The sequence below is a fragment of the Lycium barbarum genome, chromosome 4 (assembly GCF_019175385.1).
Source record: "Lycium barbarum isolate Lr01 chromosome 4, ASM1917538v2, whole genome shotgun sequence".
Lineage (NCBI taxonomy): Eukaryota > Viridiplantae > Streptophyta > Magnoliopsida > Solanales > Solanaceae > Lycium > Lycium barbarum.
In genome coordinates, this window is record NC_083340.1 from 132,451,745 (window position 1) to 132,523,833 (window position 72,089).

Consider the following 72,089-nt stretch of genomic DNA (forward strand, 5'->3'; position numbering starts at 1 on the left):
TATTTCAGTTCAGGCGCCCACCTCCGAATGCGGGTATCTTATATTTCAGTTCAGGCGCCCACCTCCGAATGCGGGTATCTTATATTTCAGTTCAGGCGCCCACCTCCGAATGCGGGTATCTTATATTTCAGTTCAGGCGCCCACCTCCGAATGCGGGTATTTTATATTTCAGTTCAGGCATCCACCTCCGAATGTGGATTCAACTTTCAAAACAGGGGTTGCAAGTGTAACTTCTCCAACCTCGTCTTATTTACACATATATTTCTTTATTGCTAACAATTGTTTTTAGCTGTTGGCTTTTTGACAATATCGAAGTTGGCATCACACATCAACTCGTGGAACTATTTCTTCGGCAGCGAACTGGGGCAATTTGTCGGGAAGGATAATCAGACTTTCCGACACGGGTCAAAGATCTACCTCGAACACTCGTCTCTAATTACAAGTATTCTCTTGCATTCTATCAATTCAATTTTTTAAGAATTCTCAAGTTTCTATCATAATACCCAGTGTTATCATAATTCAACACTGGGACAATATTTTGCAAGCTTCGCGCCAATCGGGGTTCAAGTGTCGTAAGTATCCCAGAACTACACTCGACCTGATTCTCGTACAGCCCGAGATATGTAGGCAACTCAGAGGCCGGAGTTCGGTCATAATCCTCTCAAGTTTCTTTTAGCCGGGACAAAATAGGCTACTGAGTCAACGTCTTTGCCCGACAACTCTTTCATCATTACCGGGCAAAGAGGGACAAGTTGTTGACACCCAATTTTGTCCCGCCTCTCTTCCAAAATACCTATTTACGCCTCTAATATTTTTAGAAAAATTAAAATATATATATAGTCATTTTTTACTAAATTATCAACTTCTCATCAATACCGGCACTTTATTATTCTGTTGCAGTTACTCTTATTATTATTATTATTATTATTATTATTATTATTATTATTATTATTATTATTATTACTATTATTATTATTATTATTATTATTATTACAGTTCACAATTTTTATCATTTCAGTATTTTACCAGCTTACGCACACGCATCACATTTATCTTTGCATAATTAAATAATAGTATTTATCTTACTGTGGATTTTCGAAATATTATTGCACGACTATTACGACGCCATTTTTATCTGAGCATTAATGTTTGCATATTTCATGTTGAGCAATATTTTAACACAAGTTATTTAAATAGGTCTCTTATTCAAATTTAGAAGCCAAACTATTTCTTGCACTCGGTCCGTATTTTGACTTACCGGACCCCAAATCAAAGTCCGATTAATTCCTAATGTTTTTTTAGACTAAACCATATTTCTTATCTCAATTTTTGATCAATCCATGTTTAATTCACTAACCCATTCTTTTAATATCCGGTCTAAAAAATCAATCCAGTCCATTTATGGACTGGGTCCGACCCATTTTCAGACAAAATAAGGGAAACCCTAAAAGGGTTCCCCTTCATTTTTCCATCCCCTTTTCCGCCGCTCCCTCCTCTTTGTCATCATCTCCTTCGCCCCACCACCGCCGCCTGCACACCGCTACCCCACTCCCACGCTCTTCGTCTCTCCCTTTCCCTTTCCTCCTCCCTTCTCCCTCTTCCTCGCACCCCGCTCCTCCCCACTTACCCCTGTCCCCACCATCGCCGCTTCCTTTTCATCGTCACCCCACCACGCCACATCCAACCCCACCACCGCCGCTTCCTTTTCATCTCAACCCCACCAGAGCGTCTATTTCCACCGCTCCTCCTTCTCTCTATTTCCTCAAGCACAAAGCAAACCCCTATAAAAGGGGACGAGTTGAATCGCTCAAAAAAAAAAAGAAACCTCCCCCCTTCCCCGGAAATACGAAGTCTCTGGAACCTCAGAAAATTCTTTGAACAAGAGCCTGTTTAGCCGTGAAATTGCTAATCAAATAAGAGTTCCTCCCTAGCTTGACACCCCTGAAAAATAGAGCTCTCTGAGTCGTCCAAAATCCCCCCCTAAAAATAACAAGTTTGCAGTGGCTGTGACAATTCGAAATATCGAGTCAAAAATGTTAACACAATTGTTTGTCTGTTTATTCGTCTGTTCGTTGCTGTGAATCCGAGCCTGTCGAGCTCCGTTTTGCAATCGTCGAGGTAAATCTGAAAACCCCCGTACCCACTTCGCTGCACCCGAAGAAGGTAATTTTCCTATCGTCGGCGTTTTTCTATGTTCGTTCCAGTTCTACGTTAATTTGGCATTGGCTGTTGTTCGTTTTTTTCTTGTTTATATGATACATCATGTCTATAGGGACTGATTTCCTTGATTCCATTCAGCTTATGATGTTTAGATTATGGTGTTTGGTTTCCTGTTTTGTTAAGTTTATTATGTGCAAGTTATGGTAGTTACTTCCCTGTTTTGTTTCGATCTATTATGATAAGTTTCTGGTAGTTGCCTTCTTATTTGGCTTATTTTAACATGCTTTGGCTTGGTTGTACCATTCGTGGCTCAATAGACTTTAAGGGATTAGTTGATGTTAAGGTTTGACTGGTTGATGTTAAGGCTCGATTGGTTGGTGTTAATCTCTATGTCGGATCAAATATAAATGGCTATAAGGCTTGTTTTAAAAGTGGTGTCGTATATTGTTGATTAAGTAAACTCAAGGCCATCACCCGAGTTTGAACATCCTGAGATTATTATTTTAATCCCAATATGTGGAGTGGATTATTAATTTGCTAATAACTAGACTGGGATGGTTGATTATGCATCTAGGTCTATATAATTCCACTTAGACATACCCATAGGCTTGGTTGACTGCCTAAGTGACAGTACGCTTGGTTGCATGCTCTTGTGTTACCTTCTGCAGAATCTGAAGCTATTCTGCCTTCTTGCATATAGTCGTTACCCTTAAAAGTATCACATGAATGCGCTTAATGTATATTTTCCTCCAGATATCCTGTCTAATACTAAGCTTTGGTTCTGTTAGTCTATTATTAAAGTGGATGTAATGCTGTGATTGGACTAATTGAAACCTAGAAGTTGATGTTTATTATGGTCTGATGTGTTCTTAACCCAAGATTATCCTTATGTTTTCGAATAAGTCTATTATCATCCAAATATATACTCGCATACTTCTCATCCCTCAAGTTCGCTAGAATTGAGCAGCTCTGCTCTATCCCTTTGCTTACTCTGGTCAGTTTTAGCTATTCTGTGTTAAGGTCATTGTTTGGTTCGATTAACAGGGGTGTTGGCTTCTGTTTGAAATGATGCTAATATACAGTCGAATTTCCTTTTCCAGTATTAATCAAGTAAGGTATGTTTAGCATGTTCTTTTGGTTTTACCAACCACCACTGTGATGTTTACCAAGCAGACATTAGAGATCAGTCCCTATCCTAGGACAATCTCGATGCAAATATTAAACTCAGTCCTTGAAAATATTCTATTGTGACTAAAAGGTTTGAGGTTTCTTTAATGCCATGGATTAAAGGAACCCCTGCAGATTTCTCTTTGTTCTCTCTACAGTTTTGCTAAGTTCTTTTTTTTCAAATGTGTTGCATCTGGCCGACTTAAGAGATCGTCTTTGTTTGTCTGTGCTATTGGTTAGCATGTTTGCCCTGTTGAATTACCTAGATCTCCTTGCAGCCCTTGAGTTTTGTCCCCATATCTCTGTGCAAATTTTGTGTCCTGTATGAACCTTTCCTTATCCCTAAATAATTTTGGCCTCTTGTGATACTTGCATGATTATTTTGAGACTGAGTTTTAAGTCCTAAAAGCATAAAAGAAGCATGAGTCAATATCTTAGAATAGGAACTGATTTCCATACCCCAGCATGCCTAAAATGAATTAAATGCAACATGCGTATGTTCAGTTTTGAGTGTTTTAAGCATTTTTATTTCAACTGTGGATGTTGCACTATCACTGTTTATATTTGGTTCGGTCCTCTTCTTGTTTTGTTGGTCTTGTTTCTAATTTCTGAATCCTTTATCTCGCTAGCATTAAATTTTAGATTTGTTCCTTCTATACATTCTTGTAAATATGTATACATGAAATATACCTAAATATACATAGTATATATATAACCTACAGAGTTGTTTTGAATTTGTATTTTATATGTGTTACCTTATTGATTATATACTAATCTCTTGTCCTTTCTTTTTTTTTTTTTTTTTTTTTTTTTTTGCATGAACCTCGCGTACGAGTCCGAGGGACTCGTCTCCCTCCGCATTTGGTGTTGGGCTAAATCCCAACGAAATAATCTTCTCGAGTCATCCCTCATTCAATCCATCCGCGGCAAATAAAATTCCGGGCCGAGGTCCATATAGCAAAAACAGAACCACATTCCATTTGAGGCAGTGTTAAAAAATTTTCTGGGCCAAAGCCCAGAGACAGAAAAAGATTGCAGCAGTGGTCCAAACGAACCAGATCCATTTATTTGGCATCCATCCCTTCTATTTTTTTTGTTAAGTATTTGATTTCCATTACGCATGACTGACACTTTCATTTTTAGTTTAGAAGAATACTAATGAATTAGTAGGTTAGTTTTAGTAATGGGTAGTTAATTTAAAGGGAGATCAACAATTAATTCCATAAATTCCATTTTTTCTTCTTTTTTATATTAAAGTTATTTATAGTATCCATAATATTTACTTCTAGAATAGGTGATAGTATTTATTTTCAAAAAAAAAGGTGATAGTATAAAATTCATATTTTTTTTTGAATTAAAGGAGTCATAATTTTATTATCTTAATTACAAAACATCATTAATATGCAACCATAAATTCAAACATATTTTAAATAACTCCTCAAGTTTGAATCAATCACGTCTATTTCTAGTCGAGTATAATTAAATAAATCAGTAAAAAGAGGAAGAGATTCATCGTCTTGTATTCTATTTTTAAAACAAATTTAAATTTCTTACACTATTATACTGATATAACATCATATTGGCTAGGTTTTCTCTTTAAAGCTTCTATTTCTATACAAATCATTATACTTTGTAGTCTCACTTTTATAACAAAATTATTATTTTTCGCTTAACAAACATTTATAAATTTTATTTTTTAAGTGGACTACTATGCATTTCTTCAAGTCAGTTTAAATAGCATCATTATGTTTTCCCTTAAAATCTCAATAATATTTATAACCTATTTTTTTTTAAGAATTAAGTATTATATTCAACCTTAATTAATTAACCTAAGTTTGGTCGGATAACCGTAAGTTAACGGATTCTAAAGGATGCCTAACCCCTTCCCTTTAGGATAATATAGAGCCCTTACCTAGAATCACATTGGTTAAGCAGACTATTAATTGAGGTTTAGTTTTAACTTTGCCTTAGTTAACCTCCAGGTGTCCTAATTCACCGTTAAATTAATTAGGTGGCGACTCCTTAAAATCAAAACAAAAAATAGGAATCACCAATACGTCATACTTCCTAATTTTGACTCCGGGTTAAAATGGGGTGTGACATCAGTAATACTAGACTTGTTCAACAAATTTATATCAGAGACCATGTGATTAGTAGCACCAGTGTCTATGATCCATTCTTGTGTCTGATTAGCAGCCAACAAGGCTTGATTAATGTCTGCCAACTTTTCTGGTTTTCTAGAATCAGTAGCCACTAAGGCAAAGTTAATACCTGCAGCATGAGCTACATTCACAGAAGCAGCAGGAGTTGAATTGTTCAGCATCTTCTTAATCTCCTCATATTGCTCTGGAGTAAATCTGTTTCCAATTTGCATTATTGGCACATCTTGTTGATTCTTACTTGCCATAGCTGTTGCCTCAGTGTTATATGCTTGAGACTGCATATTAGCCTTATAGTTTTGAGAATACACATCTGTTGGAATCACACCACTATAGTGTGAATTGTTTGCTGAGACATTATAAGCAGCAGCAACATTCCCTGCATTTCCACCTGCTTTCCTTTTAGACTTATAGTCAGCAGGGTATCCATGTAGTTTCCAGCAGTCAATCCTGTTATGATTTCTGAGTTTACAAAAGTCACAGTACAGATTGTTAGTGTTATTGTTGGTGTAGTTCTTCTTGAATTTGGGATTGCTATTGCCTTTAGAGTACATGGCCGTAGACTCAAAATTGTTCAAGTTCTGCATATGCAAGTTACTCATTGTAGCAGCATTAACTCCTGGAATTTCTGATGTGCTAGTAACTCCTCTTTGATTTTCATCACCTACAATCATTGCAAATGCTTGACCAACAGTAGGAAGAGGACTCATTAACAAGATTTGGCTTCTAGCCTGTTTATAAGACTCATTCAACCCCATGAGAAACTGATATAATTTTTGTCTTTGTAGATATTGGACAAAGTCTTTCGACTTAGGACAATCACAACCTGGTGCAGGTACAATATTCTCAAATTCACTCCACAACTCTTTCATTCTAGCATAGTAAACAGACACAGAAGAGGAACCTTGATAGAGAGTAGCAATTTCCTTGTGCAGATTATAAGTCCTTGATCCATCTACCTGATCAAAAATCTCTTGCAAATCTGCCCATACAGCATGTGCACTCGAACCAAACACTATACCACCTAGCAGATTTTTCGACACTACATTCATAATCCAAGAGATTACAATTGCATTTACCCTCTCCCATTGATCCCATAAGTCTTCTGAATAATTTTCTTTCTTGCAAGAACCATTTACAATGCCCTATTTATTTCGACCTAACAAAGCAAGTCTCATTGATCTATACCAGATTGTGTAATTATCACTACCAGTCAATTGAAAAGAAATAATTGCAGAACCATTAGTATCGGAAGGACTCAAGAATAGAGGATGATTATAGTCAATCATACCAGAACTTTGTGAATGATTATTCATCTGATTCACCTGATTTATATTTGTCTGATTCATCGATTGATTGAGACCTCTTGTTGCTTGTTCTCCATTTATTCCCATTGTAAGGATTTCGAGATACAGCAACTGTGATCTTCAATTGAAACTCGATTCAACTGACAGATTACTGACCAATTTAGCAGCGAAATTTGATGATCGAACTTAAAAATCAGAGTTTCTGATCGTATGCTCTGATACCATGATGTAATTTGAGATATAAATTTGTACTCTAATTATTCAAGATACATTGGGGAAGAAGGAAATGTAGAGAGAGAAAAAATTGAATCTATTTCATCTTAAATTCTGTACAAATGAATCAGTACATGTGTCTTTATACACAAAAATTAATAACTACTTCTAACTACCATTTTAACTAACTTTTAAACCTGTTAATGACTCTAGGAAAAGACTATTTTGCCCCTTCTTAGTTCTTCTTTCAACAGATTTGTTCTAATTAATGAGCGATATCGACCAATATCTTTGATACTTTACTAATGAATTTGAAGAAATTGGTGCTTTTAATTGTATCTACGAGTACATTACCGCTTTCGTAGTTATCATGCGGTTTAAAGATTTAGGTTATTTTCTCCGCTCACTTGCTTTCTTGAGTTCTTTTTTAATAGCAACGATTTTCTGTTTCATGTATATATTTCTTTGTGTTTCTTGCTTCCTTTTCTTACTTATCATGGTATAATAAAAGTATTTGATCTCCTGGTGTGCGCTTTTGATACACACAAATGTACCATTTCATTTTTTCCTTTTAAAGCTTTTCTTTTATGATGCTCCAATATTATATAATGTACATTTGTGTTGTTAATAGGTTTTTATGACCTATATTCTTCAGTCTTAAAATGATGAATGAGAAATGTTTGTTTGGTACGAGGCTTTTTAATTTCTATTGTTAGTGGCTTAACTGTGTATGAAGTTAATTTCAAAAAAAAAAAAAAATATATATATATATATATATATATAGCTTACATGCCTCCTCTTTAATCAATTGTGTTTGATATTTTTTTTTTTTTTTTTTAAACCCCTCCCCTCCTCTTTACTATGATAACCGCGCAAAGTGCGGAAAACTTAACTAGTTATATACATAAATGAAAATATCCTTTAATATCATAATATGTAATTCCTGCATAATACATCATGATTATTATCGTAACGATTCTTATATATATTCATTATCAAATAAATATCATAATTCTCGCATAACTAGCATGTGTAAACTAAATGACTAATGATATATGTTTGTCAACCTCACATTTGACATTGCTGTTGATTTGGAAGAAAAAGACAAGAACAAGCCATCATTAATTCACTTAAGGGAAAAATCTAAACATTACTCATTTAATAAATATATCTCAATAATGTAAAGACAAAAATAAAAAGATCTCAAAATTCAAAATGAAAAAATTTGGCCAGTGGATATCAAAATACTTGGATATATGCATTTATTTGTCTATAGTTTCAAATTTGATTTTACAAGATCTGGATTAAGATTACATGTGTCTACAAATAGATTTTGCAATAATATTAGGATATCCTATAAGACATATTCCGTACTATAATTATTACATGTAATTACTTACTTAAATTCTTTTTATTGTCACTATAAAAAAGAGGGGGGAAAACACATTACATATCAGAGGTAGTAGTTTAAGATGGCAAAATCAAGCAGTGTTATGGTGTATATGATCTTTATCATGTTTGTTTTGTTTTCCCTATTAACTCAAGCAATACTAGAACCATCATTTGCACCCGAGTCATTATCTACACCTGAAACAACATCGCCAGTAATGTCAATTAAACTATCTACTGTGAGTCGTAGCACTCACGTGAGTCTTATAGGTAAACTTAATTTTACAATTTTTTTACTTCTTATCTTTTCATTTTCTTATTCCTTCCATTGATCGAAAATACATTTAATTTAAAATTAAAATTTGTATAAAAGTAGATACATTTTCAGAGACATCAAAAGATCAAAGTCACATACTTGTTTGAAATGTTTAGAATTGATTTTTCATGTTGGAATTTTAAGATAAAGTTTTTTCTTTTTAAATTTACAGTTTTGATATGAATAAATTTAAATCTCTATATATTGCTTCAAAATACATAAATTTTGCTTGCTTATGGTAAGTTCATGGCCTTTATAAATATTTCTTTTGATCTTTTTATCTCTGTGTAAGGGACATATTTGTTTTGTGAATTTTAGGTTGCGGTACATCACCAGCATGCTTTGGAGGTTTACGTTGTGAATGCGATAGAAGCTTATGTCTCAGTTGTTGTTACAAAGCGTAACAAAATCACTTATGTTCCAATTACTATAAAATTTCTTACAAGTAAAAGACTTGTCTTTCACTTTCTTTTTGCACCTTTTTTATTTTGTTTTCATAATATTTGTCGAAATTTAATGTTAGAGGATGGTATGCCAAAATTACGCCCACTAAGAGTATAAAGCGATCGCTATCAAATTTATAATTCAACCGCGTTGGGTACGATGAGAAAAGCTTCCTTGACTAGCGTTCGACTTGACTTAAAGTCATGCCCAATTTAATGGTTGATTTTAAGTAAATTAGTTTAAAAACTAATGATTAGAAAGCAATGACTTTAGTTTTAAAAATGATGATAAAAGTACTGAGGTTATTGTCCCTCGATTGGAGTATTGCAAGTGAATATAGGTTGAATCGATTATGAATAAACTAGTTTTATGGATAATCAGGTTCTGATTTATTAGTGGTACACTCACTAGATGTCACACTTAGACTCTCAGTTATAAGGTGTAAAACTTTCAAATACCCAAGTATTTTTTCCCTAGTTCTCTTTCGACTGGGAAAAAAAAGTTTCACTCACAAATTTAATTTCTCATGAAAAAGAAACGAACGTCAAATAATTTTATGTTTTATTAATTTTCTTTACACTTAAACCATATACAAAGATTCAAGTATAAAAAGCCTTTTTTCAACTATGACATGATTTTTGTAGTCTTGTAGACGAGGACGCAACCTCGTAGTTCTTCTTCTATCCCGATTAAATATAACAACAAAAAGCTAATTTATAAGTTCATTTATATTTGGGGAAAGAACGTGTGTTCCCCTCAAACAACAATAATTACCCGCCCATACTCCATTACTTTCGTATCTCCAAAAAAAATTTAAACTATTTACCTGAAATGTCAATTATGATACTAACATAGTATATAAATATACTGAAATGGTATCATCGAAGACTACTTCAGTCCTCCTCTTAGTCCTCCATGATACCATCATGATATATAAATATACCGAGATAGTATTATGGATGATCATGTTCATTTATTTAAAAAAACACACTTTTCTCGGAAAAAACTCTTTTATGATACCATCGTCTTATATACATATATTGTGATGGTATCATTGAGGACTGCCTCAGTCCTTCAATGAGACACTCCTCAGGATCATGGTACCATCGTGGTATATAAATATAGTGAGATGGTGTCATGGAGGACTGCTTCAATCCTTCTCTTAGTCCTCCATGATTTCATCATGACATATAAATATAATGCAACGATATTATGGAAGAAGGGGTTTAGGCGAGGGGGCACGTCGGGTAATTAGTTTGAGTTGGGCTGGACTGAAGCGAAAATAGTTTGGGAGGGAACATGAGTGGGTAATTAGTTTGGATTGGACGCGCAATTAGTGATGTTTTCCCTTTATATTTTTCACCAAATAACCCGAATTCACTAGTGTAAAAATATGAAGACAAAATAAGAAGAGAAGTTTCTAATGCGATTTGTTTCCTTGGCCTCAAGGGAGGAAAAAAAAAAAGAACTATTTCTGTGCCTTTACATTAAAACTTGATAATATAATTTTAGCTCCTTCTACACACCAGGTGTTTGTGGTCCAGTCCGAATCAATTGTAAAGACCGAAAACTACATCAATATACTTGATAAGTTGGTATTTTATCAACTTATTTTTTCTTTAATCTTAGATTGTTGTTATGTTTTGATTGAGAAAATAGTGCATTTAATGTCGTTTACTTTCATTTTATAAGTTTATATGATTGAAAAGAGCTTTGGAAGAAACCAAGCGAAAAACAAGTCAAAAAGAGGCCAAATTAAAGAAATGACAAAAACTGGACAGTTTTGCAGAAACGGGGCAGACATCCAAAAACGAAAATCAGGGGCTATTTTGGTCTAATTTTCAGTGGGAAAATTTTGGGACTACAAAAGCAAGACTTGAAGGCATTATTTTTCATCTTTGGTCATTTCAACACAAGTTTTGGAGAATAGGGTTCTTACACCCGCACTTGGAGATTGAAGATTTGAAGACTTTGATGAGAAATTTCTTATTCTATTACTCATTTCTTCAATTCCTTGTTATGTATTGAATGTCTAAGTGTGTAGTATTTATTTTCTTCACTTGAATCTTGTTTATGGAAATATTCTATGATTAAAGTGTTGGATGAAACTCTTGTTTTGCTTATGTATTGAATGATTTTTATTGCTAATGAAGTGAGTTAATATCGTGTTAGTTAATCTTGTTTTTTAATGTTTCTTAAGGGATTAGCTAACCCTAAGACCCACCCATTTACTTCGATTTGAGCTCGAAAGAGAAAAATTGAGGTTGGAAAGATTAATTAACAAAAATTTGGGGCTTTAAACCTCATCTAATAACTTGAGCTAGGAATAGAAAAGTTAATTGAGATTCAAGTGGTTGTGCGTGATATCACACTCTAAGGGTTGGAAAAGCTTAGAGTGAAATTCATTGATTTGGTTGGAAGACTTTCAATGAGATTTTAAAAACCACAATCTAATTAGCATAAACTTACTCTTAATTGTAAAATCGTGAAATACATTGGATCGTTACTTGAGCGTAATTTCCTTTGTATTCATACTTGTGGTCATTGATCATTTTACCCGCTTTGTAGTTAGTTTTATCTTTGTTAGTTGTTAAACCAAAAATTAAATATTGAAAACGTGTTTAGCTTAGCTTAGTTGGTGATAATTCCTTACTTGTTTAAATCGCTTTTATATTTTTCCCTGTGGATTCGACCCAGACTCATAGTTGAGTAAATTATATTGCGATGACCGTGTACACTTTCTCTTTGAGGAGTGGATTTGGACATTATCAATACTAAATCTACAAATCAAATCAAACCAAATACAGAACGTTGACTCATACATAATTTTAAATGGATACACCTGTGGAATTACACTGGCCATGTTGTTGTTGTTACGCCTGTTTGCTGAATTTATTATATCATATAGATTAGGACTTACAGTCACTTGGCTCACAAAGGCAAGACTTGAAACATTACATAGTTACATAGTAGGGGCATTGTTTGTGATGCATACAACATAACAGCATATACTATGTGTAGCAAAATACATTGAAAACGCAGGCAACACATCTACGATGCTAGTGTGCAAAACTTTCTCGCGTATATACAACACCTCCTAAAGCCATAACCAACACAAACCTTTATACTTTTCACCGGTACACCATCCGAGGCCATGTAAAGGCAGGATAAAGGTTTGCCATCAGATTTGAAACCACAACCACTATTCAATACTTCCAGACAAACCAAAAGTTTAAGCAGCATCACAGATCCACCTGCAATGGATTTGCAGCAATTATAGTCACACCTCCGAGTCGAATATACACAAAACAAAACAGAAGAGGAAAAAGAAACACACGCACTCAAGCAGGCAGAGGAATTAGATACTCAATAACGTTATGATCAAACGAGCCCAATTTTCTGTAAATTGAACGATGTTTTAGCTAACAAGTCATCAAATGAATTCTACTCATGAAGAGCTAGAGCCACTATATCTATTTGGATTTGGACTCTTAAAGTGGACCATGAAGTCTAATGGAACTGCAGTAATAACCTATGTCTAAATCCAGAAATAGCATATAATTATATATATGGATCAGATCATTATCAAAGTTGGGACATTCCAAATGGCACTCCTCTACCGACTTATCCAGGAAGGTGATACTCAAAATGAAGAACGCAAGTCACTCATAGCTACACTAATTCTCAAGCTTTCCTGATAAAATATTCACATGTATTTGATGTAACCAGTGTTTGGGCATCAGACTCGGTTGCACGTCCTTTGGTATGGACTTTCTCCAACGCTTGCATTTGCATAGCAAATCAACACTGACCAAGAAATGGACTATAATTGAGGCACACCGACATGACCAGAAATGGGAAATAATGACGACACTATGTAAACAAGGAGTAGGGAAAAAAATATAGGGCTGGAAACAAGGCAATAAGACTTGTTTGTTCAGACTGATTTGCTAGAAACTTTCATGCTTTGGATTGTTTGCAACTGATTCTATATGAGGTTTTCGGATTTTGTGACTAAAGATTACATCCAATCAGGTATAGAACCCCATCATAATCATTGCCTTAAGGCTAACAACTCAACATAAAAAAAATTTAAACTTAGGCTTTTTTCATGCATCAAGGAAACTATTTTTCAAGACATTCAATCCAATAAAGTAAGAAATCAAACTTAAAACAACGAGAACGCTCAAACCCAAACTTGTTCAGATCGGCAGTAAGAATCTTGTAAATTCGTTCCACTATAACTGGAACCCACTTTCATTTCACTACTCAATAATTGCCTTTTGCAACGAATTAGAGGTTTTCTATAAACCAGAGATTCTCTAAGCTCATCTGACATTCTCATCCAATCTATAACCAAACTAAAAGTTCTCATGTCAAATACTTCCTTTCTAGTATCTCATGTCCTTGGCTGATTTTGTATGCATTCTAAGAATTTGTAAGTCATTTAAGAGTTCCATCTATGTGATTTTAGCCTACCTACACCTATTTTAACAGCTTGAAGCGTCATATGTCACATGGTGCATTGGGAAGTCTAACGCGGAACATGAATAAACCATCTACATCTCTCACTTGTTTCTCTGAATTTTTTCCTCAAACAACTTGCGCACTGTCATATGTGATCACTTCTACTCTCGTCTGACTAATATGACCATACATCCATCTTAACATCCAAAATCATACAACACTCTTATCGATCCATTGGGTCTTTAATTGGCTTCCATACAACATTGTTGCTCTCACGATTGATACATAAAACTTGCCTTGGTAGGTGTCCTCCTGCCACTTAACACTCTGTAGCATTCCTTCATTTTAGACATCTTATTTTAATACTATGTGGTACATATTGTTTATCATATCACTCTCCTAAAAGAATAAGCCCATCTCACTGTATGGTTCAAGTTTTTGGTCAACTCCTCGTCATTAACTAAAGCAGACATTCCTCAACTTCACAATATAGCTGCCACATAATCGGGCTAAGTTAAGCCTTCTAAAGGTCCTTATAAGGAAGGAAAGAGCTCATATGAGAGATACAAATTTTCAACACAACTAGGCAACTCATCGATAAGATAAGACTTTCAATTTTTACACGAATCACCAACCTGCATGTCTTGCCAATTGGATAAATGCCGAAGCAATTTAGTGAGGGAAAGGGGAAACAAGCACAAAAATGAAATTCTTTTGCTAGTTATCTATCAACTGTAAAACCAAAATCTTTTCCATCTTGATTCCCTTTTAGCAACCATGATAGCACCTCATAAAGAAATTGCACAAATAGACGGCTCATCCAATCAAAAGCATATGAAAGGAGAAAATAAGATGCGAGAGAGAAGGGCAATCCAGACCTCCTTTTTAGAAGTGGTTTTAGAACATAAGGGACTTTGCCAATTCAATCTAGCTCTCTTAGCTTAGCTGCAGATCTCTATCATGCATCCTTTCCAACTTCCTTTCTAAAAATTGATGTAGAATCACATCTTTCTCAATGTTCTCTCACTATAAGTGGAAGACCAAAAAGATGCAGGTAACGGCAATGCATTTTCCAGGATAGAGAGAATGCTCTAAGGAAGCAAAGACTAATCAAGCTTGAGCAATTAATCAGAAAGAATTATATCGGGGGACCATCTTCAACGAGAAAACACCTATTATACTCCAGAACTTTCATGAGAAACTGTACGCATACTACTATGTATACTGTCCTTTTCCAGTGTAATGGTACATGAAGTAGTTGTTTACTAATTGAAAACAGACAATATATCAATCAACAATTTACTAGATAAGGAGCTCAATCTTCCAATTTAATTTGCTGATTTGGACAAGCCAAGGAGCTCAATAAACAAACTTAGCAACAGAGTAGCGCCTGTTCCCTGGTACTTTGAGCATTATTTCACCTTCTTTTTTTTTCGATAAGGTAAAAGTATTATTAAAAGAAAGGTACCAAGAAGGTACACCAAATTACATCAGAAACAGACAGACCCTACAAGAGAAACATTATTTGGGTTTCGGGTAAAAGTTCAAGGTAAATCAACAAGCGGAATTTGACTAGCTAGATTATGCACTAGATAATTGAGATAACAAGCCTAATCATAGACCTATTAATATAACAAGTATACTTTATTTAACGACCATAAAAACATCGTTACATCGAAAAGAAAAACTTTGCAAAGATGCGATCAAAGCATAATATGAAGCAAGCAAAATAATTGATCCACTGCATAATCTGATAAACTAACTGCTGGAATATGACTTTTGCTTCTTATCACCCAAGAGAGAGCCCAGAAAACAGCAATTCCAACTCCTCATCCTGTGAAGTGGTTCGCTGCATAAAATATGAGACAATAAAAACATGAAAACCCTGTTTCATAGTTAATAATTAACACAAAGCCATAAGAAATCTATGATACACTTATAAACAATACGACGTCCACTAGTAAGGAGTCGAGTGACTGTAGAGATACATTTCTTCTCCCTCCTAAAAATAAACTTGCTGTGATCGTGAAACAAAGCATGAAAGACCAGCAACCATCAGAGAAATTCTATCCCATTTTCTCCAAAAATTACCCTATAAACAAATAGCACTGGCATTGTGTTACCACCAAATAACTGCTTCTAGAACTGACAACTGATCAGACAATGCACTAAAATACTCACGAGGGAGAGAGGGGAAAACAGCCAAAGCAGATATAAAGATTGTATGTGGCATGAATTTCAACCGAACCACTTTTAAGTGACACTAATGCATGGAGGACATTGAGAAAGTAAATGGCAAGTCCTTTTCCCCATCCAGAGGAACTCAGCCCTCTAGGTATTTTCTGCTGAATAAATCTATAGGATAGCAACAGATGTCACTAATAAGTCATGCTGAAGACCATATATCAAATGCTTGAGACCCTTCCGGCAAACAACAATAGGTTGTGACTTGTGATCTAGGTTGCTCGGACTCTTCAAAAATGTTGCCGCACACATGTGGGATCCTCCAAAATTGCATTACTTTTGGAGGATCCACGCAGCTGTTGACATTTTTGAAGAGTCCGAGCAACATAGCTTGTGATCATTGAATTTAACCCTGGATAGTGTAGCATTGCTGTGAAATGATACCTCAAGCAAGATATGAAACGTGTGCTTGAATAAGATGTTTAAACTTTAAACAAGCATCGTTCTCCCATAGCTACTCCCTCCGTCCCAATTTATGCAACACTTTTCGCTTCTTGAGATTCAATTTATGTAAACTTTGATCAACGTTTTAAAATGTAGCTTTCATCGTATTGACATGAGAAGAATTGAAACTTGTACTACTTTTTGTATAGTTTTTGAATTTCTAAATGCTAATTTGAAAATATTTAGTTGATCTAATCCAATTTAACTTCGAAGATTAGTCAAATTAACTCTCGATAGGCGAAAAGTGTCACATAAATCGGGAGAAAGGGAGTACTTATTTGTACAACAGTAAAATACAACTACTCCTACAAAACATGTGAAAGAGATCCCAATGACCATACAGCCTAAACATGCATACATTCCAACCCTCCCCCCCCCCCCCCCCCCCCCTCTTTTTTCTTTGGGGGGTGGAGATGGATGCACCACGTACCTGAATCGACAGAAGTTGCAGGATTTTGTTTAGGACGCGCATCCGATGAGTGGCATATGCACTGCTTGGTGGAAGTCTGCCTACTCTCTTCATTTCTTCATGAACTGCTCCCCTTTTACCTTCAGGCCCCATCTGCCTAAGTGCATCATTAGAAGACTGGGTGCTAGGGAGGCCATCTTTGGGGTGATTTACGGCACTGCTGTGATTAACTTGATATAAGTGATCCATTGAACCACCTATAGATAAAAGCACATATTAAAGCAAGGATAAATCAGAACCTCAAAAGAGAAAAATAATTGAAAAAGCAATGATTGGCCCCTCTATACTGTTTAAAATGCTTATAGATGTACAGAGTAGAGACAACAAACACAGCTTAACTAACCATGCATTTGAGGTTTTGATATTACACATCAACTAGCTATCACTTCAATAATTTATCTTAATTTAAGATATATAAAATAGATCAATAGACTGTAGTGCTCTTTATTGTCTAACGTGAGAAGATGACAACATATGCCAAAAAGGGAAAAAGAAAAATAACCTATACAAAACACAATATGCTTCTGACTTTAAAATAAAACACAAGTTGCTTCTGAAACTTGAAAGCTAATGAACCTTTTCTCTTCATTCACATTGGTTGCATTCTCTATTTTTAAATATTTGGTATACATTAGCAAAAAGGAAAAGGTAGCATTATGCATGAGAAAAGGAAGTAATCATACAAGGGGATTTCGAACTAGAACGTCACGCCTAAGATTTGAATTGTGGCCTAAAGAAATTTTTGAACTCCCTTTGCCACTACGCTATAATCCTCCTTCATGTCAGGATTCAATAATTTATATATAACAAAAGAAAGTCAGTTTTGCCCTATTTGCGCAATACGATTTTAAGGCAAAGAGGATTTAATTGAACTCCTTGCCACACCTAGCTATGCCCCTGGCGAAAGGTACCATTACAATTGAATATAACTTTCAATATAAATGCATTAATCTTCATAACCTTTAATTGGACATGCATTGAAGGTCCAGTTTTCTAATCAGTTTTTGCCAAATCTTTTAAACCCTTTTTATACTCAGACAGCTTTATCATGCTCCTTATAGCATGGCTTTTTATATTGTTTTGAATTGTTTGTCCTTAGGCTGAGGGTTTACCGGAAATAGCCTACCTACCTCCCAAGGTAGGGGTAAGGCCTGCTTACACTCTACCCTCCCCAAACCCCACCTCGTGGAATTACACTGAGTATGTTGTTATTGTTGTTGTATTATTAGTTATACTCAAGCTCCTAAACTGAAAATTCAAAAAGTAAAATTAAGGACCGTTTGGCCATGAGAATTATGCACTTTTTTTCCGATTTTTTTTTCACTTTATTTGAAAATCAGCGTTTGGCCATGAAAATTCCAAATACATCTTGAAGTAGTATTTGAATTTTGGAAGACACCTAAACTTGTTTTCACTTTTTTTACTTTCAATACTTTCAAACCTAAGTTGCTCGGACTCTTCAAAAATGCTGCCGCACCCGTGTCGGATCCTCCAAAAAATACACTACTTTTGAAGGATCTGACATGCACCCGTCGATATTTTTGAAGAGTCCGAGTAACATAGATTCAAACAACCAGATAACCAAATATAACTCCATCATCAAAACTGTCAAATAAAGTGAAAAATATTTGGTTTCTATGAACAAACACCTATTAAGTCAATTGTTAACTTGTGGTGCTACATATGTGTGATAAGTACGCAACCATTAAGTTTTCATCTTTTCCCCTTCAATGCAATAACAAATTATAAATTCCATCTATTCAATATTAGAAACATTAGCAAAGAAACAATGACAATTAACATGGACCAGATACATGAAATCAAAGCCTTAATTAGTAAAAGAAGTTAGAAGATAAAATAAAACAGAATCTCAGAAAACAAGTTAAAAACAATTGAAACTCACTGTCGTCTCCAATTGCCGACCGGAAAACCTATGTGATCAAAGAACGTAATAGGGGCCGTATTTACAATCCACAATACTTCGGGTTTCCAGAAAAACGGAGATTCTGGAGAATAAGAAAACGGTCAAAGTGAAAATGTTACAATGACCCTTTAAGAATTGGTATGGTCTCCGAGATACCCTCATTTGATTAAAAAAAAAAAAAAGGAAAAAGGTCCAAATATGCCCTCGTACCATGAGAATTGAGAAATTGAGCATATTCCTCATCCGTTAATACTTTAACCAACACTTATATACGTTTTCCGTCAACAACTTGGTCCCGATATGCTCTTTTTTTAAACGGTTCTTCGGTATTTCGGATTACGGGACTAATTAGTAAAAAAGAAAAGGTTGCATAATGCAAGACAAAAGGAAGTAATCAGATATACAAAACGTAGGCCGAGAGACAGTGTCTAAGCAAGGCATACATACAAGGGGATTCAAGCTAGAATGGCACACCTAGGATTTGAATTGTGGCCTAAAGTAATTTTTGAAGTCCCTTTACCACTATGCTATAATCTTCCATGTCAAGGGGATATAATAATTTATATATAACAAAAACAAGGTTCAGTTTTGCCCAAGTTGCGCAATATGACTTTTAGGCAAAGGGGATTCAATTGAACTCCTTGTCAAATGCCAACAACTAGCTATGCTACTGGTGAAAGGTACCTGTACAATTGAATATAACAACAACAACAAAAACAACAACATATCCAGTGTAATCTCACAAGTGGAGTATGGGGAGGGTAGGTGTGTACGCAGACCTTACCCCTACCTTGGAAGGTAGAGAAGTTGTTCCGATAGACCCTCGGCTCGGAGTAAAGCAATAACAAAGTAGGTCAAATAGGAAAAAGGATCAGTATCTACAACAAAACAGTGCTAAGCGAAGAACAAGAGACAGTATATAATAACGGAAATTGAGGGACAAGAGACTACGTGACAAATACTACAACTACTAGTAAGGAACGAGAGAAAAGGACCAAAATCATCCATAATGTATGGGTTTGGATCAAAATCATACATATTCTTTCACATGGAGCACTAATAGTACATTATGTTTGCATAAGTGGTGCACTTTTAGTCAAACTCCCAAATAAATTTAATGGAAAAGAACAAAAATGCCCCTGAACTTTTAGAAAAGGTATAAAAATACCCTTTATTCATCTATTTTGCTAAAACTACCCCTCAATTCAATTTTTTGGCTCATTTATTCCCCTTGACTAACGGACAACACTAAATTTTTAAAAAAAAAAAAAAAATTAAATTGCACATGACATTTTATTACTGAAAAATTGATTTATTCTTTTAAAAAGAAATCTGAAAAATCGTTATTTGTAGAATAAGGAAAAATAATTTTTCAACATCCATTTCTTTAAAAAACAAATGTAGTAAGCCTTTTATATATATATAAAAAAAAAAAACAGAATTGGATTTTCATTAAAACATGTGAAATTTTTTTAAGTTTGGAAAACTTTTTTTAACGGGTGGAAACCTCATTTTTTTTTTTAGAAAATTCAATTTTTAAATCTGAAAAACTGATTGTTTTTTTAAGTAAAATGTGCAAAACTAATACTCCATAATTTTCTTCTAGATTTAAAAAAAGATAGTTTTCTGGTTTTTTTTTAAACACAGTTTTTCCATAAAAAATTTATTTTTTTCAGATTTTTATAAAAATCCAATTTTTCACATTTTGAAAAGAAAAAAAATTAGTGTTGTCCGTTAGTCAAGGTTTTACTCGTTAAAAAAAGTTTTCCAAATTTAAAAAAATTCCAAGGTTTCAGATTTCTTTTTAAAAGAATAAATCAATTTTTCAGTAATAAAATGTCATGTGCAATTTTTTTTTTTTTTTAAATTAGTGTTGTCCGTTAGTCAATGGGGAATAAATGAGCCAAAAAATTGAATTGAGGGGTAGTTTTAGCAAAATAGATGAATAAAGGGTATTTTTATATCTTTTCTAAAAGTTCAGGGGCATTTTTGTTCTTTTCCGTTAAATTTATTTGGGAGTTTGACTAAAAGTGCACCACTTATGCAAACATAATGTACTATTAGTGCTCCATGTGAAAGAATATGTATGATTTTGATCCAAACCCAAAAATAAGCGTTATAACTCAAGCTCCAAAACTGAAAAATTCAAACATTAAAATTAAATCACAATTACCACTTTCCAAAAAAAAATTATGTCAATTGTAAAAGAGAGAACGGTAATCAACATATACAAGATACATGAAATGATGAAACCAAAGCCTTAACAAGTACTCCCTCAGTCCCAATTTACTTGACACAATTAAAATTTCGAGAGTCAAACTTTTAAATTTGACCCGGACATGAAAATTTTTAAGTTACGTTAATTTACAATTCAAAATATTTCAAAAGGTGTATGTTAATCACGGACAAAATAAAATCAATTTAACTCTCGAAATCTGAAAGGTGACACATAAATTGAGACGAGAGTAAAAAAGTAAAAAGATAAAAACAAAACAAAACCAAGTTATAAAAACCTAATATGTAGCAATTGAAACTCACTGGTTGTCCAAAATTGACGACAAAATCTATGTGTGCAGAGAACGTAGTCGGGACCGTATTTATAATCCACAATACTTCGTGTTTCCAGAAAAGGGAGATTTCTAGAGAGTAAGAAAAAGCTCAAAAGTTTTTAAGGAAAATGTCACAATGACCCCTTTAGAATTGGTATGGTCTCTTAGATATACCCTTAATATTTGATCAAAAACATATAAGGTTTGGTTGGTCACATGACAAAAAAAAATAAGGGAATGCTGCTTTATGTAATCTAATATCTAGTTGGCCATATCAAATAGTACTAGCCGTAATTATATACTATTTTATTTATACGAGATAAATATAATGTGAAATAAGAATACATATATTAATAAACTAAGGGTTAGACAATTTAAAGACAAAAAGGCATGTAATTTTATATAACAATGATTCATTCATTATTAAAGAATTTTGAAGGTCGATAATACTAATTAGAAAATTTAATACATGAGTGACAGAATTTAAAAAAAAAACGATCAGAGGAGATTCAACTAAAAAAATATTTTCTTTTTGTCTGAAACCTTGACGTACTTTTAATTGTACCCTCCCGTAGAAGAGCTAATTAAAAAGAAAAATATGATTTTTATTTTTTAATAGTTTGAGAGGAGATTGTTTCCTTATCTAGCTGGTTAACCATGGTCTCTTGAAGGTTTCATTTTTTCACTAGCTCTCCAAAAATTTGTATTCATTTGCTTTGCGATCAAAGTGGTAATACCAAAAAATAAAAAGCACTACTTACTTAAGTAATTCTTAATATTGTTATTCTGTCTTATAAGAATTTTCTATATTATTTTTTATTTATTTAATCAATGTCATAACTCCCAATTCTTTGATAATGGACCTCTTTGAAAGTTCGATTGTTATTCCTGTTAACTCAATTATTCGACTATACGACTAGTGTAATTGAGAGGGAAAGGAGGAGTGTCGCCTTCCTTTACCATTTGGTTGTTGGAAAACCAAAAGTGCTTAGGTACACGTTTAACTCAACCGCAGGGGCGGATCTATGTGGAGGGCTGGGGATGCCACGCCACCCGGACACTTCGATAGAAATTTCGTATATGTATGTGCATATGTATACAAAATTCAATATATATTGATCTTGCCACCCACAAAAGAGGGAATGGTGCCACTAGCGAAGGGCATACCATATCACACAATTGACCTGAGTTCGAATCTCGTGCAACACATATTTTTTGGCTTGCTCTTTTGCTTGCTGCTTACACACATCAGCTCTATCCTTTTTCATTTTTTATTTTTTTCTTCAATTCTTCTTTACTTGCTTTAATTAATTCTTGACCTTTTTTTCCTCCCTCTTTCTCAAGTATTAATCTCTTGATATACACGCTGCGTGCATATCCCATATCAATGAGTACTAAATTTTAAAATATCACATAAATATTAAGTAATAAAGATAAATAATAGTATGATAAAATTTAAAGGATATTGTGATCTTTGACCGATGTTTGCGCTAAGTGAAGATGATTGAGTTAAAGCTACAATTCTTGATTCTTTCTCAACTTTGTATCTACAACAACACACAAAGACATTGGAGGATGAAGATATTGAGGTAACGATATTAGATGGTTTATACAGGTAAGGATTTTAACGTGGAAAATTTGTTTCTCTCTAAGTTTTAGAGAATAAGGCATCTTGTTCCTACAATTTTTTTTAGACTGCTTAGATTTCTTTAATCTCAGAATATCTAGAAGAGAACAGTATTAAATAAATCGAAAAAGATAAATAACCTGAACCGTAACCCAAAATTGAACAAACCGCCCCGTTTATTCTATTTGGATGGTGTGGCACCCGGAACCTCCAAATCCTGGATCCGCCTCTGCTCAACCGTTGGACTAATTATGAGCATTGAGCGTCAGACGTGTTTAGAATGCATGATTGAGCGTTTAGGGCATAAGTCTTATTAGTAGCATACGCAGAAATTTTTATAAGCGGTGTTGGTATTTAGAAAATAGAATAGATATTTGAACGCTAGTGTTTTAAGTTAAACTAGAATAATCCTGTTTAGACTATTTCAAATAATTTAATGTTTAGGCTGACTGGTTGATAATTAATAGGAAGGTTTTGGGGGTTTGAGTTTCACTCAAGACTTGCTATTTTTATTTAGCAATATGTGCTTATAATTTTGTAAAAAAAAAAAAAAATCTCCACAAATTCGTTGCGAAGGGACTCAAACTCGAAGGGAATACTGCATTAGCAAGACACTTACAAGCGCCCTTTCCAAGGACGTTTGTGCTAAGCAGTGTCTTTTTCCATTGTTCTTATATAACTATTCTAGTTTTTCAGATTATATACATATATAATTTTCCATTGTTCTTATATAAGGACAATGGAAAATGAATAGTTATAATGGAAAATGAATAGTTATAATCAGCAAGCCATGGAGACGTTTGTGCTAAGCAGTGTCATTTTCCATTGTTCTTATATAACTATTCTAGTTTTTCAGATTATATATATATATAATTTTCGACGAAGTAGCGTCAGATGACACTCCTTTTTTTAAGAAATTTGCACAAAATTTTAACTTCAACTTCATATAATCTTAAATTCTTCAAAAAGTAGGATTTGAGATTCCAAATTGTGATTTCAATTTTTTAAAATACAAAACTTGACACATAAGTTTATATTTTGTCAAAAAAGATTCATAAGTTGGTAAATATATTTTTTAAATGTAAAACTTAATTCAAAGAAACAATGTTGGTTCGTCTTCTCGGTCATCTATTGTCCGTAAAGACTAGTTACACTACAATCCATGTTTAATTTTTTAAAAAAACTTAAGTTCGATCAATAGAAGTTGTATTCTCTAGAGGTCTTCTGGTAGCGTATTAACTTTGTTATGAACTACGGTTTGCTCATTTGGTAAGATTATATAAGAATTGAGAAAGTTTTGATAGTTTTCATAACTTATGGAATTTTCATGTTTAAGACAAAAAATACAATTTAAGTAAATTCAAATTGCATGTCCAAATAAATTTTCGACTTCAAAACAACATGATTTCAAATCATGTCTAAACGGGGCCTAATACCTATTAATGCTTGTTATAACTTGTTTAAGTGAAATCATAAAGTAATAAACACGAAAGAGTTATTAATCAAATACTACTCTATCACTCTATCCGTTTCATACCGGGTGGTGTTTTTAACTTGAATACACTCCTTAAGAAAATTAGTCACTCTTAAAAAGTAAAATGCATTTTACTAACTCGCACTTAATAAATGTCTTAAAACAGAAGTAGCTCTTTGTATAATTTTTTGGTTATGTAAAATTTCCTTTATTTAAATAAGGCTAAATTTGAAATTACAAAATTAATGTCTTTTTGATTATGTGAGACACCACTTATTTTGAAACAAAATAAAAAGATAAAAAACATCACTTATTATCAAACTAATAGTAATAACAAAGTACCAAAAAAAAAAATTATTGTGATAAACTTCTGCAGTTAAATTCGTTTTTAGTATAATAGCTTGTTTGGTCAAGCTTCTAAAATCAGCTTATTTTGAAAAATATTTTTTTTTCAAAAGTGCTTTTCAAAAAAGTATTTTTGACGAAAAACAATTTGTGTTTGACCAATTAAGTTACAAAACACTTTTGAGTAGCAATTAGTATTTGATCAAGCTTTTAAAAAGTATTTCTATGTGTATTATTCTCAAAAGTGCTTTTGAGCAAAAAATTATTTTTTTAGCTTGTAAAAATTGCTTATGCTATTTCTCAGAAACACTTATTTTTTTCCTTAAATTTAGTTAAACACCTCACTTTTTTAAAAATAAACACTTTTAGAGAAAATAAATTTGGCCAAACATGCTAATAAGAAGAGTGTGAGAGAGATGTGAATCAAAAAAAATACTACCACTAGGAAGGAGATTTAGTTTAATCCAAACACTTCTATACCGTTGATTGAATACAACATCCAACGGCTGAAACTCACAATCCGCGTCATCCCAAAGTAACCAATAACACCTAACCTTAACCTCCTATATAAACAAATCTCTTCATCCCCTATCACTTCACACAAATTCAAACTCAAAAAGACCCCCCAATTTCACACACTTAGCAAAAATGGCACCAAAGGCAGAGAAAAAACCCGCAGAGAAGAAACCCACTGCCACCGCCACCGCCGAGAAAACAAAGGCAGGCAAAAAGCTGCCCAAGGATTCTGGAGCTGCCGCTGCGGGAGACAAGAAAAAGAAGAGGTCAAAGAAATCGGTCGAGACATACAAGATATACATATTCAAGGTGTTGAAGCAAGTTCATCCAGATATAGGGATATCAAGCAAAGCTATGGGTATAATGAACAGTTTTATTAATGATATATTCGAGAAGCTTGCTCAGGAATCTTCTAGATTGGCTAGGTATAATAAGAAGCCAACAATCACTTCTCGGGAGATTCAAACTGCCGTCCGGTTGGTTCTTCCTGGTGAATTGGCCAAGCACGCTGTCTCTGAGGGTACTAAGGCTGTTACCAAGTTTACTAGCTCTTAGAAATGTGTTAGGTTTTGTACTGATTTTTAATTTCTGTTTGTGAGTTTATGATTTTAATTAGGGTTTGGTGATGTAAAGAAGTAAATTTCAATAGATTTGAATCAGTTTGGAAAGTAAGACGAAAATTGAGGAGATAAAGTGACGCTACTCTTGATATTCGATTTGTTTGTTTTAATAGATTTCTATTCAAGTTTTTTTTTTTTTCAATTCCCAATTTGTTTGTGTCCAGCCATCAACACTAATATTATTTATATCTTTGTGTAATATTATACTATGTTGTACATTGAGTCATTGTGTTTGTGTGAATCACTGTACTCCTAAAAGGTCATCTCCAATAAAGTACCATAACATCCAGTAGAGGATCCATGGCAGTTAAGTAATAGTCATAACGTGCAAAAGTTTATGTTACTTACCTACTTATTATCTGTGTTAACAATACAAAAAGTGAATACGTTTGGTCCTTGGTTAAACAAAATCCCAAAAAAATAACAGAATATATTACACTGTGGGTTAAAGTGACGGTAGTTACATTATAGTGATGTTGTGACTTAAAGTCCTGTAATTGTCACCTTTCTCCAATAATTATTCCCTTCTACCTGAAATCCCGTACATCAGGCTCCTTAATGTAGAAGCAAGGATCTCTAATCGGGCGACAAATATATAGATTTCATCAATGGAAGGATTCAATAATTAGAAAATTGAAGTTTGAATTGGGGAAAGCCTATAAAGTCTTCGGTTAGGTAATAGTTTGTTGTTGGACTGATTTTTCGATAAATAGACTTGCTCAGTATGCCGCTCATGATTTGCTGATATTGAGACTTGCTCTTTTGTGGAGAGTACAACAACATACCCCGTGTAATCCACAAGTGAGATACGCAAACCTTACCCCTACCTTGGAGGTAGAGAGGTTGTTTCTAAAAATTTGGAGGCCTATGGCTGGATTTACAGTTCTTTCGTTTATTGCTCTTTTCTGGGACAAGTTATGCTAACTGTTTGTTAATACGATGGCTCAATGTTAAGATATGAATACTGTAGTAGTATGACCTTTATTGAGAGTAATGTATGTTCGCAGAGCTTAAAAATAGCTTTGATGGCCGTGGAGGATAGCAAGTTTCAAGAGTTTCTTGACCTCACTGATTGTTGCTATAATTTCTGTATTAACCGGAAACAGCCTCTCTACCTCACGAGGTAGGGGTAAGGTCTGCATACATTCTACTCTCCCTAAACCCTACTTGTCGCATTATACAGGGTATGTTGTTGTCTTAATCAAAGTAACCAGTTATTATATGGAGAATCCTTAACTATGTTTTCTTCTTGACCTCAAGGATTCGTTTTCTGCGTTTTGTTTATCTAAGGACCAAAGTTGTCCACTTTTTTATAAACATAAAGGATATTTTGTGTTTAGTGATATAATATAAAGGACCAAAATGCTTCTAGTCCCATACTTCAGGGACTATTGGGTTTTTTCCTCAATTTTAAACAAGTTGATGGTGTAAAAAAATATTAAACTCAAAAGTATAACAACTACACTCAAAATGATTTCATCTACAACATATTTCCATTTCTGAAGATACAGTTACAACAGAAGTACTTTGAAAGATTGAAATATAAATCATCTTAAGATCCAGGAACAAATTTAGTAGCATAAACCCAAGCATTGTTAGCAACAGGGTTGTCAAGGTGGTCCAATAGGTTTTCAAGAGGGCCTTTGCCGGTGACAATAGCCTGGACAAAGAATCCGAACATGGAGAACATGGCCAATCTTCCGTTCTTGATCTCCTTCACCTTGAGCTCAGCAAATGTAGTAGGGTCATCAGCTAGGCCGAGCGGGTCAAAGTATTGACCACCAGGGTATAGATTGTTGCCTTCTCCAACTCCGTCAAGTCCATTAATTCTGAAACCTTCGACAAGTCCCATAAGCACCACTTGGAAACCTAGCACAGCTAGGATACTTTGTGCATGGACAAGGTTTGGGTTGCCTAAGTAGTCAAGTCCGCCTTCGCTGAAGATTTGTGCTCCTGCTTTGAACCACACTGGTTCTTTAAAGTCTACCTTCACCCATTTTTCAAGAACTTCTGGGGTAATGCAACCCAGTGCACCAAGCATTGCCCATCTCCCATGGATAACCTAAATAGTTCAATGTTAATAAGCAAATGCCCGAAAGGGGGAAAAAAGAAAAAAAGAAAGAGAGGCTCTGACTTTGAAAAAAAAGGCAGATCTAAAGCGAATTCTGTAAGTTCAATTGAACTCATAGCAGTCAGCTAAAAAAAAGTACATATATGATAAAATTATACTTATTTTGATATCATTAAATCTAAATTTTGAATTTGTCTCTAACCGGAAAGGAAATAAGACTAGTAATTAATGTACCTCAAGAGCTCTGTTCTTGGCAAAGGCTTCGGGATCAGCAGATAAACCAGCAGTGTCCCATCCATAATCACCGGGGAATTCTCCGGTCAAGTATGAAGGAGTTTGAGCAGAAAAGGGTCCCAAGTACTTGACACGGTCGGGTCCGTACCACAAATCATTACCCTAACCAATCAAAAGAAGAACAAACAATAGAAAATCACTTCAGTGTACTGGAACAGAATCCAGGAAGGAAAGGGTTAGATCATGTAGATTTGTCAGTTTGCTCTGTATAAATAACTTTGAGTAAGGCAATAAAGTGTGACAAAATCTAGGTGCTTTTGTGCTACTCCTTTTTAAGGTAAATTACCTTCTATTATCATCCTCAGGTATCTTATAGTATAAACCAGGGATAATTCCAAGTTATCTCATTTCATACCTATGCCCATATTTCTTTCAAGGTTATAGAGAAAAAGACATGTTTTCTTTCTCCTTATTTTGTGTTCTTTTATCATCATTTCAAGACTTCAGTTAGGTGGTTTCTCTGAAGTAAAAAGGATGTCAGTAGTACAAAGATTTTTGACATCATCAGTGAATTTTAACTCGGACGACAGGTTAGTTACTACCATTTTTTACAAGGTTACCTATTGATCTTTTATCATAAAGATTTACCCGTAATTACCTTACAATGAACTTAATTGTGTAAATATTATTTACATCATCAGTGCATACAAGTTAAACTCGGATAAAAAATTAAAACATGGGAAGGAAGGGGATATATACCATGATGAATCTGGCAGAGCCCATAGGAACGACATCTCTAAGAGGGTTAGCATTCTTGGTTTGGCCCAAGAATGGTGTTGCTCTAACAACTGTGGTGGAGCTGGCTGTTGCTGCCATTGATGCCATTTTCTTGAAACCTCACAGTTGATTAAGCTTTCTTGTATTAATAATATATAAATTGCTGGGCAAATCTGGATGGCTCTAAAGAGGGAATTGATTCTTATTTGTATAGAGAAAGTGAGAATCCTACGTGGGTGGCTAGGATTGCACAAATGGAAATTGTGGTTGGAGATTTTTGTGGTTTGTTGATTAACCAATCAGAAGGCTTGAGAAGATTTGAATTATATCTCCAAGTCATATCATCCTATCCTGATTTTTTTAATCTTGTTCTCCAGCAAATAATCAATGTTGAGGGAAAAAAAAGAAAATATTCCCCTTGTTTAAGTGTTCTATTTTACTTAATTTGACTAGATACACAGTTTAAAAAAATTAAGAGATATTTGAATCTTATGCACTTAAATTAAGAATGTGCAATGTATCAAAATGTTATTTGAATCTTGTAGTATTATACACGTTGTGTAGAATGTTGGAATTAAGAGCACCAAATATAGAAAGAGACAAAAAAGAACTCCCCTGAAATATTTAATCCGACTCTCAATTTTTTTGTTTTGTTTTTTTTAAATGAAAAAGTGAAAAGGAAACATCGATTAATATTTTTCAAAATGTTCTTTTATCATTTTTATTTGTCATGGTTTCTTCATTTTCGTATTTTCTTTTTTCAAAACTGGTTTGAAATATTTTCTTTTTCTTTTTTTGAGCCGACTGTCTATGAGAAACAATCTTTCTACCCCTACAAGATAGGGAAAAAGTGTGCGTACACAATATCCTTCTCAGACCCACTTGTCAGATTACATTGTATGTTATTGTATGTTCTTTTGTCATTTTAATGCGAGAAATATTAGAATTAGAATAAGAATAAGAATAAGAAAAGCTCGAGAATCCTAAACACTCTGTCAATTTTAATACAATATTTTATTTACACCGGCATAATGGTACGAGAAAAATTAGCACCAAAATATTGATTAAATTAAGATGTACATCACACACTTGAAAAGAATTTTTGTTCACCACAACTCATCTTTCAATCTTTGAACATTGATTGGTCACGTTCAGCTATTCGACCACTTGAATCCAAATGTGTTCGATTTGATAGAACACATTTGTGCAACTTCTAGAATACAAAGTGCTAAATAAAATGCCACAAAAGTGGTTATTTGTGCAAAACAACACATTTGGTTATTTGTGCAAAACAACACATTTGTTTTAGTCAAAATGAGTTGGATCTAAAGGAGTGAGTTATAAGCCCGACTGAAAAACTGGTTTTCCACTTGTTTGTTTGATTGATTTTTTAACTTTAATCACAGAAATAAGTTACTAAAACATGATTTATTGAACATGTTAAAATATGCTTACATTTAATATCATTTTTCTTTTCTATGTTCTTGGCCAAAAAACACTCATGGAATGATTTGAGCTAGCAATATAACCCAAGTTGATCCAACCTTTTTGACTTACACTCATTATAACCTTTACAAGTTGACCCAAATCTTTTTTGAATCATTGCATTTCTTATCAAAAACAATTCCTCCAATACAAAAGGCAGAGGAGATCAACTCCTACCTTAAATACTGAGATGTTTTTTCCCACCTTTATCCGCACAATTTTTTCAAAAATTATTATTATGATGGTGTTGTTTGGCCAATTTATGCGAACCTTGAACTGTTCTACCTTCCACCAACACGAATACTTGGTAACTCTGTCCACCAAGCACAATCTAACCCATTGGTAATAAGTTACTTTACAGTTTCTGGTGAGTTCTGGTGCAATATACAAGTAACAGGATTTCACTTGATTACCAGTAATTATAAATGCATACTCTTGCCACAATTACAGCAAACTATTCACAAGCAGATCTTAAGAGAACATTAACAGTGTTGGAAGCTTTCATTAAAACACAACAAGGAACCAAAGATATGCAATTTTTACTTACATCTGAAAAAATACACATTAATCAAGCCAGATAGAGTTCCGATATGAATACACACAGATTGATGACCACTCTCCAATCAAGCGTTCGACAGACCAAATATGAGGGCAAAAGTAGCAAGAACAGCCTGCAACACACAATAGTATTATTACATGAGGCATTAACCTATCAGCTAATGGGAGAATACTATGGTTTTGTTTTCAATTCATAGAGATTCTGATTAAATTTAACCAACAGGAATCATAGTTTTCTCCTAATAATATAGTGAGAGTTAATTTGGATATTTTTGTTCTGTATTATTTTCTGCCTCCTAAATACACAACAGAGAAGATACATCATACATGTGCATAAGAAAGTCTCAAATTTAATACAACACATTAGCTTCAAACCTTGACGTTGTAGCCAAAAGATAATTTAAGCAAGTTAATACAACTGCCTGATAAAAAAAAGATGACTTACAGCAATGGTGCACCCGATGTATCCCGGTTTCTCTCGAGGATCAATTTGTGCACAAAGCAGGACAAACGCACCTAGATACCAAGGGATCCCAGCAAGAAGGAAGCCGATAATGAACCTTCAAAAATGAAACAGACAGCTAAGTATTGTCGAATATGAGATGCCTCGAAATACATATGGTCAAATTGCAGTGTTTTAGTATCTTAATCCACTGATGATACCAGGCAAGATAAACTTTCTGACGTCAATCTTTACCAATGTTCACTAAACATCAACAGATCTAGTATAGTAACTATGAAGAAGTCCAAATTTGACTAAAATGTTCAATAGAAGTTCTTGGATCATCCATCATTCTGATATCACAGGTTCTATAGCCTGTTCTTTATCACTGCTATGAATGATATTAACATAAATATGCTTTAGTGGTTTGCTTTTGTCCTTCCTAGAGAAAAAAATTATGTGAAAAAGCTCCTCCTTAGAGAATGGACACGAGAATGCTGCAAGATTTATAAGCCTTTCCAACCAATAAAGATAATAGAAGAACAAAGAAACTCCGGAGTGAAAAGAATATCTCCAGCATCTTTGAAGCCTCAAGCCACTAAATGCAATGTTTCAATGAATCCACTTTCTCTTTCAGGGGTTCTTTTCAAGCTATTAATTTCTCCCAAAGCACGCTCTCTTGGAAGAAAATATGAAAGATCAAGGATACAATTTCCCGCATGCTTTCAAGGAACAGTCTAGAGCGTTTGTTTACTTTTCTTCTTTGATTTACTTGACTTCGACGGTATGCGTTTGGAGATTGGATCTATTATCTCTAGAATTGCTAGGCAAATTTACCCTGTGGTAACCAAGACAAGAAACAGCAAATGGTGTATCTTCTTGTGGAGAAAGGAGACACAAATAGAGAGAATGGAATATAAAGCAAATGGATAACAAAGATTACACCATCACTTAGCCTCCGATATTTGCTTTATTATTTCATGTTGCTTTATTATTTTACTCTGAGCAAATCTTTAGACTAGTATTAGTCATATGGCTATGGAAGATAACTAGCATGAAAGAAGCATATGTTACTAAAATAATAAAGCAACATGAAATTCAATTTGAGTTCTGATTAATTGGGGGTGGGGGGGTGGGGGGTGGGGGTGGGGGGAGCTTACATGAACCATCCGAGACCAATACCACAGCAAGGAAGGCGATGCTCTCTCTCAGCTCTTCCTTCAGGATCAGGAGCAATATAACCTAAAAAATCACGAATAGTGGCAGAATATTTTAAGGGAATGGTTCCGAACTTCCGATAAACAAATAGTAATACTGACGCTCCAAATGATAGAACTCAACGATAGTCTCTTCATAGTGCCTTAAAAATATAACAAAGTTTAACCCTGTAAGACTAATCCCTCATAAAAAGATTAAGATCTATCAAGTTCATCATTTGCAACGCCGGCATTGTAGCTAATCAATCAATCAACTAGGCTTAAATCACAAACTAACTGGGGCCAAAATAGGCATAGGCAAATCTAGTATATAATCAATTGGTTCAACTGAATCCAACTTTTTCAATATAGAGGATAGATATATATGTAAAAGAATCACTAAAGTTTCAAAAGTGTAATGAGTTCAGCAGTAGGAACCTAAAGATTGAACCTATCGAATTTAAATCTTGGATCTGCCTACGGGATAGGAATTCCTTATAATTATGCTTCTATGGAAATCCAGCATTTGACTATTTTTACACTGTCAACCTACTTACAAATTTCTTATGGCTTAATTTCAAGTTATTATTTCAATTGTGCTTGTCAATATCAAAGTCAAATCCGGCCTAAACCATGAAAATAACATCAAAGACAGCAAGGATTTTTAACTTATGGGTTCTGGATCACATTCTTTATTTGCTTAACGGATTTTGAATAGATTATTTACACATATTAAATGAATTTTTTAACACAAACATAGAGTTTGAGCTAAAGCTATTGGATTTTTCTGACCTACAAAGGTGGCTCCTCCCATAATCAAAGACTCATTCCTATCCCAATTTATGCGACACTCTTTTTTTTAGTCAGTCCCAAGAAGAATGATATCTTTCTATGTTTAATAGTAGTAATTTAACTTTAAACACTTCACTTTACCCTTAGATGATTTCTAGTCACAAAATTTCTATTGCTTGTTTTAGACCACAAGTATCAAAATTCTTCCTTTTAAACTCTGGGCCCAGTCAAACACCTTCATATAAATTAGGACAGGGAGAGAGTAATTTTTTCAAGCTTGTGATTGCGGTAGCTAATTATCGTCAAGGGCATATTTGTGTATAAAATTTGGGGCACGTGAACCCATGATTTCTTAAATAGATATAATATTAACTGCTGGAACCATGCTACAAGAAGGTCAAATGGTGCGCTTGATGAATGTTGACTTATTTACATTTTTTCCTTTTTTTTTTTTTTTTTTTTTGCGGTGCACACAGGTATGTTGTAAAAATCCTGGATTCGATCCTAATTATCATGATCATGAACATTGAAGACAGCATAGGAACAGAAAGTGGAAGAAGAACCTGGAACAGCCTGATAACCATGTGCATAGTGTTCAGGTGTAGGTGCCCCCGTGGCGCCAGGCGGAGGAACTGGCTGAGGAAAAGTTCCATATTCAGGAGGCGGCTGAGACGGAGGCGGTTGGTCGTCTCCGTCGTGGTGGTGGTGGTGGTGATGGGGGAGGAAGGTGTCTAGATGGTGGCGAAGATGACTCTTCTTGCTGTCTTCACTCATTGAATTCTTTCAAATGATTGAATTCAAGAAAATTAGTTGATGGAGTTTTCAAGAAAGTGGTAGTTGAACTTTGTAGTTGTGGAAGAATTACTAACAGGTTTTGACTTTAGAATTTTGGATCAGTTATGTTTGTTTGCCTTAGTGGCCTGGTATTCGTTGGCTTTGTCGTTATGATTGACTAATTATGAGTTTCCACTTGGATATGTGCAACTCGTCAGATAAAAAAAAAAAAAAAAAAAGGGAAAAAATAGGAAGTTCTTGGTGGCTTTTGGATAAGTGTTGACAATGTAGAAAAGTGACACTCATGCTTCAGATGGCAACTGGCAGCACCAACATTTAATATGAATTTGGGCAAATAGTAGCAGCATTTAAAGGTATTTGAAAATGTGTTTAATTTGAAAATAAAAATAAAAATAAGTTTGTGAGTAAAAACAATTTTCATTTGAAAACTGATCAAAATTACTTTTTCAAACTTGAAACTCATTTTCAAAAAATATTTAAAAAGTCAGTTCAATAAATAACCAAATCTTAAAAAATATTTTCCAGAAACTTATACGGACAAAGCAACCTTTCCGGTGTTTACAAGGGAAAATGACATAATAATACTATTTAAGATTACATATTACAAAAGATATGAATATTTTTCCTTATTTATAAAATATAACAATTTAATTACAAAACATACCAGATCTGAAAAAATTAAAAGTCACCCCGCCCCCTTTTTTCTATTCTCTGTCTTATACCGCACAGATCCGCCCCACCCTTCCCTTTCCCTTCCCCTTCTCCCTGTTCTATATTCCCTCTGAAAATCCACAGCCCTACCCTTCCTTTTCCTTCCCTTTCTCCCTGTTCTATATTTCCTCCCAAATTTCACAGCCCCACCCTTCCCTTCCCTTTTTTCCGTTCTCTGTTTCTGTTATATAATGAAGATCATCAATCAAATCAAAAGTCTTTAATAAAAATGGCAGGATTGGTGTTTTTTTTTTTTTTTTTTTTTTTTTTTTTCATATATGTGTTTTTTCATAAATATGTGTTCTTCAGAGATACCACTGGAGAGTCGCTTGAACTGACTAGTGTATTAATCTCTAGTTCTCCAATTAGTGTGAAACGGCAAAACAAAAAAAATTTGTGTGAAATTTTAAGCCCTACGCGAGATTTGGAGCTTCGTTTTTTTCAAATTTTGAAGCGAGATTCAAATTTGTATTAAAGTTGTATGATAATTGTATGCCGAGTTTGTATGAAAATTGTATATTAAGTTTTCTATGTTGGTGTTGTTATTGTTGTTGTTTCAAATTTGTAGGAATATTGTATGAAAACTATATTACAATGTGACTGCAGTTGTTTTCAATTTTCAAAAGGCCAACATGAACTTTATACAAATTTACCTAGTTATATACAAATTTCATACCCCTTTTTATACAGTTTTAATATACGAAAAATGTGAGAATTCTGGGCCTTGAACAAGATATACATATTTGATACAGTTTTCATACACAAAATTTTGAGGCGAAATTTTTAAGCCTTGAGCGAGATATACACATTTCATACACAATTTCGAGCGAAAATATCCGTATATGCTTTGTAAGAAGTCTATCGTTATGTTTTGTAAACTGAAAAGTATTGTCATATTTCGTAAATATACACTATTCTTATGTATATACGTCATTCTCCCTTACAACTTTACATATCTTTTTGGGCGGTTAGGATTTTCTCTTATAACTTTAATAATTACTCAATTCATTCACTTTTAATTGTTCACTTTAAACTTTTCACGATGTTTAAGAAATAATAAATGAAGTGTATAATTTATCAATGTATCCATATTAATTGGTGCATATTTTTATTGAATTTGAAAAATGATTTGAAGTGAGTAATTAATAATATGGGTCAAATAGAAAAAAAAAATTATCTTTTCTTGATATTCTAAAAGTGACAAGTAGAAATGAATTTATTTTTGAAATAGTAGACAAGAACGGAAGGAGTATTCATTTACTCTTCGGACCAACACTTGAGAACTTTTACTACTCCCTTCGGATAAAAAAAAAAGAGTCTTTTTAGTAATTTGCACACCCTTTAAAAAAATACTAACTCATAGATAAAAATAGGTAATTTGACTAAACTACCCCTAACTAAATAGACATTGAGATTTGATCATATAAAATTTAATAGGAACAAATCTGAAAAAATAAGTTTAATTCTTTCTTGATTTGATAAATGAATACTTTTTTTACTCAAGAAAAAAATGTTGAGTGGACACTTTTAGATCCAGAGGGAGTAGTATTAATCTTTAATACTCAAAATTTCATCAAAACGTTATGCAATTTGCTAACATTATTATCAATCTTTAAAAAGTAATATCTTAAAAAATAAAAATCCACTCTCCGGTAAATCATTTTTCCTAACTCCTGAACAATTTTCTAACTCTCTTCTGTAATACTCCAGTATTCACATTACAACCAATGGATATAAACAAGCAAGCTTGTGGCTTAAAGATGGCACACAATATAGGAACTTTTGACAGAATGGACAGTAATATTTTGCATTTTCCATTTGCTTTCCTAATTACTACTATATAGAAAGGTGAGTGTGGGCACCTTTTGGTCGTCCGTTTGTGGGCCAAAAAAAAAATTATGAGCCCACATATTTTAAACAACTATTAATATTTTAAAAAAAAATTATAGCCCACATATTTTAAACAACTACTAATATTTTTTTAAAAAAAATTGTGGGCTCCATATTAAACACCAACCAGTAATAAAAAAAAAAAAAAAGTGGAACCCACCACATCCAAACTCACGGAGAAAAAAAAGTGGATCCCATATTAACAAAATCAAGCAATATTAAAAAAAAAAAGTGAATCCCATATTAAAAAAACAAACAATGTTAAAAAAAATGCTTAGAAAATCAAACAATTAAATCAATAATGATGGATTCATTGTCACATGCGTATCAACCCATTAGAGGGAGCAAATGGAATTATTGTACAACAACATACTTAAAATACAAAAGTGCTTAGAAAATCAAACAATTAAATCAATAATGATGAATTTATTGCCACATGCGTATCAACCCATTAGTGGGAGCAAATAAAATTATTATACAGCAACATACTTAAAATACTTTAAAAAAAAAGTGTGGTTCCCATATTAAACACCAACCAATATTAAAAAATTCAAAAAAACACCAACCAATTAAGCATTTAAAAAAAAAAAGTGTGGTCCCCATATTAAACACCAATCAATATTAAAAAATAAAAAAAACACCAACCAATATTTTTTTTTTAAAAAAGTAAATAAAGTGGAACCCACCATCTCCAAACTCACGGGAAAAAAAAAGGTGGACTTCATATTAACAAAATCAAGCAATATAAAAAAAGAAGTGAATCTCATATTAAAAAAAACAAACAATGTAAAAAAAAAGAGTGCAGACTTTGTATTCGTAGCAAACACTAATATAATAAAGTTTTAGATACGGAGAACAAACTACAATGTTATATTAATCGTGTTTTGAATATAGTATCCCATATTGACAAAATCAAGCAATATAAAAAAAAAGTGAATCCCATATTAAAAAAACAAACAATGTCAAAAAAAGTGCAGACTTTGTATTCATAGCAAACACTAATATAATAAAGTTTTAGATACGGAGCACGAATTATAATGTTATATTAATCGTGTTTTGAACATAGTATATATATATATATATATATATATATATATATATATATATATATATATATATATATATTATATGCATAAAAATAGTGCAAACTAATAATGTCCAAAAGGGTGGGCCCTATACTAAACAACACCAAGCAATATATAAAAAAAAGTGAACCCCATATTAAAAAAAATATAATGTTTAAAAAAAAGTGCAGACTTTATATTCGTAGCAAACACTAATATAATAAAGTTTTAGATACGGAGCACAAACTATAATGTTATAGTAATCATGTTTGAACATAGTATATGTATATATATATATTATATGCATAAAAATAGTACAAACTAATAATGTCCAAAAAAAAAGTGCACCCCATAAAGGGTGGACCCCATACTAAATGACATCAAACAATATAAAAAAAAAAATTGAATCCCACCATCTTAAACTCACGGTAAAAAAAAGTTGATCCCATATTAACAAAATCAAGTAATATCAAAAAAAAAAAAATGTGAACCCCATATTAAAAAAACAATAATGTCAAAAAAAAAGTAAGACTTTGTATTCATAGTAAACACTAATATAATAAAGTTTTAGATATGGAGTACAAACTACAATGTTATATTAATCGTGTTTTGAACATAGTATATATATATATATATATATATATGTGCATAAAAATAGTGCAAATTAATAATGTCAAAAAAAAAAAAAGTGCACCCTCTATTAAAAAATCAAACAATATTCATGTAATTTCCAATGTATCTCATTAAGTCAATAATGATGAATTCATTACCACACGTGCGTGTCAATCCATGAAATTGCTTTTCTTCAAAAGGTTAAGTAGTCAAACCATACAATTTTTTATTTATTTATATTAGCCTGAGATCTAATCTAGATATTAAACTGTTGTATTTGCTATTCCGCCATGTCATTTATTTGTTATGTTTACTAAAATAAATATACTTAAAATATTTATATTTTAAAATAAGATAGAATTTAATTACTTTTTTATTTTTATTCTTACTCTAATAAATGTGAAAAAAAATTAATGTCGTAAAAAAAATATATCAAATGAAGATCAAATAATCAATAAGGTAAATTAGTCAAATTATAATTCTAATAGACGTTTTCTTTAAAAAATCATACAAAAGACAACATGACAAGTAAAATGAGCCAAACCGAGAATATTTATATTTAAAATATTTATATTTTAAAATAAGATAGAATTTAATTACTTTTTTATTTTTATTCTTACTCTAATAAATGTGAAAAAAAATTAATGTCGTAAAAAAAAAAAATATCAAATGCAGATCAAATAATCAATAAGGTAAATTAGTCAAATTATAATTCTAATAGACGTTTTCTTAAAAAAATCATACAAAAGACAACATGACAAGTAAAATGAGCTAAACCGAGAATATTTACTAAAAATTAAAAAATAGTATTTCTTCGTTTAAATAAAAAATCAATTTCTACTTTATTTCGTTTGAAACATGTAAAATTAATTTAATAATTTGAATTAGAATTGTCCAATCAAAATTTGATAAAAAATAATAAGTATTTTACACCTTTAAATTAATTGAATTAAAATTGAAAGTATTTTACACCTTTAAATTAATTGAATTAAAATTGAAAGTATCAACTGATGCTTAAATATTACTATTGTTTTATCTCAACGAGAAGAAAATAGTTTCCTTTTAAACAAGTCTTCTCTTTTAAAAAATATTAATAAATTTGCCGATTTTGTGTTCATAGCAAACATTAATATAATACAATTTTAGATACGAATCACAAACTATAATGTTATAGTAATCGTGTTTTGAACATATATATATATATATATATATATATATATATATATATATATATTTCACTATTCAAAAATAACTACATACATATAAATGCACTATAATCTAAAGTGTTGGGCCCGTGCTCATAGTCCGTCTAGTGCAATGATAATCTTCCATCCAAGTGATTTAACTACAACTTTGGAGCAACCAACTAAGAAGAAGAAGACCTAAATAAAAAAATTAACCATTACTCACATTATGAAGTATCATATAAACACTCAAGATTCATATTATCACAGGAAAGCTCTTAGAAACTCATTGGATAAACCAATGTTCAACACTTCCTCTTAAACATACTAGCCAGTTTTTATTTCCAGATGTGTATACCCTGCTCTCAATTTACGGCCTCTGGCACATCTTGAAAGGATCAATCAAATCAGAGATCAGATTTCATCTCTTGCAATCCACAAACCATGTTAGACGGAACTGCTACGTCGATCATTTTTGGATATGCCAAATTCAAATCTGTCAGGAAAGAAGTGCTTTCGTAAGCAATTAAATATACAAAGTTATTGTGAGGGGAAAAAGGAAAGAATTTGAATGGTTTGCTCACTTTGCATGATATTCTTGAATGTTCCCTGCAAAATTGGTTTTTTAAGCAAACATGAGAAACAAGAATTGAACAAGGTTTTCTAAGAAAAGAGAGATAAATAAACAACGGACGCATAACTACAGTCGACTCAATTATGCAAATGGAAAGCAACTAGAAGCCTTTTCACAGCTGCAGGATAAGTACAGACTAATTGAACGACAAATAAGTGAAAACAAAAATAAGATTATCTACACTCACAATTTTGTCCTATGTTGCTCAATCCTCCAAAAAATGCCACTGCACCCCCTGTTGGATCCTCCAAAAATGCAAAACCTTTGGAGGATTCGACACGCACCAGTCCAGAGGCGGCATTTTTGGAGGATCCGACACGCACCAGTCCAGAGGCGGAGCCAAGATTTTTAGTCTATAGGTTATAGACCACAATTTTTTTTACTTGCAGGGTTATGGGTAGATTAACTTTACATTTTAAATTAAGTTTCTTAACAAAAATACAAGGGTTGAGCTAAAGTTACTGGGTTCTGCAGAACCCGTAATCACCACTGTGACTCCGCCCCTACACCCGGCAACATTTTTGAAGGGGATCCGAGCAACATAGTTTTTGTCCACTTTTATAGGACGAATCTTTTCTCATCCTACTTTTCACCTACAAAGCAATGTGGATTCGGCAAGTTCCCCTACACTTTAGCCACAAGGGGCCGAGCTTAGCATGAAATTAAAACTAAGTAAGAACTACTAACAGAAGTACCTTATCTTTTGATAAGCGTGGATTGTAAAGCATCTCCTCCCCCACTGTGCTGACCTGAAATGAAATACACAAGTGTAAACAAGTTTGAAAATGCAACTTTATAAACAGGGAAAAGATGATAGGCGTATCCTTACAGTGAATCCCTTGTAGTCATGAGCAGGATATACTAGTGTGTCTTTGGGCAATGTGAAAATCTGCTCACACAAAGTGATGATGAATCAGCAATATTGAGGATAAGAAAAGAACGGATATTCAGCATTACATTTTTTTTTTCAGGTAGTAATACCTGTGAATGAACAGAATCATATAAACTGTCTGAACTTCCACCCTGCAGTTAAGTAAGAAAAGATGAGTAAAATTTGGTACCAAAAGGAAGAAAATATCATTTCATTTCCTGAGGTCCACCTCAAACTACCAACAAGTAAAGACTACCATTTTTCGAACAAAAATGATAAATAAATCCATTATGTGAAAGTTTCTTTAATCAATTGCTTTTTAAAAAAAAGAGGACACTGGCAGCCTTGGCCAACTAGAGATTTGACATTTGTGTAACATATAGTTGTTAGAGCTTGATTTAACCATGTAAATTGCACTACATCCAAGACCAGTTTATAGTAAATTGGTATCAGAATTATTTGTTCTTGATTTAATCAAGTAGACCGGAGTCACTGGACGACATTTCTGTCTCAAATTTTCATCAAGGAATATTATAAAGTCCAAATAGTGTGTTAAAGACCTGACATTTTCAATGGTTTTCTTCATCTAATCTTTTCTTTGGTCCCAACCAGCATCAACCCCATCCTCCAGATATTATAAAATCCAAATATGTTATAGATGACATCACTTTTCTATGGTTTTCTTCACCTAATCCTTCCTTTCCTGGTCACAACAGCAAAAGGAGCACTAACTAGCCTCAAGAACACTCTATATTAGAGCATCATTAACCTTTGTAAGCTAGAAATTGATCAAAATTGTTCATTGCAGAGCATTTAAATGAGCTGGCACACACTCTCAATTCCTCTTTTTTTTTTTTTTTAATGAAGCAAGAGTAGACTCATTAAAAAGCATCAAGAAGAAGCACCAAAAAATAATGATACACTCTAGTTTCTCAGTTGGTGTGCAGCTTTTATTTTCCATCACAGCAAAAAAAAAAAAAAAAAAAAAATGATCACACACTCTCAAATCTCCTTTGGTCAAATGTTCAGTACAATTCAGCTTAAATGGCATATTACATCAATAGGATATACCTGAAAGTCTGTCCTTCCACATCCCCGTATCAGAAGAGCATCACCGGTAAATGCCATCCTTGGTTGAGGCTGATTGGGTCCATCTCCCGTAACATAGGTAACACAACCCAATGTATGACCAGGAGTTGCACGAACCTGTAACTAAAGTATCAGAATGTAGCTCTAATACGGAAAGTAAATTTAGTCAGAGAATCACACTACAGCCAAATATTCATCAATTTTTTTGGTAGGTACTCGCCTTGCATTCCTTCTGCCCCATTTTATTTGGTCCATAGAACTGATGGAGAATCTCTTTTGATAACTGAGAAATCCCCGAGGGTCAATGGCACAAGGTTTGAAACTCAACGGATAATGGGCCCGCCCCTCTACCCTTCTCCACTTAAATACCAGGCTTTTGTCTGTGGCGGAATTCAAACCCGTGACACGTGCATAATCCACACATCACAAACTGCGTTCTTACCACTGGACCACTAGACCAAAGCCCTGGGGGGGGGGGGGGGGGGGGGGAACTGATGGGGAATTTTAACAATCGAATGTTCGTTGATTGTGTGTTGGTAGCTGTTCTTCCCATACTCAGTATATCCCACTTTGTTTGGTCACATATTACTGAGGGAGAAATATTTATTGTATAATTGAATCTACCAGATTAACATATCACTATTCCAAGCATGGCACCTATTTGAGACTGAAAAGGTAGCAATTAATAAGATAAATGTTTTACTCGGTGTTTGGTACTAATATTTTCAATGGATTTTTTCACATATATTTCTAGCTTGGCATGGATATGAATTCTCAAGGGACAATATTTTCCTGTATGCTTCCCAGTTAGCGCATAATCACTGCACCAAAGGTTAAAAAGTTTCATTTTTCCACAAACCAAATTCCAATGAAGTGCTCCATGAAGTCAATACATAAGTATAAAGTTCAAGTCCATTCTTTTTGAGAAAAGAATCTAAATTTACGTATCTTTTATATACACACTTGATCAAGAAAAGGAAGTATCTTTATATGCACAAGACATATATGTCTACATACCTCAAGAAAGATATCACCAATATAGATTTTATCGCCAGGTTTGACAAAAAGATCAGCTTTTGCATTACTTGCTTTGGAAATGATTGATTTCACATCAGGCACCTTAGTCTGCAAGGATGAAAACAACAATGAAGCACCAGAAAACAGGGTGGGGGTGGTATCAGTATCAAGAAGAAATTAAACGTAATCAGTTAGCTAATTCAAAGAAAATAACTCTAACCTTAATCAAGCCAGTTCCAGTGACATGATCAGCATGTACATGCGTGTTTATAGCATATATAAGCTTCACGCCCAATTCTTTAACAAGTGCAAGATCACGATCCACTGTTCTGTCTACGGGGTCAATCAACTGCAATTGGATTACTTACATCAGTTAATTCTATCACTAAATTTTACGTAGGGCAACATGCAGAAATGAGAGATATGTTAACATAAATAAAACTGAGGAAACCAATGAGTATCTGTTTCTTCAATTCATAAGGCTAAGGTAAAGTTAAATTAAAATTACAGAATTGGGATTTTGATGGATAAATCAAATTGTTGAACACTAAAACAAAAATGGATACTAAAGCTCAAAGATGTGTTTACAGCAACAATTTACTTGACATCCACCCTGACAATCTGAGCGCGCCCTTATACAGTTGCATACCGAATTATCTATTTTTGAAATAGGAATAAAGTAGTAGATCTTTTAGCCCCTTATAGCCATGAGAAAATATTTGAACTACCAATTGATAAGCTCCAAATTACCTATTCAATCTTGTTCTTTATCTTTTTTCAACTGATTATCTTTGGGGTTCAAACTATAATCATCAATATTTAAGGTGATCCCAAAAATAGCAAACTAAACACCGTTGGCTAAGCCTGAAGTAATCAACTGGTTAAGCTTATTACTACAGTTTTAGTTAATTATCTGATCCTTCCTTCATAAGCACTTCTAGGCTCTAGCTGCTAAATGCTAATAACTTCAAGCTTTTATCCCCGTGGATCACAATATAATATGCGAAATTAACTTAAATAGCTGTCTGCCCAAAAAAATAGCTGACAGATGTATAATATATGTATATTGGTTAGCCGCTATAAATATTTTTGGCCGAGTGCCTAAATGTGTAACTTCCCGTAATTAATTCCCCACTAGGGACTAGGGTGACAAAACTAGCACATGAAAATATGCCTTTTTGTTAACTAGCCCAGTTTGACCATACAGAGAAAAAAGTAGTTATTACTAGTTTTGTTTGAAAATTAAACAAATGGAGTATAAGAAAACAAACTAAAAAATCAAAACTTGATATTGAGTAAGACGGGGTATGACCCATTATTTAGCCCATCTTGACAAAGCTCATCACATCCCAGGTAACTTTTGGACAGGTCAGCCTATTTTAATCCGCCCAAATTAAACCCAACCCACTCTTATCCCCATGCGACTCGAACCCCACAACCCAAAAAAAAAAATATTTTGTGACTCACACAACTGACATTAGTTGTGTGAGACACAAAAAAGACCCAAAGTTTATGCGCAAAAGTATAAAATTTGGATCCACTTTTTTTGTTAGACAAAACGAACCCTCACATAATATCGTAATGATAACGGCTCGCCTCGCCGTGACCTTCTCTTGAATTCTCAAAAAAAACTTCTGTCGCTCCATCCCCGCAGGGGCAGAGAACCCGTCGCTGTCTCGGCTGTGCTTCTCACTGAACGACGGTAGGGAGCAAATCCAACTAGAAAAACTCACATTGGGCTTAGGGATAATCAGGCTCGAACTGATGACTTCCACCACGTTAAGGTGACAATCTATCGCTGAGTTATATCCCTTCCCCTCCCCATCGAGAAATAAAACTGACTAATCCAGTAACAATACAGTTTATAATGCTACATAACAAGTGTCAGTTGTGCGAAACACATAATAAAGTTTCTCCACGACCAGGGGCGGATCCACCCTAAAGGGTGGGGGTGGCATGGCACCCCCTAGATTAATAATTTTTTTATATACTTATGTTGAAATTTGCTTAAATTAGGTTAAATATTTGATCCTGCCACCCCCAGTCTTAAATTAGACAAAGGTGCCACGGCTGATAGACACAAATTTGAATCTATCTTGAACATTTTCCGACTCCTGTTTTTCTTTGTGCTTTTTACTTATTTTGTACCAGTAATTCCCCTTTCGGCTCCCCAATTTTTTTTTATTATTTATATTGCCTTTCCTCTTTTCTATTATTTTATCTGTGATCTCTAGCGAGAACACACAAATAGAAACTTGAAAATCTCTTAAATTAAGCATTTCTCTTAATCTCAAATATGTGAGTATTTAAATCGAAAAACTTGAGTCTCAATGGGAATGTTGGATTGAGATCAAAATTCATTTTTTTTTATATAATTTCTTTTGTTTATTCTCCCTCCGTCCATGTTTACTTGTCTATATTTGACTTGGACACTCTTAATAAGCAACAAAAAAAAAAAGAGAAATGAATTGGAGTAATTAATAATAAGGGTAAAATAGGTATAAAATGATAAATTATGTCTTGATTTTTCAAGCTATATAACTTACAAGTAAATGTAGACATATATTTTTAGTATAATGGACAAATAAAAATGGATGGAGGGAGTGTATTATAAAAATTTATGCTATTGTATAATTGTTAAATTTAATTTAAATCACTTTACTAGTTAAATTGTGATGGAAATTTCGTAAGCACTGCTTAGGAAAACATCAAATTTATGATTTATTTTTTAAAACTTGTAGTTTACCTAATTCTATATTTACTTATGGGGTGTATTTATCTATTGAAGAGTTTTTCTATTATTTTTCTTATTTTGATTGGTGTAATTCCCTTATTGAAGATATTGTTTTACTTGTGCAAATTCATTTTTTAATATATACTCCCTCTGTTTCAATTTGTTTCAACCTATTTCCTTTTTAATCCGTGCCAAAATAAATGACCTCTTTCCTAATTTGGAAACAAATTCACTTTATGAATGATTTACAGCCACACAAATTTTTAAAGCTTATTTTGAACCACCAGTTTCAAAAGTCTTCCCTTTCTTAAATGTCGTGCCCATGGATTTATATAAATTGAAACGGAGGGAATATAAGAGATGCAAGTCCCTTGGTGGTGAAAATGTTGATTTTACTTTTGTTGTTAATGGGTGTAATTCCTTATTTAAGATGCTAATTATGTTCGTTTCTTAATTTGACCCGAATAAATTAAAAAAAGATTGAATCCGACCTGAATACATGTTCCTACCAAGATGTGCATTGAAGAAAATTGTGACACCCGCCACCTTCAAATCCTAGATCCGCCTCTGTCCACGACCCATAATAAGTTGGGAGACGAGCACTGATATTTCTTTCCAATATTTTTTGCTTCCTAATTACTCACGTAACATCACACTAAAACTAGAAGTATCGGAATAAAATTCATACGCTAATCACAACCCATCAAAACTCCTATTACCCAATATAATAAAGATAAGTTCAAATGAATAAAACAGAATTTTTTTTACCAGTGCTGGTTTTTCAGGATGGGAAGAATCAGCAAGAAGGTAAGTATATGTAGATGATTCCTTCTCGAATAACTGACGAAAAATGAGTTTAGGAATGTGTTGAGATTGAGACGATGTTGTATAGGAACCCATTTGTGAACGAGTATAATTAGTGGGTAAAATGAAAGATTTATTAAATGGAAGAAAACTATGGGGTTTTGGCAAGAAAATAGAAGAAGGTGATATAGAGAAACGTAAACAGCCTACCTTCAGCATCATAATATATATAAGTACTAAATAAATAATATAATGGTTGTGTATATCAAATGGCAATATTTGGAATATTTAGTCGCGCCATACACGAAAGGTGGTGATGCAATTTGCCGATTGATTAATCCTCTTTCAATGGGCGCTCATGGTAAGTGTCTACGTGTCAACTTTATGCATCTGTACGTAATAACACACCATGGCCCAAGTGTCTATAAGCTCACCGCCTAATTTTTCTTCGGCAATTTGCACGATTATCCTTATCCGGGAGTGGTCTTTAATTTTTGCTGTTCAAATGGCCGGTCTTTAATTTTTGTCTTTCGCTTAATATCTCGAGATTTTGGATTTGAATCTTGCAAGATAAAAAAATCGCAAGATAAAATTTCGTAGTAATATTAGGGCTACTTGGATAAAAAAAGTTAGACCTTAAGGCAAATTTTTGCCCAGAATTAGGCCTTAAAGGCAAGCCTCTACCTTAAGGTCGCCTAACTTTTACCCGAATATGTCTAATTTTGGATAAATATTAGGCCTTAAGGCAGAAGTTTCGCGAAAGTCTTGCCATGCAATTTTTTTTTTACTGAGCGGGATTCGAACTCAGAATCTCGGAGTATTTTCGATCGCTTTTTTAAGCGAAGGACAAAAATTAAATACCAACAATTTGAGGGGCAAACATTAAAGACCAGCGCCTTTGAAGGGCAATCCATGCAAAAAAATGTTTTCTTCAATAGTCACACATTTGGCCACGAAAATATAGGGAATAAGTACATGGCCTAACTAACTCTACGACATATTTATATTTAGTAGCTATAGTTTAAAATAATTACATCCCATAACTAATAATAATATGTTAAATACAACTTACTATATATATATATATATACAAAGTAGAATGCCCTATCTATCACATTATTCACTTTCAACCCAATCCTCCTACCTCTCTCTCTCCCATCTTCCCCCACTGCTCCGCCGCTGGCCACCGCAAAACCGCCGGAGCTCTGGCGAAATGGGTTATTGAGGGCTCAGATTTGCTCTATTTGAACAAAGCTAGAGAGAAGAGTGACGCCGCCATGGCTGGATAGCCAGAAAGGAAAGCAAGCAATCATTACCACCCACCAAATCGTCATTTTTGTAGCTGGATGGGGTCTTCTCCATTTGAGAGTTGTATTTTCTTTGGTTCTGCTTTTTTCCTCCCACAATCCTGTATACTTGTTTAAAGCTTCTTTCTTTGATAATATTTCATTGAAGTCTTGCTCTGAATTTACAACACATCTGTATCAGGACAAAGAGAGGACGCCGAAAAAGAAAAAAAACTCAGATCTATGCCGGAAAAGGAAAAAAAAACTCAGTTCTACCCCGAAAAGGAAAAAAAAAACTCAGATTTAACGGAAGTACTTCTAATTTTTGTTGTATACATACAGTGTATAGAATGTCATATCTGGATTTTGAAATGTATATAAATTAAATATAGTGAACTTTTTGAAGTGTATACAAATGTCATACGTTGTTGTATTCACCGGAATTTTTTTCCAGTCAGATCTAGGAAAATTTTGGATTTTCGCTGTATTTGTTGTATATTTACTGTGTATACAATGTTTTCCGCTTGTATTTGTTGTATACATACCGAAAAATATGGCGTATTTGTTAACTTTTTGGTGTACCCATGTTGTATACAATATTTTTCACCTGTATTTGTTGTATAAATACCGAAAAATATGGTGAATACAATGTAAAAGGAGCTACAATAAATACAGCTGAGTTGAATACATTTAAATTGAATACAAAATTTAGCAAATTTTAATGACTGTATTCATGAATACAGCGACGCGAATACAATAAGTAACAAATGCTGAGTTTTGCTATATGTTTGCTACGTGATGTAAATAGGTAAAATGTAGCTAAAACGCAAAAATAAGGCTTCCAAGGTAGTCATTTATGAAATTTTCCCAAATAGGACCCGTTTAGCCATGAGAATTATTCACTTTCTTCCGCCTTTTTTTATTTTATTTAAAAATCAGTATTTGGTCATGAAAATTGTAAATATAACTTGAAGTTGTATTTGAAATTTGGAGAACACATAAAATTTTGTTTTCACTTTTTTTCATTTTCAGTACATTTAAACAACCAAATATTTTTTTTTGTAAAAACTATAACCGAACACAACTTCATCTTCAACTCTAATTTCAAAAATTCCAAATAAAGTGAAAATATTTGATTTCTATGGCCAAACACCTACGTAATTGTCACGACCCAACCCCGTAGGCCGCGACTAGTGTCCGTGCTGGACACCTAATCGTACCCTATAACCCAAACCAGCATATTGGCAGAATATATCAATATAAATGTAAGTTGGCGTTACTAGTTATCACAAATGAACAGATATAGCACATGGAAGCCGATAAGGCTATCACAGATCATAGTAACCCAAAACATATACAGAACCCATATGTATGTCTACAGACCTCTACAGAACACATCAGAATCATAAGACGGGACAGGGCCCCGTCGTACCCCTGAATAGCATAAGTATGTACAATGGCAAAAGACTGTACCAAAACGTAGGCTCCGAACAATAGAGCACTTCAAGATAGCAGAATATAGTCCTAGGCAGGCGGATCAACAAATCTGTCGTCTGTACCTGCGCGACATGAAAACGCAGCCCCCGAAGAAAAGGGGGTCAGTACGAAATATGTACTGAATATGTAAAGCCCGAAGTACAGAAACAAAATCATAGTCAAAACAGAACTTGCAGAAAATGAGTGTAATATCTAGATTATCAAATGCATATTTCCAGAACATAATGAACGTATGCAGAAACATATGTCATATCATATCCGGCCCCCGTCAAGAGACACGGTGAACAGAACGTGGTCGCCACCCCGACACTGGCGCCACAACACATCATGCTCCAGAATAGGGAATAACCCCGTAACATAACATATCATATCATATCATATTAGATCATATCAAAATGTATGTACATGGCACAACATACTCCACAACCCATGTACACGTATACCTGCCCCCTCACCATCGAGGCATGACGAACAATGCAATAGAATGCGCTTGATTACATATCCTGGCCCGGGCTTAGTGGGGGAAACATTGAGGCATCCACGAATGGAGTAGTGAGAAACTAAATGCAATATAAAATACCGTATATTTCCAGAGACTCAATAAGACCTATCGAATGACAAATCGAAATAATGAAATCGGACAGAATCATAGTAAGTGTATTTCGAATGTCATAATAAGTTACGGAGAAATAATCTTTCTGAGGTCGCTTCCATATTCCAAAACGGTTTACAAAACTCACGGGAACTATCAAAACAATTGTCCTTTAGTAGCTAGAAGGATAGTGAAAATGTTTCATTTTACATGGCTTGGAAATAAGTCATTAGTACAATAAAGACAAGTCGGGAATAGTGAGCCCACCTCGGGTCAACGAAAGCGATGGGCGCAAATTACGTATATTAAGTCTATGGAGTCACCTATGGAGGTTCTAGGGACATTCCCTAACTTTCAAGGCAATTTGAGAAAGCTTGCACAATTCTTTCAACAAAACATACAATTAGTATTCAATTCTATTGAATGAAAAAGAGACATTTTCAATCTCGGGTTTCTATGAACAGAATACTTTCCGAGGCTCAAATCCAACCCTAGTACACCTAGGACATGCCAAAAGAAGAAAAGGGACGGCTTTACATACCTTTTTCGCCCTTTACGCTAGTCCAAATTCAATTCCCGTTCCGTCAAAAATCTGCAATTGGTCACATTTACCAATTATCAATTTCAAGCCTTTAGAACTTGAATCTTACTTATACTTTTCTACAAAAATTTGGGCAGCATCTCCCCTATACATACAACATCCCCGAGATTTAACTCGGCCCCAAACATCAACAACCAAACCAACAACAATACCAACAACACCAACAATCATTATAAAACACAATATAGCATAACTAGTCTTCTTTCCAACATAATGCAATAGCTTTCATTCCAACTTCCAACATTCTCATATTCATTACTAATCAAGATCATCACAATACAATTCGGAAGCATTTCATATCATTTCTACAAAATATTCACAAAGTATACAAAATATACAAATTTCCACCAAAACCATAATTCATCCGAAACTTCTAATCTTCAACCTACATATTCATAACATATTTCCATCAACAATAATCATAATTTGCACCTTAACAACTTCATTTCCATAATATCATAAAATCATTCTAAAATGACATAATCTTCTACATTCCATTTCAATGCCAACTTAAACCATTTTACCTTCATTTACATTGCAAGGATCACAACAACACAACTAACATATTAAACAACATTAATTCATTTCCATTTCAACTTCCATATACCACACGGCCAACACCTATATTTCCAACTTCAACCAAATTCATTCAACTTTCATTTCCAATATAAATTTCACCATAACCACAACTAGAATACAACATAAAATTCAACTCATATTACTTACACAACAATGCACACACACGGCTAGCTACATACATACACACCCACTTTGCAAACTTCCATATTTCCATAATTTCTACTCATTTCTACATACTACAACACAAACAAACCTTCATAACATAATAAAAAGGAATTGATTCTTACCTTTTTCTTCAATCTTCTTCACTTGACCAAGTTGTCAACTTGATGAACCAAGCTCCTTATCTTCCAAAATAGCTACACCAAGAAAATAATTTTTTGGAGAGAGATTTCAAAGGGGCAAAAATCCTTGAGCTTGGCCGAATGGCCCTTTTTTTGTGCTCTTCTTGCTTGTTTTGTTCTTGCTTTCTAATTTCTTGAAGTTTCTAAGTGTTATGACTCATTAATTGATCCTTTATATTAATTATCACATGGATAATTAATAAAATCATGGGCTTGGACCACTATGTGGCCGACCACCCCTCTCTCATTTGGGCCTCATTTTTCTTTTCATTTCTTTGAGCCAAATTGGTTAAAATTCTTGTTTTGTAATTCCCGAAGCTAATTTTCAAAATTCCAATTTTACCCTTGGCCTTCCCCAACACTTCCACATTAATATTCTTTCATAAACAACTCATGTATTAAGTAAAATCAATTATGACCTTATTTCTTACAAGTCAAAATTATTTCAAATTTACCCGAATACGCGAAAGTACGGGATATAACATCCTCCCCCCCCCCTTTTGAACATTCGTCCTCGAATGTTAGATTAGTCCTAGGGTCTGTAAGCACTTCGGGGGATTGATACACCTTCATTATTGAATATAACCAAGTAAGGGATTTAGATTACCTGTGGGCATAGGGAACAAATGAGGATACTTCTTCTTCATTTCTTCTTCAGCTTCCCAGGTCATCTCCTCCCTGTTATTATTCCGCCACAGCACCTTAACGGAGGCTACATCTTTATTCCGTAACCTTCTTACCTGGCGGTCCAGAATGGCTACAGGCTGCTCTTCGTACGATAATTCCTCCGTCACCTGAATATCATCTGCTGGAAATATTCTGGAAGGATCACCGACACATTTACGGAGCATGGATACATGAAATACCGGATGTACCGCTTCCAGATCAGATGGTAGATCTAGCTCATAGGCGACATTTCCAATCTTTCGAATAATCTGATAAGGCCCAATATATCGCGGACTGAGCTTACCCTTTTTACCGATCGCATTACGCCTTTCATAGGCGATACCTTCAGAAATACCCAATCACCAACCTGGAACTCCAAAGGTCGACGCCGTTTATCAGCATATGATTTCTGTCGACTCTGGGCTGCTAACAGTCGTTCTCGGATGAGTTTCACCTTATCAACGGCCTGTTGGATCATATCTGGGCCTATTAATTCTGCTTCGCCAACATCGAACCAGCCGATCGGTGACCTGCATTTTCTGCCATACAAAGCCTCGTATGGTGCCATCTGGATGCTAGAATGGTAGCTGTTATTATAAGCAAACTCTATCAACGGCAGATGATCATCCCAGCTACCTCTGAAATCAATAACACAGGCCCGCAACATATCTTCTAGCGTCTGTATAGTGAGCTCGGCCTGCCCGTCGCTCTGAGGATGGAATGTTGTGCTCAAACTCACCTGAGTCCCTAATCCTTCTTGAAAAGATCTCCAGAAATTAGCCGTAAACTGGGCACCTCTGTCAGTGTTAATGGATATAAGAACTCCGTGAAGCCTCACTATTTCTTTAATATATAGCCTGGCATAGTCCTCAGCTGAATAAGTAGTTCTGACTGGGAGGAAATGGGCTGATTTTGTCAACCTATCAACAATAACCCATATGGAGTCATACTTCCGTGAAGTGCGAGGCAAACCTGTAATGAAGTCCATATTAATTATCTCCCACTTCCAGGTCGGAATTTCCATTGCTTGTAACAGTCCACCCGGCTTCTGATGTTCAATCTTGACCTGTTGGCAATTCGGACACTGGGCAACGAACTCTGCGATATCCCGTTTCATGCCATCCCACCAGTATAGGCATCTGAGGTCATGATACATTTTTGTCGATCCAGGATGAACAGAATAGCGAGCATAGTGTGCCTCGCTCATAACCTGCTGCCGTATCCCTGCAATATCAGGTACACACAACCTGCCTCTGTACAATAGTGTTCCGTCCGGTGTAAACTCGAACGGAGTCTTCTCCTTTTCATGGGTTGTGTCTCTGTACTGTGCTAAAACAGGATCTTCATATTGGTGCCGCTTAATATCTTCCCTAATAGATGATTCAGAAATCCCTCGGACAGAAATCCGCGTACCTCCAGAATCGGCCAGACGCACCCCTAGATTAGCCAGCTGGTGAATATCGCGTACTATCTCCTTCTTTACTGGATGCAAATCTGCCAAACTACCCATAGACTTGCGGCTGAGTGCATCTGCAACAACATTGGCTTTGCCCGGATGATACAGAATATCAACATCATAGTCTTTCAGCAGCTCTAGCCACCTCCTCTGCCGCAAATTCAGCTCCTTCTGCTTAAAGATGTACTGGAGACTCTTATGATCTGTATAAATATCAACATGGACACCATATAGATAGTGCCTCCATATCTTCAAGGCGTGGATTACCGCTGCTAGCTCCAGATCATGAGTAGGATAATTCTTTTCATGCTTTTTGAGCTGCCGGGAAGCGTAAGCTATAACTCTGTCGTGCTGCATCAATACATAGCCTAACCCTACACCGTAAGCATCACAATAAATAACATACCCATCTGGTCCCTCTGGAAGAGTCAGGACTGGAGCTGTAGTAAACTTCTCTTTCAGCAACTGGAAACTTCGTTCACAAGCATCAGTCCACTGGAACTTAGCTCCCTTCTGAGTTAGCCTCGTTAAAGGCGCTGAAATCGAAGCAAACTTTTCCACAAATCTTCTGTAATAGCCTGCTAATCCCAGACAATTACGTACCTCCGTGGGCGTCGTGGGTCTTGGCCAATTCTTTATGGCCTCAATCTTCTGTGTGTCCACCCGGACACCATCAGCTGTAATAATATGTCCCAAGAATGCCACTGAAGCTAGCCAGAATTCACATTTAGAGAATTTAGCATATAATTTCTGATGTCGAAGTACCCCAAGTACCGCTCTCAGATGATCTGCGTGTTCCTCCTCTGACCGAGAATAAACCAGAATATCGTCAATAAACACAATCACGAACATATCCAAGAACGGCCTGAATACCCGGTTCATCAGATCCATGAATACCGCTGGAGCATTAGTCAGCCCAAAAGACATCACTCTGAATTCATAATGCCAGAGCGGGTCCGGAATGTTGTCTTAGGAATATCATCCTCTCGTACTCGTACCTAGTGGTAGCCTGACCGCAGATCTATCTTCGAAAAACACTTAGCGCCCTGCAACTGATCAAACAAATCATCAATTCTGGGGAGGGGGTATTTATTCTTTATGGTTACCTTATTTAGCTGTCGGTAATCAATACACATACGCAGCGACCCGTCTTTCTTCCGTACAAATAATACCGGGGCTCCCCAAGGCGAGGTGCTGGGCCTGATAAAGCCCTTTTCTAACAGATCCTTCAGCTGCTCTTTTAATTCTTTTAATTCTGCAGGTGCCATTTTGTACGGGGGAATAGATATAGGCTGAGTATCTGGCAGCAAATCAATAGTAAAATCTATCTCCCGCTCCGGAGGAAGACCTGGAAGCTCATCCAGGAATACATCTGGAAATTCATTAACCATTGGGACTGACTGAAGAGTCGGTGCTTCTGCTTTCAAGTCGTGTACACGAACCAGATGGTAAATATACCCTTTTCTGATCATCTTCTTAGCCTTAAGGTATGAAATAAACTTACCTTTCGGCGATGCTGTATTACCTGCCCACTCTATAACTGGCCCCCCGGGAAACTGGAAACGAACCACCTTTTTCTGGCAATCAACATTAGCATAACAGGAAGCTAGCCAGTCCATACCCATAATAACATCGAATTCAATCATATCTAACTCCACCAGATCTGCCTTAGTATCTCGGCCACATACAATTACAGAACAGTCTTTATATACCTGTCTCGCTATAATAAAGTCCCCAATCGGTGTGGCTACTTCAAATGGCTCTATAGGTTCGGGCGTTATACCAATTTTACTAGCGACGAGAGAGGAAATATATGACAAAGTCGAACCTGGATCAATCAATGCATATACAGACCGAGAGAAGACCAATAATGTACCTGTAACAACATTTGGCGATGCCTTCTGATCCTGGCGGCTGGCCAAAGCATAAATGTGGTTCGAAGGACCGCTAGTACTGGAAACTCCACCACGGCCCCTGCCGCGACCTGCTGGTGCTGATGTACCCGGCCTCGTAGGGCGCATAGCCACCGAAGAAGATGATGACCCAACGGCTGATCCGGTAGGCTGCGCTGCACCACCCAAATTACCCTTATACGGACAATCTCTCACAGAATGGCCCTGGCAGCCACAAGAAAAACAAGCACCTGTGGCCCGGTAGCACTCTCCAGGATGGTATCTCCCACAATAAGAACACTGAGGCCTGGGTGGCCATCTGGCCGGAACTCCTGTCTACTCGCGAACCTGAAGCCCTGGAGCTCTGGCCTGCTCCTGAATACCCTGGGCTATCAAATCTCCGGCCTGTAAACTGTGGAGGTGTGCTCTGTGCCGGCTGGGAAGAATGTCTGCTAGCCTGCGGCTGCTGCCTGCTCCAAAAATCCCCAGAATACCCAGCTGACCTGGCCCTCTTGGGCCGTCTCCGATCCTGGCTCCTGTCGGGCTGATGTTCCCTGTGCCGGTTCTCCATACCCTGGGTGTGCGCCTGTATACGGGCAATATCCATACCGGGCTGAGCGGCCAACACCAAACAACTGTCGACCAAATAATCGTCCAGCCCCATAATATACCGGTGCATCCAATCCGTCATAGTAGCTACCATAGCAGGTGCATATCGGGCCAATGAGTCAAACTCCAAACTATAATGTCGGACGCTGCGGCCTCTCTGTCTCAGCAATAGAAATCTGTCAGCCCTAGCCCGCCGTAACTCCGGAGCCAGAAAATGGCCAAGAAAAGCCTCAGTAAACTCATCCCAGACTGCTGGGGGAGCATCGTCGCCTCTGGATAACTCCCAGGACTCGTACTAATTAGCTGCTACATCATACAACCGGTATGAAGCCAACTCAACTGACTCGGTCGCAGAAGCCTTAATCAAGTGTAACGTACGCCGCATCTTTCTGATAAACTCCTGGGGGTCCTCCTCGGGCTTTGTCCCGAAGAACTCTAGAGGATTACAGGTCAGGAACTCACGAGCTCTCGAACTGTCACGTCTGTATGCACGGTCACCTCCCAATCCGTGCCTCTGAACCTGTCCCGCCACCAATCTGGTCAGCAACTGGATCGCATCTCTCAGGGCCCTATCCTCCGCTCCTGACTGTGGAGCTGGGGGCTCAGGTGCTGGAGCCTCTGGGGCTACTGGTGAAGCCGCCCCCCGATCCATAGTGGTAGCGGCTGGTGATCCCGACTCCTCTGATGATGATGACGTAGTAAAGTCTGCTGGCCGGGGCGCAGTATCACGCATAATCTGAGCGAGGGTCCGAGTAACTTTCTGAGCCCGGCTAGTCTCTCCGGCCGCTGCTGACTTGCCCTTCTGGGCAGCTGTCGCCTTTTTCGGAGGCATGGCTGAAAACAAAACAATTCGTTAGGGAGGAATCATCGTGATAATATCGCTCTATCGCATGATCTAAGATAAGAAGGAAGGGTAGCATCCTAAATGCCCTGTAGCCACCTGTTTATAGGTGTGGTGCACAACACACCGATAAACAAGACTCTACTAGACACGGTCTGTAGACACTCCGAGGGCGAACCGCTCTGATACCACTTTTGTCACGACCCAACCCCGTAGTCCGCGACTAGTGTCCGTGCTGGACACCTAAACGTACCCTATAACCCAAACCAGCATATTGGCAGAATATATCAATATAAACGTAAGTTGGCATTACTAGTTATCACAGATGAACAGATATAGCACATGGAAGCCGATAAGGCTATCACAGATCATAGCAACCCAAAACATATACAGAACCCATATGTATGTCTACAGACCTCTACAGAACACATCAGAATCATAAGACGGGACAGGGCCCCGTCGTACCCCTGAATAGCATAAGTATGTACAATGGCAAAAGACTGTACCAAAACGTAGGCTCCGAACAATAGAGCACTTCAAGATAGCAGAATATAGTCCTAGGCAGGCGGATCAGCAAATCTGTCGTCTGTACCTGCGCGACATGAAAACGCAGCCCCCGAAGAAAAGGGGGTCAGTACGGAATATGTACTGAATATGTAAAGCCCGAAGTACAGAAACAAAATCATAGTCAAAACAGAACTTGCAGAAAATGAGTGTAATATCTAGATTATCAAATGCATATTTCTAGAACATAATGAACGTATGCAGAAACATATGTCATATCATATCCGGCCCCCGTCAAGGGACACGGTGAACAGAACGTGGTCGCCACCCCGACACTGGCGCCACAACGCATCATGCTCCAGAATAGGGAATAACCCCGTAACATAACATATCATATCATATCATATTAGATCATATCAAAATGTATGTACATGGCACAACATACTCCACAACCCATGTACACGTATACCTGCCCCCTCACCATCGAGGCATGGCGAACAATGCAATGGAATGCGCTTGATTACATATCCTGGCCCGGGCTTAGTGGGGGAAACATTGAGGCATCCACGAATGGAGTAGTGAGAAACTAAATGCAATATAAAATACCGTATATTTCCAGAGACTCAATAAGACCTATCGAATGACAAATCGAAATAATGAAATCGGACAGAATCATAGTAAGTGTATTTCGGATGTCATAATAAGTTACGGAGAAATAATCTTTCTGAGGTCGCTTCCGTATTCCAAAACGGTTTACAAAACTCACGGGAACTATCAAAACAATTGTCCTTTAGTAGCTAGAAGGATAGTGAAAATGTTTCATTTTACATGGCTTGGAAATAAGTCATTAGTACAATAGAGACAAGTCGGGAATAGTGGGCCCACCTCGGGTCAACTAAAGCGATGGGCGCAAATTACGTATATTAAGTCTATGGAGGTTCTAGGGACATTCCCTAACTTTCAAGGCAATTTGAGAAAGCTTGCACAATTCTTTCAACAAAACATACAATTAGTATTCAATTCTATTGAATGAAAAAGAGACATTTTCAATCTCGGGTTTCTATGAACAGAATACTTTCCGAGGCTCAAATCCAACCCTAGTACACCTAGGACATGCCAAAAGAAGAAAAGGGACGACTTTACATACCTTTTTCGCCCTTTACGCTAGTCCAAATTCAATTCCCGTTCCGTCAAAAATCTGCAATTGGTCACATTTACCAATTATTAATTTCAAGCCTTTAGAACTTGAATCTTACTTATACTTTTCTACAAAAATTTGGGCAGCATCTCCCCTATACATACAACATCCCCGAGATTTAACTCGGCCCCAAACATCAACAACCAAACCAACAACAATACCAACAACACCAACAATCATTATAAAACACAATATAGCATAACTAGTCTTCTTTCCAACATAATGCAATAGCTTTCATTCCAACTTCCAACATTCTCATATTCATTACTAATCAAGATCATCACAATACAATTCGGAAGCATTTCATATCATTTCTACAAAATATTCACAAAGTATACAAAATATACAAATTTCCACCAAAACCATAATTCATCCGAAACTTCTAATCTTCAACCTACATATTCATAACATATTTCCATCAACAATAATCATAATTTGCACCTTAACAACTTCATTTCCATAATATCATAAAATCATTCTAAAATGACATAATCTTCTACATTCCATTTCAATGCCAACTTAAACCATTTTACCTTCATTTACATTGCAAGGATCACAACAACACAACTAACATATTAAACAACATTAATTCATTTCCATTTCAACTTCCATATACCACACGGCCAACACCTATATTTCCAACTTCAACCAAATTCATTCAACTTTCATTTCCAATATAAATTTCACCATAACCACAACTAGAATACAACATAAAATTCAACTCATATTACTTACACAACAATGCACACACACGGCTAGCTACATACAGACACACCCACTTTGCAAACTTCCATATTTCCATAATTTCTACTCATTTCTACATACTACAACACAAACAAACCTTCATAACATAATAAAAAAGAATTGATTCTTACCTTTTTCTTCAATCTTCTTCACTTGACCAAGTTGTCAACTTGATGAACCAAGCTCCTTATCTTCCAAAATAGCTACACCAAGTTGTAAAGGACCCTTGAATTAGTGGAAATACCACAAGAAAATAATTTTTGGAGAGAGATTTTAAAGGGGCAAAAATCCTTGAGCTTGGCCGAATGACCCTTTTTTTGTGCTCTTCTTGCTTGTTTTGTTCTTGCTTTCTAATTTCTTGAAGTTTCTAAGTGTTATGACTCATTAATTGATCCTTTATATTAATTATCACATGGATAATTAATAAAATCATGGGCTTGGGCCACTATGTGGCCGGCCACCCCTCTCATTTGGGCCTCATTTTTCTTTTCATTTCTTTGAGCCCAATTGGTTAAAATTCTTGTTTTGTAATTTCCGAAGCTAATTTTCAAAATTCCAATTTTACCCTTGGCCTTCCCCAACACTTCCACATTAATATTCTTTCATAAACAACTCATGTATTAAGTAAAATCAATTATGACCTTATTTCTTACAAGTCAAAATTATTTCAAATTTACCCGAATACGCGAAAGTACGGGATATAACAGTAATATATGTCAGCTATCTTCTTTGATGGGCGGCTATTTATGTTAAACTTTTTTTTTGTGTGTGTTTTCTACCAATATCTTATATTCATTTTAATTAAAGTTCGATATGTCAGATTTCTTTTTAGATATTTCATATTTCTTTTTAAGAATAAATACTATCTAGCAAAAACAACTTCATTTTGAAAATTCTCGGAATTTTATTAATAATGAAGAAATACTTTATCACTGTAGAGAAATTTAGCAAAACAAAAAGTAAATCGGGGAGACCTTATGCTAGCCGAAGATCGTTAACTAAGATCGAAAAATTCAACTAAAGAAGAGAAAACTATGGAAAAGAGAACTTTGTAATGGAAGAATGCTCTCATGAATTGGCTTGAATAACTTGGGTTGCTTACAAATGATCCGACCACCCCTATTTATACTTATGTAGGGATGATTCTAGATGTGATCCTAAATAAAAAGATCTAGATCACTCTATCCTCTTTTACAAATATCTAAGACTCTAGAACATCTACTCATTTCTTACAACAAATATCTAACAAGAATCTAGAACTTCTAGACATGTCTTTAAGAAAAGTATCTAAGATACCACAATAGGTCATTCTAGAAGCATTCCTAAAAATCTAGGATTTTTTATAGCTCCAAATAATCAACTTTATTATTTCATACTCCCCCTTAAAATGATTTTTTGGAAACTACCCCAAGCTCGTAGCGGAAGAACTCAACCGAAGCATTTGGAGCTACCTTGGTGAAGATCTCAATAGTATTTTCCTGACTCTTCTTGCTTCTTCAAATGATGAAGGTTTTTCTCTAATAATTGGGTCTGCAAAGAAACATGAATATGTATTGATAAAATTCTTATCTCTGTAGTCAACAGACTTGACAATATTTCTTTCTAGCCTTTGCAAACCACATGAATCCTCTCGATGCTGAGTTACCAAAATCCCCTTTCTCTTAGCTCCTTGACAATTGTGTTATCTAGAGAAGCACATGAGTCGGTGACGATCTAACCTTTAATTTCCTTCAAAGCCTCAACACCAACATAAGATCCACCACTAGATTCCCTTTCTAGCTCCTCAATAGACTGTTTGGCAGCTTCAGAGCTTCCAAAAATCATACGGTTTGTATCTCCATACGAAATTGAGCCTTGAATGTCCGCTTCTTCATCTATTTGATCTTTAGTTTCTCCATATGCTTTCAGTATTTGCTCTGAGCTACTAATTGACCTTGAAATGACTGATGATTGACTAAATACTTCAACTTCCACTACATCTTCCTAAATGCTTTCTCCAGAATGATCATCATTAGCATATATAGTTTCAGACACTACCTGCTCCGGTTCTAGCTCAACATCCTTCACGTACAGACTTTTATTATCAGTTTCAAGAGCTACTTTGTTGATTTCCTTGGTAGCAGCTACCACTTCATGTCACGACCCAACCCCGTGGGCCGCGACTGGTGCTCGAGCTAGACACCCATACACACTCACTTACCAATTCGATATATCAAGGACTTATCCGTATTCAGCATACATTAAGTTATACAGATACTGAGATCAGATGTCGTCTTAAGCGGTCACATATAGCAAAATATCATACAGAAGCCGGTAAGGCTGGCGGAAAACACATCGCCCAAATATATACATACATATACATACATACGGGTCGTTTCAGTCGTCACAGCAAACGGAACCGCTTAAGATGCAAATTACAGAAATAACCAAACAATAACGACCCATGACCCACATATATGTCACGCCCCGAACCATGGCCTGGACGTAACACGACACTCGGTGCCTGACTGCATGTGACCGAGCTAACCACATGGCTTGCTGAATCATCATGATACATAACGTAAGCGGAATATAACATGAATGCATAATGAGCCTTTATAAAACATGGTAAGTCATAATACTTAATAAAATACTTGTTTAAACATGAGTGAGCCAAAATGGCTATACGACTCCAAATGTCTGACATGACATAACTGACTTGTCTAGTCTATGAAACCTCTATCATGAGTCTGACTGGAAAACATACTTACTGGGACAAGGCCCCCAGCATACCTTTAGATGCAAAACTGAATAAGGAAATACAATGTCTAAACCCCGAATGAGATGGGGCTCACCAATAAGCTGGTACGTGCAAATCCTAATGAGCAGAAGCGTCGTCCTGTAAATCCGTACCTGCATCGTGAAATGCAGGCCCCCGGGCAATAAAAGGGGACGTCAGCACATTGAATGTACTGGTATGTAAAGTAACCGAAAGAAACAACATGGAACATGGAATAACATGATAAGAACTGAAACTGAAAACCTGGACATGAACATGAGCATGTGTACATACGTATATATATAACATAAGTAAAAACATGATAAGTAGGGAGAGCAATAACTTATAACCGATCCATGGTCTGGTGCTTGCGTCCCGCCAGCAGAACACTCAGTCCTTGCCAGGGAACATGAGATTTGATAAAATATGAAAGGATCCAGTCATTATGAGAGATCGTCCGGGACATGGGTGGAGCGATCCTCATCCTACGGTGGCTACGTAGTTTCAGGCTATCTGAAGCCCTCCTCGGTAATTAATTCAACTCCCAAAACATGAACATGTAAAATAGTGGCACTTGCTGCCCATGGTATATCATGAATCGTAACTTGCTTGTACATAGTATTCATGATCATAACTTGCTTGTACATGGTTTTCATGAATCATTACTTGCTTGTACATGATTTTCATAAATCATAACTTGCTTGTACATGGTTTTCATAAATCATAACTTGCTTGTACATGGTTTTCATAAATCATAACTTGTAAATATAGTTTCATAAGATAACTTGTCATAGTCTTGCAAAACATGTTTTTGATGCATGAGTAATAACAATAGTTCATAATCATATATATATACTTGACTTGAGAACATGATTGTAACTTGCTGGATGAAATCATAAAGTTTCATATAAACATAATGAGAACACATGAGGAAGAATTCATGATTCATGGATTAAGCTAGGATTCCTAATAACCGTAATAGAAGATTAGGAATACAATAACGAATATAGATACAAAATTCATGTACATAAATACATAAATGCGGGCTACCAATATGTTGAGTTTAATGCCCTAGGATTTGAACTTCATGGATTTTAAGAAATGGATCATGGGGAAGAACATAGAGATTCCCACATGTGGATGGAAGTTCTACATACCTTAACTTCCTGCTTTTGAGCGTATCATAATGTCCTCCAATCCCTTCAACTTTAATCTATAGCAATACAGGTCATAGGGATTCTATATTAGCAATAATATTCATGCTTTGTTCATCTAAGCATTTTATCAAACACTTGGTGGGCATGAAGCTCCACAACCCTCATTAATGGTGTTTTCTTCACCAAATCCCCATGCTATTACTTCTAGATAATTCTAAAATCTCAATTAGATGTAATTAACATCATTCTTCATCACCCATATGAATACAACAATCCCAAGTCAACAATCCAACAACTCTAGCATAGTTCATATAATTCTCTTCATCAAACCCTATTATTATTCTCCCAAGAATTCATCAATTCACAACTATAAATGATTAGGGAGTAGAAACATTACCTTTCATGAGTAGTCACCACGAAATCAACATCCCCAAGTTCGATTTTTAGCTTAGAATGACGGCAACAACTTGTACTACACTTTATCCTTCATGAGCCTCGGGATTCGGGGTCTTCAACTTGGTTGATTCTCTACTTTCTCTCTCTAATTCTCCTCTCTCTCCCTTTATCTCTCTAAAATCTGAAAATATGGAGGAAATGGGGCTGCTAGGGTTAACATTTCCCTTAAATACCAAGGGGAAATGGGTTTGACCCAACTTGAAATCGGGTTGGGACCTTTCTGCCTTAAAACTTCCATATCTCCCTATCCCGATGTCACCTGTGGGCCCACGACCTATGGTTGGAAAGGTATTTCAATTATATACAACTTTTGTTCTTTGAGTTTTCCCAAATTCCCAATTTATGATAGGGTTATGGCCTCTCGAAGTCAGGTGACCCGAAACGTACTTACAGACCAAGTTACGGCCCACTGTTACGGCCCGTAACACGAAGTACGGACCGTAAATTGGTACCGTACCTTAGTGAAAATTTCCAGTGAGGTTCTGGAAATTTTTGATGTGTTACGGACCACTGTTACGGCCCGTAACACGAAGTACGGCCCGTAACGTCACCGTTACGCTGGCAGAATTTCCAGCGAACAGGCTTCAGTAAAATGGGCATAACGCTTTGCACAGATGTCCGTTTGACCCCCATAATATACCGTTGGAAAGCTATTTCAAAGGGACACAACTTTCATCAAGGAAGTTGTCTCAAATTCCCAACGGATTGTCACGAAAATTGACTGGAAGACAGACGTATCGAAAACTTAGCCGATTCTATAGGATTTCAAGTGCCTTACTATTAGCCATATTGAGACGATCATATCTCCTTGCTCCGATCTATGATTGGCTTGGTCCTTATATCGTTAGAAAGGTATTTCTACATACTACAACTTCATTGATAGTACCTTCCCAAATTCCAAACCGATCAAGGAGTTACCGCTGCCCGAAATAGGCCTATCAACCATTTTCGCAAAACGTTCAAACTTTCAATGTTTCCACTAGAACTCTAATAATATGAGCTTAAACTCAGTTCCAAGATGCGGGGTGTTACAATATATGTATACAGGCCTCTACAAACAACAACAGAAACATATGACGGGACAGGGCCCCGCCGTACACCAAATAGTCATATACATATACAGAAACATGTGCAACAAAAGATCTGTACCAAAAGTATGGGCTCCGGATCAAAGGAGCACTCCAAAGTAGCAGAATAGGTATCCTAGGCTGGCGGATTACCACACTGAGCGTCTGTACCTGCGGGCATGAAACGCAGCCCCCGAAGAAAGGAGGTCAGTATGAAATAGGTACTGAGTATGTAAAGCATGAAATACAATAACCAAGATCATAATGGAAATACGAAGTATGGAAAATGAGTATAAAAATCAATATATCAAGAAGCTCGTTTTAAAACACAAAGGATGCATATATACAAAAGTCATGCATAGGGCGGCTCAGGAACATGATCGCCACTCTGACGCTGGCACCACAACACATCATACTCCAGAAGGTTTTAAATCTCCGTACAACCCCGAACACATCGTAACATCATAGCACATCATAACATCATAACACATCATATGCCATATCACATCATAACGCCATATATAAGCGGTACCCGGCCCTATGGCGAGGGACTCGGGAACCGTAACACATCATACTACCGAATATAACATAGTGCGCACGACGACAAAACCGGCCCGGGACCCGGCAAACGATATAATAGTAGTATGCACGAGCAGAGTAGTGAGAAACCATATGTACATAAATCAAGACTCGATGGATAAGTATACTTACCGACCCCTGAAGGCTCAGAAACGAGTTTCGGGTCAATCCGACTTAGTATGAGAAAGTTACGAGCGTTTGAAGTACAAAACGTTCTATAAGCGTTTCAGAAGCCATTTTTTTGGAAAATCAAAGCCATAATCATGTCAAGTACCTTTCGGATATCGTTATGGATCAAATCAAATAGAGTTTTTGGGACTATATGTACGTATCAAAATATATCAAAGGCTCGATGGAATAATCGAACGTTAACACTTGGAAAATCAAAACGTTAGTCATATCCATTATCTTTCGAATGCCATACGGAAACATATTAACCGAACCTCGGACATCATAGATACACATCAAAACCATACGAAACAGCTTATGGGAATCAAGAACGCTAGTCATCCTAGTGGCTATAAGAATAGGAATCTCTTTGAAGTCATACATATACATCATATACTTGTTTCATAAGGATCATGCCAAAGAAAGAAAGGTTAGGATTTACATATCTCGCTCGCTTCCTAAGCTAATCCCGACTCAAGTCTCGGGCTCCCCAAGATCTACAATAACGTCATTAAATACCAAACGTTAGCTACAAGTACTTAGAAATTCAATTCTAACTAGCACTTGTCTACAGAAATTTCGGCAGCATCTCCCCTGTAAATACAACAACCCCGAGAATTCAACTCGGCCAAATTTATCCACAACCATGCCAACAATTATTTCAACAATACCAACAATCAATTTGAAACATATTCTAACATTAGTAACCCGCACAACATTCAAACAATCCAACCAAACTCCATTCCACCCGAAACTCTACAAATGCAACAAAAGCCACAACAACACATTTCCTTCTTTCAAATTCATAAACTACAACAACAATTAACACTTTAGCAACTTCATTCTCATAACTACATAGAACCATATTAGAATCACATTAATTCTTACAACAACCCATAACCAATTACAATGTCAACTTGAACCATTAAACTTTCATTTACATCATAGAGTCCACAACAACACAACTAACATACTAGGTAAACTTAATTCATCTCTTCTCCACCATACAACACCCACACGGTCACAATACTACACACACACCCACACGGCCACACAAAACACACATTATTTCCATGATTTTCATTCATTTCTACATACTACAACATACATAAACCTTCCATAACATATAAAAGAAGATTAATTCTTACCTTTTTCCTTAATTTCCCTCTTGACTAGAATTTTGGACTTGCAACAAGGAGTAGTTTTCTTGCTCCAACAATTATACCACGTTAAAGAGGACCTTTGAATTAGTAGGAATACTAGAAGAATATATTTTTTGGGTCAAGATTGAAGGCTTCAAAAATTTTCTTCTTTCTTTTTTTTCTTGGCCGAAAGGCCCTTCTCACTTTGGTCTCAAGTTCTTTTTCTTGAATGTTCTTGAATTGGAGATGACAAAATAATAATGGGTCATCCCTATTTATTACTTATTTTAGCTTTCATATGGGCCTTGGCCCATGCACCCTTGGCCGGCCACATTTGGCCATTTTTCAAGCCCAAATCTTTTTTTTTCTTTATTCCAAGCTCATTTTATTTCATGACAAATTTTTGTAATTCATGAAAACTATTTTCTTAATTTCCAATTTTGCCCTTAGCCTCCCTCAATATTTCCACATCAATATTTTCATGAACAACTTATGTATTAAACAAGATCAAAATATAGTCTTATCTTTAACTTGTCGCAATTATCTCAAATTATCCGGATGTGAAAAATACGGGATATAACACTTCACTAGTCTGAGCATCTTCAGAATCTTTTTGCTTCTTGTTGATGACACCAGCGCCTTCTTTTTCCATGTGATAGATCGTATTATCTATTGTCACAATGACATCACGGCCATTGTATTTTCGGAAGTTGAAAATTTTTGATTCATCTCCAGTGATATGGTGCCCACATCTTGAATCCACGATCCATTCTTTTTCGAAATTGAGGGAATCCAAGGCATCTACTGCTCGAGTCTCAGCTACGAAACACCTTCCCCAGTCTTCTTCTTCTTCTTCTTCTTCTTCTTCTTCTTCTTCTTCTTCTTCTTCTTCCTCTTCTTCTCCCTCCTCTTCTCCTCCCCCTCCTCCTCCTCCTCCTCCTCCTCCTCCTCCTCCTCCTCCTTCTGCTCTTCCTCCTCCTTCTGCTCATTCTCCTCCTTCTTCTCCTTCTTCTTCTCCTCCTTCTCCTTCTCCTTCTTCTCCTTCTTCTCCTTCTCCTCCTCCTCCTCCTCCTCCTTCTCCTTCTTCTCCTTCTCCTTCTCCTCCTCCTCCTTCTCCTTTTTCTCCTCCTCCTTCTCCTCCTCCTTCTCCTTCTCCTTCTTCTTCTTCTTCTTCTTCTTCTTCTTCTTCTTCTTCTTCTTCTTCTTCTTCTTCTTCTTCTTCTTCTTCTTCTTCTTCTTCTTCTTCTTCTTCTTCTTCTTCTTCTTCTTCTTCTTCTTCTTCTTTCTCAGCATGGGCCATATTGTCGCACCGGTAGCATTTGAAGTCTTCTTATAGTTATTCGTAGACTCTCCCACCTTTTCTGGAGAGCATGAAGCATTTTCAAATCCAGAGTGTGGCCTATCTCTAGCTGTTTTCCCTTCGAAGTTCCTCTTGTCGGCTACAAGAGCATTCCTTTCCCCTTCTTTAATAGACACACTAGCCATATGTTTGGATAATAGCTCATATGATGACAACAGATTCTCAAACTCTTCCAAGGATGGTTGTTGAACCTATCCTTGAATTGATGTAACAAAAGGAATATATTCTTTCTTCAAACCACGAATGACAATTCTTCTTATTCATGCTTCAGAGATAGTCTGGTCCGGATTTATAAAGGAATTTCAGAACACATGTTCTTAATCGTCAAAAAATGCTCGATAATAGAAAGGTTACCTTGAGTGGTGTTAGCCAATTCATTCTCCAAGATCTGTAGTGGCACTTCATTCTTCTTAAACGATCAAGGATCCTCCATACTTCATTAGCTGATTTACACCTTATAATATGATCAAACAAGTTGTGTAAGATAGACATCTTTAGGACGAACCTGCCTTCACATTAATCTGCTTTCACTTCTTATATGCGCAGCTATTTTTCGGTCCGTTAGATGGAGGACTTGTGTAACTCCCATTAACAACATCCCACAAATCCTCGCCCACAAGGTATGAGTCCATACATTTCTTCTATACCTTGTAACTGGACTAATTCAATAATTCCATTCCCAATCCATTAACATGACCGCTTAACTCCATTTTGAAACACCAATTGAATTTACCATTAATCCGATCTTGAAATAATTCAGAAGTCAATCTATGGCTATGGCTCTGATACCATGTAGAGAAATTTAGCAGAAGAAAAGGTAAATCAAGGAGACCTCCTGCTAGCCCAAGATCGCCAACTAAGATCGGAAGATTCAACTAAAGAAGAGAAAGCTATGGAAAAGAAAACTTTGTAATGGAAGAAGACTCTATTGAATTGACTTGAATAACTTAGGTTGATTACAAATGGCTACGACCACCCCTAGTTATACTTATTACGGATGATTCTTGACATGATCCTAAATAAAAGATCTAGACAATTCTATCCTCTTCTACAAATATCTAAGACTCTAAAACATCGACACATTTCTTATAACAAATATCTAATAAGAATCTAGAACTTCTAGACATGTCTCTAAGATAAGTATCCAAGATACTACAATATGTCATTCTAGAAGCGTTCCTTCTTTAGCTCCAGACAATCAACTTTATTATGTCACAATCACCTGCCATAATCATAGATGGTAAGGGTCGACAAAGTTGCACCTAATCTAATAGGACTAACTTGCACCTAATCTAATAGGAGTACCAAACATTAGCAAATTTAATTAAGTTGCCTTCACGTTGAGATTAACCTAAATACTTTCCCTTTTAACACAAATAGATAAAAAGTATTTTCTTTTCCAAACTTGTTTGCCATTCTTTTTCTAGTCGTTTGAAAAAGAGTAGCGCATTTATATATTTTTTAATAAATATACTTAATGTTTAAATCCTTATTTTGTCATAGGTCTAACTTGATACAAAAACACATAGTTTAGTACTAAAGGTATTTAGGTCCAATAAAACATTGTTAGACAAATTGTCGCTGACGAAGTATTATAGTACCTCTTTTTTCACATTTACGCTGAAATTAGAGAAATTTCAACCCAAGTTAAGTCGTAAAAATAAGAGAGCTAAGATTGATATTTGAACATAAATTTAGTTGATTTTTTTTTTAAAATAAAAATTAAAATTGAAGTTGAAAATAGTAGACTTGAAGTCGTGCTTGGACATGCCACTTGAAGAAAAGTTTAAGTTTTGCAGGCAAAAAAATTTCGGTGAAAAACTGGTTCAAACTAAAATCTTAAACTTGAAAAAAAAAAAAACATCTTAAAAACTGTCCAAAAGCTCATTGCATTCTATAATCAAATAAAAATTTGAATTTTAACTTATGTCCAAACGGACAAAGAGCGGACCATCTTATGTTTTATGTATACCCAAACTAAGAGCGGATTATCAAAAGGTTTCACCAAAACTTCGTGTGATTTAGATTGGTTCTTTGAATATATAAATGTACTAGCTTCAGCCTACGTGTGTTGCACGTGTATATCGCGTCATAAAAAAGAATATGCAAGGAAAATAATGAACATTAAAATAAATGCAATATTTATTTAAGTGATGAAAAATATATTATTGCATCAACGGAGTAGGTTAATTCAATATCTTCTGAGCGTGAATATTAATACGTTATGTTATATCTAAGTGTATTTTATTTACAGATTTTTTTATAATATCAAACAAAAGTTTATCTACATTTTCATACCAAATACAGATTCATGAAGAAAGACTTGAATCAAAAATGAGAATTGAACAAATTAGGAAAAAAAATTGTTCTAATGCATTGACAACAATATACAGTAGTTAATTTATATGAGCTAAACAACACATACACCGTCGTTCTTAAATTTGCACCATGCGATATATTTTATTTACAATTTTTTTTGTAATATCAAACAACGATTTATATATGGATTTACATATAAATACCAAATAAAGGTTTATTTGGTATCTATGAGTTTCCATATAAATACCAAATTTTATTTCCCTTTTATTTTATCCGACGGCTTACATAACTCTTCAATCCTAAAACTAATGTGACAATTTGTAGTTGAAAGTTTCACCTAAAATCAAATATTTATAAATAATTGATTGGTTAAATTTTAATGACAAACGCAAAAGAGTCCTAAACCTAAAGGAGTTCAAAGTGCTCAAAAAGTTTGTTAACGTGAATTATTGTGTTATTACTTTTCTTTATAAATCTACTATATTACATACTTTAATAAGAAAAAAATTAACCACCTAAATTTTTGTTACTTTCGGAGACCTAAATATTAGGAGAATAATTAAATTATAATTCGTCTAATATAACACTTATTTTAAATGGGAAAAAAAGGACATTTCGTTAAGGGGCTCATGCTTGAAATTATTACGTTAATGTTGAATCACGTATTTGAACACACGTGTATTTATTATATGATCTTACACAAGACAAAGACAGAAAATGAAAGAGAGTAGGATATTCTTACCATCGTTGAAGATACACGTGTATTTATTATATAATCAGTTACACAAGACAAAGACACATAAAGAGATTGAGAAATTCTTACTGTTGGTGAGGAAAAGCTGTAAATACTTTTCTTTGCCAACGAACTTGCTTTCAATTGACACCGCTTCCAAATATATGTCACAAACTTATTTGTTTATACAAACATTAGAACCTTCACAATAATGATTTTTCCAACCGGGAAAACTTGAAGTCCATAAGACATGATCTATTTGGAAAAAGAAATATGCCATACGTTCAAAACAGTAGGTGTTGTTTTGATCCCAAACTTTTGAAAAATAAAAATTGTAAGAGAATGTTTTCCTTTGTTAGATTATGTAATATTATTTAGTCAAATATATTTTGTAATCTTCTATTTTAGGATAGCATATGTTAGAATTATTTAGTCAAATTAGTTTCTAATTTGTAGCTTACAATTATGTTGTAAATCATGTATATCAATTCATTCAAGAGAACTGAATAATCAAGGAAAACATTCTCTTACAAAAATCTCGTTTTACCCACTGCAACCTTAAAAGAAAAGATAATCAGTGAAAAAGAGATATATAAGCATGAATTTTTTTTAAGATGACATGAATTCGTGTCATTGATTTAAAGATGTTCTGCCAAGACTATTTGGAGCAAATTGGTTGGCTGCAAACATTAGAACTTCCTACTAAAAATTTACTTAGAATAACATATGAAAATATTACTGCATACA

The 72,089-nt window shown here is 35.2% G+C and overlaps 5 protein-coding genes and 1 long non-coding RNA gene across 9 annotated transcripts; 2 read left to right on the forward strand and 4 right to left on the reverse strand.

The window, feature by feature from the left end:
• The first annotated feature begins 8,437 nt into the window (after positions 1–8,437).
• Positions 8,438–9,175, forward strand: LOC132638610 (uncharacterized). The gene is made up of 2 exons (XR_009581823.1): positions 8,438–8,665; positions 9,030–9,175. It is a non-coding gene; the product is annotated as an uncharacterized LOC132638610 (long non-coding RNA).
• A 2,824-nt stretch (positions 9,176–11,999) lies between these two features.
• LOC132636518 (uncharacterized) lies at positions 12,000–21,398 on the reverse strand. Of its 4 annotated transcripts, none has more exons than XM_060353435.1 (4): positions 18,683–18,859; positions 16,741–16,976; positions 15,386–15,471; positions 12,000–12,409 (listed from the first exon to the last, which is right to left on the reverse strand). In XM_060353435.1, the coding sequence occupies exons 2-3, from the start codon at positions 16,966–16,968 to the stop codon at positions 15,412–15,414; spliced, it is 288 nt and encodes a 95-aa protein (XP_060209418.1). In that variant the 5' UTR covers positions 16,969–16,976; positions 18,683–18,859; the 3' UTR covers positions 12,000–12,409; positions 15,386–15,411. The 4 variants fall into 4 exon arrangements, with proteins under 4 accessions (XP_060209418.1, XP_060209417.1, XP_060209416.1 ...); XM_060353434.1 differs by lacking the exon at positions 12,000–12,409 and adding an exon at positions 21,242–21,392 and having other exon boundaries at positions 15,021–15,471; positions 18,683–18,785; XM_060353433.1 differs by lacking the exons at positions 12,000–12,409; positions 18,683–18,859 and adding an exon at positions 21,242–21,398 and having other exon boundaries at positions 15,021–15,471.
• Positions 21,399–25,295: 3,897 nt separating this feature from the next.
• On the forward strand, positions 25,296–25,930 carry LOC132636520 (histone H2B.2-like). The gene has a single exon (XM_060353436.1). The coding sequence runs from the start codon at positions 25,347–25,349 to the stop codon at positions 25,767–25,769; it is 423 nt and encodes a 140-aa protein (XP_060209419.1). The 5' UTR covers positions 25,296–25,346; the 3' UTR covers positions 25,770–25,930.
• Positions 25,931–27,308: 1,378 nt separating this feature from the next.
• On the reverse strand, positions 27,309–29,106 carry LOC132636521 (chlorophyll a-b binding protein 13, chloroplastic). Its single transcript, XM_060353438.1, has 3 exons — positions 28,899–29,106; positions 28,140–28,301; positions 27,309–27,896 (listed from the first exon to the last, which is right to left on the reverse strand). The coding sequence occupies exons 1-3, from the start codon at positions 29,022–29,024 to the stop codon at positions 27,387–27,389; spliced, it is 798 nt and encodes a 265-aa protein (XP_060209421.1). The 5' UTR covers positions 29,025–29,106; the 3' UTR covers positions 27,309–27,386.
• Positions 29,107–30,786: 1,680 nt separating this feature from the next.
• On the reverse strand, positions 30,787–34,443 carry LOC132636522 (large ribosomal subunit protein eL20z-like). The gene is made up of 4 exons (XM_060353439.1): positions 33,953–34,443; positions 32,562–32,643; positions 31,405–31,519; positions 30,787–31,072 (listed from the first exon to the last, which is right to left on the reverse strand). The coding sequence occupies exons 1-4, from the start codon at positions 34,161–34,163 to the stop codon at positions 31,025–31,027; spliced, it is 456 nt and encodes a 151-aa protein (XP_060209422.1). The 5' UTR covers positions 34,164–34,443; the 3' UTR covers positions 30,787–31,024.
• A 5,385-nt stretch (positions 34,444–39,828) lies between these two features.
• On the reverse strand, positions 39,829–47,127 carry LOC132636523 (persulfide dioxygenase ETHE1 homolog, mitochondrial-like). Its single transcript, XM_060353440.1, has 9 exons — positions 46,759–47,127; positions 43,477–43,605; positions 43,257–43,364; positions 42,222–42,356; positions 41,261–41,302; positions 41,109–41,168; positions 40,975–41,028; positions 40,230–40,254; positions 39,829–40,141 (listed from the first exon to the last, which is right to left on the reverse strand). Exons 1-9 carry the CDS (start codon positions 47,014–47,016, stop codon positions 40,053–40,055), a joined length of 900 nt encoding a protein of 299 aa, XP_060209423.1. The 5' UTR covers positions 47,017–47,127; the 3' UTR covers positions 39,829–40,052.
• Between the last annotated feature and the right edge of the window lie 24,962 nt (positions 47,128–72,089).

Coding starts and splice junctions, on each gene's coding strand:
- LOC132636522 (XM_060353439.1), bottom strand. CDS start 34,163: ATGAGTGAAGACAGCAAGAAGAGTCATCTTCGCCACCATCTAGACACC. Junction 32,644..33,952: donor TGGTTATCAGGCTGTTCCAG/GTTCTTCTTCCA, acceptor GTGATTTTTTAG/GTTATATTGCTCCTGATCCT. Junction 31,073..31,404: donor ACATCGGGTGCACCATTGCT/GTAAGTCATCTT, acceptor TGTGTGTTGCAG/GCTGTTCTTGCTACTTTTGC.
- LOC132636518 (XM_060353435.1), bottom strand. CDS start 16,968: ATGGATCACTTATATCAAGTTAATCACAGCAGTGCCGTAAATCACCCC. Junction 15,472..16,740: donor TGCAACTTCTGTCGATTCAG/GTACGTGGTGCA, acceptor TATTTTATGCAG/CGAACCACTTCACAGGATGA.
- LOC132636523 (XM_060353440.1), bottom strand. CDS start 47,016: ATGATGCTGAAGGTAGGCTGTTTACGTTTCTCTATATCACCTTCTTCT. Junction 43,365..43,476: donor CTGGAACTGGCTTGATTAAG/GTTAGAGTTATT, acceptor TCATCCTTGCAG/ACTAAGGTGCCTGATGTGAA. Junction 40,142..40,229: donor ATTCAAGAATATCATGCAAA/GTGAGCAAACCA, acceptor CTTTCCTGACAG/ATTTGAATTTGGCATATCCA.
- LOC132636521 (XM_060353438.1), bottom strand. CDS start 29,024: ATGGCATCAATGGCAGCAACAGCCAGCTCCACCACAGTTGTTAGAGCA. Junction 28,302..28,898: donor GCTCTGCCAGATTCATCATG/GTATATATCCCC, acceptor TTGATTGGTTAG/GGTAATGATTTGTGGTACGG. Junction 27,897..28,139: donor CCAAGAACAGAGCTCTTGAG/GTACATTAATTA, acceptor TGAACTATTTAG/GTTATCCATGGGAGATGGGC.
- LOC132636520 (XM_060353436.1), top strand. CDS start 25,347: ATGGCACCAAAGGCAGAGAAAAAACCCGCAGAGAAGAAACCCACTGCC.